Below are 72089 nucleotides of genomic sequence, written 5' to 3' on the forward strand. Positions count from 1 at the left end.
TTAGAAGATGTGTCATGAGGACAGTATTGGGTAAGCAAGGTCGGTCAGCGGAAGATCTAGCCCATGACAGGAGCAACCCCTTCTCCCCCAAGTAAGGTAAGAACAGGTGGTGAGTATGGGAAACAGACCTGAAGCTTTGCCTCCATACTCAACCCGGTGTGAGAAAAGACAGGTGAGGCCATCCTCCAGGTGAGACAGGAAAGGAGGGCAGGGTCGGGCTGGAGCAGAGTCACAGGTGAGAACAGGACCGAGAGGAGAGAGGCGGTGGAGAACGCCCTCCAGGCATCACTTGGGGCCCAGGTGACACCCGACGCTCGGCGTGTGAACTCCCTCCAGTGGCACCTGCTAGTGGGCGCGGGAGGGGACAGATGGAACGTGCCAGGCGCAGGCTGTGTAGTTCAGTGTGGCCGGAGGGCAACAGGGCTGGAGAGTAGACTGTCCTGGTGATTAAGTGAGGCGGTGACAATGGGATCTAGATGGACTACACAGAAAAGCAAAGCCAAGAAGGTGACGATGAAGCAGCAGTGAGCAGAAGACTGAGTGGACAGAAGGTCTTGAAGAGACTGAGGAAGAGCAGAGTGGGAATGAAGGAGAGAGGGCATGAGGACAGGACTGCACGGCCGGACAGGAGGTGAGATACCCGTTTCTCCATCCTCTTAGTTCTCCACGCTTGGGGTGAATCCCAGGATCTAGGAGCAAAGGCCACAGGTGCCAGTGGGAAGCCAATCTGAGCTGGGGGTGCCAGAAGAGGACCCGGCCTCATTCCCCCTCGCGCAGGAACTGCAAATCCGGCTGCCTGTTCAATCAGGAGGCCAAGACCATGCCAGTTATTTTAACAGAAAGGGTTGAATATCAAGGGCTGTTAACAGGATACTGAAGAGGTGACAGAGATGATAACCAAGGGAAGCAGCCAGCAGCACCCTTAGGGCTGGGGAACAGAGAAGGGACTTTGAAAACCTAGAAGCTGAAGGAGGCACCCCGCGGAGCTGGGAGTCAAACCTCTGAGGCGTGGACACGGCGCAGCTGGTACCGGTGCCTCGGGACTTGACAGGACCTCACGGAGCCGGGATTCACATGTCTGAAAGGGGCACCAGGCTGACGGCGCTGCAATTTTCGAGGCAAAGCTGGTTCTATGAAAGTGTGGCAATCCTGCAGGCCAGGACCACCTCCTCCAAGAATGAACTGTCACTGCTGGGTTGCGACCCGCAGCTGGGCCACCACCGTCAAGGACAGGAAGCAAACATCGAGGAACAGGCCCCTTCTTCCCTCCTCGGGGTTCCCATCTCCCGTGTGCCCCACCATCGGTAGAACCCAACAAAAAGCCAGTCAGCAAAGGAGAAATGTGGTTTGCAGGGTCTCATCCCGAAGCACGGTGTGGCAGGTGCCACGGGAGAGGCAAACACAATTTTTTATGATTTTGCAAAAAACACGTGTACCCTTTTGGCCCACGTTAGCGTAATGTGAGTTACTGTTCTAGAAGGGACCATGGTAATAACAGGTGGAAGCATATCAAGATACTTTCCCCTGGGACTTCCCTGGTGGCGCAGTGGTTAAGAATCCACCTGCCGATGCAGGGGACACGGGTCCCAGCCCTGGTCCGGGAAGATCCCACATGCCGCAGAGCAACTAAGCCCATGCACCACAACTACTGAGCCTGCGCTCTAGAGCCCACGAGCCACAACTACTGAGCCCGCGTGCACAACTACTGAAGCCCATGTGCCTAGGACCCGTGCTCTGCAACGAAAAGACACCGCAATGAGAAGCCCACACACCACAACGAGGAGTAGCCCCCGCTCGCCACTAGAGAAAGCCCGCGCGCAGCAACAAAGACCCAACGCAGCCAAAAATAAATTTTAAAAATAAGATACTTTCTCCCAAACGAACGCACAATCGTGCATCTTCTCAAACACCTTTCGCATCCGTACAGGTATCCAGGAGTTTATTCCTCTCAAAGTCATTTCTAAGGCTAATGGAGATTTGGCAGTAACACAAGAGAACAAGAGCTAGATGCCTCTGTCCAACGGACAGAATCTCCACCACAGGCGAGACCTCTGTCTGCTCTGAAACCTGGCTGTCTCTGAACTGCCTTTAACGTCCACTTGGTTCATGGCTTTTCTGCAGTTGAAATGACCTGGTGCCGATATGCAGAGCTCATTCCCGCGAACACTGTTACACTAACGTGTATCATAGTAGGACGTGGACGTGGCAGAGTCAGGTCTTGCTCCCGTTGGGGTAGACGGGACCTCAGGGCACCGGGGCACACTTGCTACACGCCTCAATGGTTCTGAAAGCTGAGAAATCTGAGTAACGTGTATATTGCTTAGGGACTGAATTCCGCAGAATATATGGAAACACAACTGCAGGAGCTTACCCAATACTGTCCTCACAGAACGTGAAGCCCAGAGGAAGGCAGCTGTGATGGTTAATTTTATGGGTCAACTTGACTGCGACCCAGGTGCCCAGATGTCTGGTTAAACGTTACTCTGGGTGTATCTCTGAGGGTGTTTGTGGATGAGATGAATTGGTGGACTGAGTAAAAGATTGCTCTCCAGTGTGGATGGGCCTCATCCAATCTGTCGAGGGCCTGAATAGAACAAGAGGTGGGGTAAGGGAGAATCTGCTCTCTCTGCCTGACCGTGCAGCTGGAACGCTGGTCCTCTCCCTCCCTCAAAGTGGGACTTCCCATAGGCTCTCCTGGATCTCCAGCCTTTGGATTCAGACTGGAATTTACAGCACTGGCTCTCCTGTTTGCAGACAGCAGATCATAGGACTTCTCAGCCTCCATAATCAAAGGAATCAATTCCACATATACAATCTCCCTGTAGGTCTGTTTCTCTGGAGAACCCTAATACAGTGGTTCAAGGTTTGAACGATGACGCCCACGATGCCGTTAAAGAACTGACTCCACCATCTTTAGCATGGGTCTCCCACCGTCAAGACTGCAGGATGGCTGCAAAGCACTGAAGCATCATGACCACTTTTCAGGAAAGGAGAGAGAAAGGGCAACATTTTTGTTAACTAAGTCTATTTCTCTTTTTTTTCTTTTTTAGAAAAGCAACAGGTTTCCTGGAAGTCCCACCGAAAAGACTTCTATCCATATTTACTGGTAGAACCTGTCACAAAACCAACTCTAACTTTAAAGGGTCCCAGGAGAGCAAGTAGCTTTTACTGTGCTAACTGCAGCTCTGCACACAGTAGGGCTCTGTTGGTAAAGGAGAGGAGAATGAAAACAGGGTAAGCAGCTGGCAGTGCCCACACCATACATATACGGCCCACAAACTTGCAGACCTAAAGAAGAAAACTACAAACCAAGTCTTAATGAAACAGTAATCTAATAAAACTATAAAGTTTGACAAAAATACAAAAACTCACACGATTTCCTCTTCTCTCAAATCCCACACTCAGGCATGCCACTATGAAAAGATTATGTTATTTAAGATTCACATGATTTGATTTTTATAAAATCTATCTGGCAAAGATAGCTGACAAAGGTTATGCCTGAGCTAGTTACAAGATTATTTCCCCTATGCATAGAAAACCCTGCATAAAAGCAAGCCACAGGGTGGGAGAAGTATTTGTAATATAGATATCTAACACAGGACTCATAGCCAGACTATATAAAGAACTGCAAGTCAGTAAGGAAGAGGCTGGGACGTCAACAGGAAAAAGTGGACAAAAATAAAATCTTGAACAGAAACTTCCCAAAAGATAAAATCCAATGGCCAATTCAGTACGTATGAAAACTGCTCGACTTTACTTGTCCTCAGCGAAATGCAGAGTAAAACCACAAAGTGACACACCATGTTAACCCACCAGAAGAGCTGAAGTGGAAATGACAGAGCACACACCAGGGGAGGCTCGGATGTGGGGCGCCTGGACCCCTCAAATCCTGCATGTGGGATGGTAACCTGGCACACAAGCCCTTTGGAAACCTCTTCAGCGATACCTTCTGAGTACATGCATATCCCGGGCCCCAGAAATTTCTCAGCTTCGTATATACCCCACAGAAATTTATACTCACCAAAAAATGCATGTACAACGTTCATAGAGAAACTGGAAACAACTCATATGTCTATCAAGAGTAGAACTGGAGAGAGCAGTGAGAATGAAAGAACCACACAGACACACAAGGATGAATATCAGAAACTGTAAGTTGAGACAACGAAATAAAATGTAAAAGGAGTCACGTATAACTGACCTCATCTATAAATGGGCAAATTAAAAAACAAGCAAACTCCTTTTTATGGCTGAGTAATATTCCATTGTATCTACATACCACATCCTCTTTTTCCATTTGTCTGTCGGACATTTAGGTTGCTTCCATGACCTGGCTATTGTAAATAGTGCTGCAGTGAACACTGAGGTGCATGTGTCTTTTTGAATTATGGTTTTCTCAGGGTATATGCCCAGGAGTGGGATTGCTGGGTCATATGGTAATTCTATTTTTAGTTTCTTAAGGAACCTCCATACTGTTCTCCATAGTGGCTGTATCAATTTACATTCCCACCAACAGTGCAAGAGGGTTCCCTTTTCTCCACACCCTCTCCAGCGTTGTTTGTAGATTTTCTGATGATGCCCATTCTAGCTGGTGTGAGGTGATACCTCATTGTAGTTTTGATTTGCATTTCTCTAATAATTAGTGATGTTGAGCAGCTTTTCATGTGCTTCTTGGCCATCTGTATGTCCTCTTTGGAGAAATGTCTATTTAGGTCTTCTGCCCACTTTTTGCTTGGGTTGTTTTTTTGATATTGAGCTGCATGAGCTGCTTGTATATATTTTGGAGATTAATCCTTTGTCAGTTGCTTCGTTTGCAAATATTTTCTCCCACTCTGAGGGTTGTCTTTGCGTCTTGTTTACGGTTTCCTTTGCTGTGCAAAAGCTTTTAAGTTTCATTAGGCCCCATTTGCTTACTTTTGTTTTTATTTCCATTACTCTAGGAGGTGGATCAAAGAAGATCTTGCTGTGATTTATGTCAAAGAGTGTTCTTCCTATGTTTTCCTCTAGGAGTTTTATAGTGTCCAGTCTTACATTTAGGTCTCTAATACATTTTGAGTTTATTTTTGTGCACGGTGTTAGGGAATGTTCTAATTTCATTCTTTTACATGTAGCTGTCCAGTTTTCCCAGCACCACTTACTGAAGAGACTGTCTTTTCTCCATTGTAGATTCTTGCCTCTTGTCATAGATTAGTTGACCACAGGTGCATAGGTTTATCTCTGGGCTTTCTATCCTGTTCCATTGATCTTTGTAGAGACGTGGATGGACCTAGAAACTGTCATACAGAGTGAAGTCAGTCAGAAAGAGAAAAACAAATATTGTATATTAATGCATATATGTGGAACCTATAAAAATGGTACAGATGAACCAGTTTGCGGGGCAGAAATTGAGACACAGATGTAGAGAACAAACGTATGGACACCAAGGGGGGAAAGTGGCGGGGCCGGGCGGGGTGGTGGTGGTGGGATGAATTGGGAGATTGGGATTGACATGTATACACTAATATGTATAAAATAGATAACGAATAAGAACCTGCTGTATAAAAAACAAGTAAAATAAAATTCAAAAAGAAAACAAAACAAGCAAACTAACTCATTCAGGGAATGACTACTAATGGGTACCAGGTTTCTCTTTGGGGTGATGAAAATGTCCTGATGAAAATCAGGACCATGGCTCTGACTAGAATGAGGTGTGAAGAGATTTCTGGGGCATTATTAACATTACCTTTCCTGACTTGGATGCTACTTTGGGAGATGTTCACTTTGAAAAAAGTTATGATATGGTACTCTCCTGATTTATGCACTTTTCTGTATATGTTACATTTCAATAAAAAAAATTTACAATAAAGGAAATGTAATCTAGCCCTGAGTCTTGGGAAATAATCTTCAAAGGGCTAAACAAACCCTCAACGGGTAACTGATTAATAATACCTGACTCCTGGTATCTCTGCCCCAATCCTAACTCATGCTTTTAAACAACCTCTTATTTATTTTACAATATCTTATTTATTCTTGCTGTACATGATGTACAGCCAGCCCAAGGTTGTACCTATCTTTACTGCCAAATTTCTTACAGAAGGATTATATGAGGCTTGTCCTGGTGCTTCTTCTATGGACAAGTCTCCCCATTTGAAACCTAAGAATTATTACTTCAAAAGTATTTAACATTTGAAGTACTCGAGGTTTTATCATCTGCTAAATTTCACATTAACCTTGAAAGCTAAGTGTTCTCTCTCTTTGTATTAAAACAATAAAAATGTAGAGTCCTGTTGCCCTGACTTTATCCACCAGGTCATTTCATTCCATAACTCTGATAACTCCTTTTAATCTGTGGTTTTCAAACTGCTGGTCACAACATAATAACGAGCTGTGAGCCACTTTAGAGGGTCACAACCAGCATGTTTTTTTTTTAAAATAAGAAACACAACAGAAAACATAAGAACGTACCGCACATGGTATGGTCAGTGCTTCTGTTACATATGCATATACGCAAGGAATACTGGGTCTCCACACACTTGTTATTATTGTCTGTGAGTTGTGGTCAAAACGTTTCAAAGCTACAACTTTAATCCTCCCACTTCACAGGATGGCAGAATCTCGAAACCAGGCTCCGACGACAACACTCATGGTTTATGTCTCCTAAGCCTCGGGGGAAGGGCAGTTGGAGAGCAAAGGCAATTTGGTTTTGGCAAGTTGTAAAATCTGGGCATGCAGAGGGCAAGGAGAGCCGTCTACGCCAGTGACTGGACTGTGGTGGCAGGAAGCTCGGTGACTGCATCTGTGATCACCAACGACGCTCAGAAAGCAGCTCAAACCTTCTTAGCTGCCCTCCGTGGTCAAAGTAATGTGTTCACCTTGAATGCTGTGAGAAGGCTGACAATTATTTCAAAGCTGGTGCTTGAGGACAAAGAGGAGATACTAAACAAAAGGAAGTGGCCTAGTTAAACAGAGTAACCATTACCATCAACACAAGGATTAGTCTGGACAAGCTGTGTAAGAGTCTGTGGAAAAATAAGTAAATAACCAATGCTTTCATAATAAACTGTTTTGGTAAATGTAAAAAACGTTTTTTTAAATGAGCGTGGTTCCAGAATCTTGAATGGGCTCGGCTCACACCACAGCTGCCGCCACCCACACTGCATTCCCCTAGTTGGTCCACATCACCAGAACTTATTTTTAAATTTCAAAAGATTTTAAGGTTACTGTTAACCATTCCAGGAATACTGCGTAGTTATAACTCAGCCAATCCAACTGCAGAGTCTGTGATGAAAACCAGTTGCCGTGATGGTGTTCCCACAGCGACCCTCCGGGGACTGGAGCTGGCTCCTGACTCTCGACAGCTGGCAACTCTTACATACACCTGCCATGAGAAAGTGCTTTCACTTCAAGCCTCCCAATGTGACTCCATACCATGAATTTCTATGGGATAGACATTCTTCCAGGGGCTCCAGGGGCTCCACGCACGAGGGCGGGGAGGAGGGAGGCATGACCCACCAAGTTAAGCTCTTTGAGATATTTGCACAGAGGAAACGGCCGCAGCTCAACCTGAGCTCTCCTTTCACTGAATCTGCCCCACTTAGCTCTACTACCCTTCTAGGTCCAGAAGCACTAAAGGGGGCTATTGCAGGGCTGCAAAGGAGCCAGTGATAGGAATCCCCCAAGTTCAAAGCTACCAAACACTTTCTTTCATATAAAAAGACAATTGTATTGCTATAGTATTTACTGGTGTCAAATCCCGGGAGAATCTAAAGGGCTAGACTGGGTCAGATCATCACCAGAAGGAAAAACTTAACATTAAGAAGTCGCACCGCTATCAACCCTATTTTCTATTCCTCCAAGTTCTTCCTGAGAGTTCAGAGTCACAGCGCACCCTAAATGCTGCTGCTAGTGGCAGCTGCCTTCCTTACTCTGGTCTCTAGGGCCTCCTCCTCCTTCCTACAGGATCAGGACCATCCCTTCTCTCTCCCCGCTGTGTGTCAATTGTCTTTGGCCTCAGCCTTCTTTTCCTACTTTCCCCCAAAGGCTAGAATCACAGCCATGACCTCCAGACTGCCGCAGCCCTGTGCTGCAGTGCTGAAAAATACTGCTCAGTCTTTGTAGTTGGCAAGAACACTCCTAAGAAAAGCAGTATTTACTTCTGAGAGAAAACCAGTGTTTCACTAAATATGAATCCAGAAAGACACGACTCCTTTGGAAAGGAGTCTGAGCAGGTGGGAGATAGAAAGGGAAAAATATACTTAGTTCAGGATTGTGACAGATTTTAAAAGACAGGCCTTTATTGTTTTAGAAATAGCTAAAAAATAGAAATATGCAGCATCTGGTGAACTAAAATTTTCATGATTTGGAGACTGCAAGAGGTCATTTTTTAACACACCCCCATGACATCTGCAATCCTCTGAAGACCTTTCACTTCAGTGAAATGGAAGATTTTTCCACAAGATCTACGTCTTTCAACCTAAGCCCAAAATGACCGACATTCACAGCACTGCAGAATACAGTACAACTCTTTTTTCCAACCACCTATCCACACTGATCAGTTTTAGAAGATACTGGTGTCACATGATGCAGTCTCTTCTTTGTGGTGGAATATTAACTAACAGCAAATGGGAAGACAACACAAAATTAGCTGACTATCATGCTGACTGGGAATTAAAAAAGAAGTGACCTGGGGGAGTGTTCGTTCAACAATATTTATAAACAAGTCCTATACAACAAGACTACATAAGAGAAGTCTAGACTGCTGTCATATCTTTTGAAAGTCTGTCTCTTATTTGCTCTAGTAAGCTCTCTTCGGTTGTAATTTAATAAGAAACCGTTTCTAAAGTAGGCAAGGAACGCTGATTCAATTTAGGACAGCAGGCCTCAGCCACCATCGCACACATGACCAGTGGACACGATCAGCCAGGCACAGCCACAGTCCCCACAAGTGGCCAGAACTGGCTTTCGAGGCTTCCCAAGAGGGGCCAGAAGAAGTGACTGTGAGCCCACATGCACCCGTGTAGCTGACTCCAGCCCCACCACATTCTCGATCCTTCTAAACTCAGAACTGGCTCAAAGTGTGAGCAGCTATAGAGCCTGGACACAGTAAATGCTTAACAGATGCTCCTACTAGCACTGCCGACACTGCTAGCACGCTGCTGCCACCACCACTGTTCTCGTCACGTGAGCCCACAATGACCCTGACAGCAGGTTGGGGAAAGCTACTTTGTCTTCACTCTAACAACAAGGACACAACTGTTATTCACTGAGCTCTTACTTGCCAGGCAGCGTGCTAAGCGTTTTCTTTTACTTAAATACAACAGTGATGCCATGAGGTATGTACAAGCATCACCACCATTTGCAGATAAGGAAGCTGAGGCTTAGAGGGCTGAAGTGACTTGCTCACGGTCGTACATACATACTCACACCCTTACGTGCACAGGTGGGGAGCTGCAATATGAGGTGAGTTAGTTCTGACTTTGGAGCCCCACTCCTACCTCTAGCCGCCAGTGCCAATCCACCTGCTCAGGCAACTTTCTATTTCCCCACCTGCCTCTATCCACTGAGTCCTCTCAACCTCTAAAGTGCAGTGATTCGTCACAATTATCTGGGGGTGACACTGTGCAAGATTCAAAAGAAGTCCTCGTTTGTGCAAAATCAGACCCAGGACCTACTGTCTCGGGCAGCAGCCAAGAGTCCTGGCAACTTCCTCTTCTGCGGGGCAGGATGGAGCTGGGACAGCTGTCCACCACCGGTCTCGGGAGGATGACGCTCACGGTCAGTCCTATTCTAGGAAGAACCAGCGGCAGCAAAACATTCCCGTTCTTGGCTTGACAATCCATTTCCCCACCTTGAACCTTGATGCACTGGGGTTACTGAATTTGAACTTCTGTTGGTTCAAATCTTTGTATTCCAAACTTTGTGTTCCAAACTTCTATTTCCTACTAATTGTATCTGTCCCGAGAGATGACCAATACTAAAATTTATACAATTTAAAAGATAAAAGCAAGCTTTGAAATGCAAGAAAAATAACACGTAACAGTAGTAATATTTACATTCAAATCTATTGCAAGATGGCAAAAGTTCAGCAACATTTAAGGACTATCAAGTTTCATTAAATGGTTCCATGTTTTTGTTGAAAAATATAAAAATATTTTTCTGTAAACACCTCATAAGAGGCAATGTGAAAATTACCATATTTTACAGAAATAATTAAGTCCATCATCAAATGTTCCTTTTTAATCCTCTAACTGCAACTTTCAGGTCTAGAGTGGAAAAGTTATTTTAAACCCTGTCCTGTGATTGTTGTCTACACATTTAAATTATGGGGAAAAGTCTTTAGAACTTAATTTTTCGACTATTTAAAATAAAAGCAAGACACAAAAATCACTTGGCAGTCAGATGGGACATGAGAGCCAACACAGTTCTTAAAACCAAGAGTTGCATTAGGCAGAACTCAGAGACCAGAAATTCTTTTTTCTTCCTCCCTCGTGCTGTTGGCAATTCCGCAAGTCCACGCCAGGCTTCCTTAAGTTTCTTGTGATATTCACGGGCCGCACACAGATCTCATAGTGCATTGTACTCCACACATTTCGATGGATCTGTAGGAAAGTGCTTCTGGCAAATGGTCATTAACCTCTTCAATCCCTAAGAAAATAAAAATAAATAACGGTTGGTTATGATACGGTTAAACTATTCTTGATCGCCCTCCTCTGTACTCACTCCAGTTTACCAGTGTCCCCACTAAAATGCAGCAGTCCCCTGCAACACCACTCAGATGTACACTCAGAGAAAGATTTAATCGTGTGCACTCAGGGAAAGGTACAAGATGGTCATAGCTTGTTCACAAAAACAATAACATCAAAAGTACCAGAAACAACCCAAATGTCCATCATAGGAGAATATGTGAATAAGCTTTAGTATTTTCACAAATGGAACATACTACATCAGTAAAAAAGAATTACCTAGAGCTACAATTTAGCCTTTCTCCACCAGGTTCCAACAGAGAATTAAGCCCTGCTGGCTAGCCTAAAGCATCCATTATATGTAATGAGACAGATCCTCTCCGATGTACCCTAAAAGGGTGCCAAATGTGTCCCATCCTTGGGAGAAATGAGAAAACGGGCACTCAAATCATCTTGTGTTCTACAGTCCAGATGAGAAACTCTGGTTGAGAACAATGGATATACATGAATCTTAGAACGTTAAATGTAAAAAGCAAGTGGCAAGGGGCTTCCCTGGTGGTGCAGTGGTTAAGAATCCACCTGTCAATGCAGGGGACAAGGGTTCAAGCCCTGGTCCAGGAAGATCCCACATGCCGCGGAGCAACTAAGCCCATGCACCACAACTACTGAGCCTGCGCTCTAGAGCCCGCGAACCACAACTACTGAAGCCCGTGCACCTAGAGCCTGTGCTCTTCAACAAGAGAAGCCACTGCAGTGAGAAGCCCGCGCACGGCCAACGAAGAGCTGCCCCCGCTCACAGCAACTAGAGAAAGCCCACGGGCAGCAACGAAGACCCAACGCAGCCAAAAAAAAAAAAGCAAGTGGCAAAATGCTATATACAGTATTATACCATTTAAAACTTTTTCATTCTATGTAATTTTTACAGGTTACTTTCCATTTACAGTTTTTACAAAATATTGGCTGTCTTCCCCGTGTTGTACAGTACATCCCTGAGCCTGTCTTACACCCAACAGTTTGTACCTCCCCCTCCCCTATATTGCCTTTCTCCCCCCGCCCCACAACTGGTAACCACTGGTTTGTTCCCTGTGTCTGTGAGTCTGCTTCTTTTTGTTATGTTCACTAGTCTGCTGCATCTTTTAGACTCCACATGTCAGTGATGTCACTGTCTCTCTCTGACTTGTTTCACTTGGGCATAACGCCCACGAAGTCCGTCCCTGCGGCTGCAAAGGGCAAAGTTTCACTCTTCGTGGCTGAGCAGTACTCCACTGTGTATACGGACCACCTCTTCTATCCATTCGTCTGTTGATGGACACTTAGGCTGTTTCCATGTCTTGGCTACTGTAAATAGTTCTGCTATGAACATTAGGGTACATGTATCTTTTTAAATTAGTGTTTTTGGGTTTTTCTGGATATATACTCAGGAGTAGAATTGCGGGGTCATATGGTAGTTCTATTTTTAGTTTTTTAAGACACCTCCTTAATGCTCTCCACAGAGGCTGCACCAATTCACATTCCCACCAACAGTGTACAACAGTTCCCTTTTCTCCTCATCCCTGCCAGCATCTGTTATTTGTACACTTTTTAATGATGGCCATTCTGACAGGTGTAAGGTGGTATCTCATTGTGGTTTTGATTTGCATTTCCCTGATGATTAGCAACGTTGAACATATTTTCATGTGCCTGTTGGCCATCTGCACTTCCTCTTTGGAAAAATGCCAATTCAGTTCTTCTGCCCCCTTTTTTTTTTTTTTCTTTTTTTTGCAGTACACGGGCCTCTCACTGTTGTGGCCTCTCCCATTGTGGAGCACAGGCTCCAGACGCACAGGCTCAGCGGCCATGGCTCACGGGCCCAGCCGCTCCACAGCATGTGGGATCTTCCCGGACTGGGGCACGAACCCGTGTCCCCTGCATCGGCAGGTGGACTCTCAACCACTGCGCCACCAGGGAAGTCCTGCCCATTTTTTAAGTGGGCTATTTGTCGAGCTGTAATGAGCTGTCTATGTACGTTGGGTATGAATCCTTTATTAGTCATATCATTTGCAAATATTCTCTCTCATTCAGTAGGTTGTCTTTTAGTTTTGACAATGGTTGCCTTTACTCTACAAAAGCTTATAAGTTTAATTAGATCCCATTTGTTTATTTTTGTTTTGTTTCCATTACTCTAAGACGGATTCAAAAAATATTGCTTCAACCTATGTCAGAGTGTTTTGACTGTTTTCCGCTAGGAGTTTTACAGTATTTGGTCTTACACTTAGGTCTTTAATCCATTTTCAATTTAATTTTTGTATATGGTGTTAGAGAATGTTCTAATTTCATTCTTTCACATGTAGCTGTTCAGTTTTCCCAGCACCACGTGTTGAAGAGACTGTCTTTTCTGCACTGTATATTCTTGCTTCCTTTGTCGTCAATTAATTGACCACAAGCCATGGGTTTATTTCTGGGTTTTCTATCCTGTTCCATTGATCTATGTGTCTGTTTTTGTGCCAGTATCATAATGTTTTGATGAAAGTCAGGGAGCATAATTCCTCCAGCTCTGTTCTTTCTCAAGATCGTTTTGGCCATTTGGGGTCTTTTGTGTTTCCACACAGATTTTAAAATTAGTTGTTCTAGTTCTGTGAAGAACGCCATTGGTGTTTTGATAGGGACTGCACTGAATCTGTAGACTGCCGTGGGTAGTATGGTCATCTTAACAATATTGATTCTTCTACTATTATACCATTTTAATACAACTCAAAAACAACTTAAAAATAATATATTGCTAAGAAATACACACATAACATGGTAGAATTATTTTTGAAAAAGGAAATGACAAATTGTGGATAATGGTTACTTCTGGGGTACAGGAGGAAAACACAGATTCTATGATCTTCAGAAAGTTCTAGTTCTTAAGCTGGGATTAAGGCCTTTACACATTTATCTTATTCTTTGCTTCATAACTTACATATCACATGTATTCTTTTTTATGTACCAAATATTACACAATAAAAAAATTGTACTATAATCATAAAAAATAGCACAAGCATGACCTGGCCAGTGCTGCAGAATGCAGTCTTAGTACTACTACACCGCCTTTGTTCTGTATCTTTGGCATCTGTTACCATGGCCTTCGGTTCTTTTTAGACAAATGCAATACACACCACAAATTCCCATGATGTCACAAATTTCAGGTTCTTTCTATCTCTTCTACAATTTGGCCAGTTCTCATCCAGTCTATAACTTCATAGTGATATTTTTAACTGATGATAAGAACTGTCACAATTAAGAAAGATTCAATCAGTCCCTTTCAACTCATCCTTCAGTCTGTGATCTTTTAAAATCTTTAGTGGGCATTTTATTTTCAGTTATTCTTCTTAGCTTTCTCATCCACCAGCAAGCAAACATGCCTCTAAGTCATTACCCAAATTCACAAACAGGCCAGGGACAAGGGCAGAAACCTGCGATGTGCCACTATAGATCTCTCCAGAACAATTCTGCAAGTTTTACAACTAGCATTGAATCCTATTTACTCTTTTATCTACCAGCCTACAAATGTCCTTGTTTACAAGGAGAGACTTTGTCAGATGTCTTACTGAAATCTAGACATCTATAGCAATATTGGTAAGTTATTAAAAGTGACAACCAGTAACAGCGGCACTTAATTTTAATGATCTCCAAAGCAATTTTTGGCACAAATTATTTTAAGGTTTCTCACCTTGCATTCACAAAAACTGAAACGACCCAGTTCCTAACACAGTAAGAACAATGAAATGCCACCAGAGGCCAAAGGTTGACTATGTTCAGGTCTATATTAGATATGAAAAAATATATAGCACACTACCTGGTACTTAACTAGTATTCCCCCCAAATTCATTTTCTTTCCTAAAAATGATACAATGAAATATCATCTGCTCTTAAAAGAAGAAAGAGTTTCATGACCCAGTGGGAAAAGCAGAGTATGTTGCTGGAATTATACAATCTAGTAACAGAAAAGTGCATCTAGAAGCCTGAGAAGGAAGGATAAACCCCCTCAAAATACATACCAATGTTAACAGGTAGCGAAAACATCACCAAAGATCTAGAACTCTTACTCTGTAATTACCTACATATTCAAACAACACTTAAGCTAAGTAAAATCACCAAAAACAAAACAAAACAATGAGGTAAAAAGCCTGCCAAATCTCTTTGGTCCCATAGTAAGCAGATAACACAAATATAAATTACTTCTATGAAGTGAGCTATAATCTAAGAGATTCAACATCAGAGAAACATGATTTTCAAACATTTCACGTCAAGTCCTTTGTGGGTTCAAAGACTGTCCACATTATGCTATTTAAGGAGTGGGAGTGTGGAGGGAGGTTATCCTTCAGCTGGTCTCCACGAAGGAAGACTTTCGCCGGCAAGTGCGACGGAAGCCCGGGAGCCTGCTGTGCTCATCGTTCTGCTGGCGCTGTTGCTGCTCGCTGCGCCTAATCAGGTGTTGCTTTAGGACAAAGACCCTTCCCTCTCACAGTCCAGCTTCTCCTGCTGTGAATTCTAATCCTGTGGCAGCAGAACTGGAGCTGTAGCCATGGAAATGTATGTGATATCATTAAAAGGATCCTAAGTCTCCTGAAGGAAGAGGTGAGAAGAGAGGCAAAGCTAGGAAAGGGAACAGTTCAATGAAAGACTAAACATCTTTAATCTGCAGCAAAACACAGCAAGAATTATTATGAGCCAATGAAAGGCAAACAGAGGCTAAGACGCTGGGGGCCATTTTCCTTACACTGTAGGAATTAGAATTTTAGGTGTTTGTGCCCTATTGAAGATACCTGTGATGCTTATTTACACGCACTGAACAGCTTCTACGCTTAAAAAATGAATATTAAGAGTGTGCCCTGTCTGAAATCTTAGCGTCAAACAGTTGTGAAACTCAACAGTCTCCATCATAAACAGTTACCACGGAACGTTACAGTAAATTTTTGCCATAAGGACTGACGGCACCCAGCACAGAGCTTTAAAGGGGCATAACGTGATGATAACATATGAGTATTTTCCAAATGGAAACAAATCTTTTCAGTTAGGTCCCTCAGGATTTTAGTTTCAAATTGCTTGGGGACGCTTAAACCAGTAAGACAAGGAGCTGCTTAGCTTAGCTTATTGCAAATAGCTTTTTAAAAACAAGTAGTATTTTTAAATATAATTTTCACTTTTATAAAAGCAATACATTTATTTAATAAATCCTTATTCAGTGCCTACTATGTGCCAAGCACTGCTCTAGGCTCTGGGAATAGAGCAGGGGAAAAAAAAGAGAAAAAATCCTCACCCTCATTGAGAATACACTCTAATAAAGGAAGACAGACGAGAAACAAAATATGTAAAATGGACAGGAAACAAAATGAATATGTAAATATCTAATGTGTTGGATGGTGGCAAGTGCTATGGAGAAGGTGAGGCAGGCAAGAGGCGTGTGTGGATGTGGGAAGTGACCGGAAGGGCTCTGGCTCTCCCTGAACTAGGGAGCCACTGTAGGGCTCTGAGCAAGAGCGCATCACAGCCTGATTTGTATTTTAACTGGATCCCTCTGGGTGCCGTACAGACTAAAGAGAAGAGGGGCAAGGAAAAAAGCGCAGAGAGGAGGCACTGCAGTCATCCAGAGAAGACAGGCAGGCGCCAGACCCAGACGGTGGCAGTGCAGGTGGTAAGAAGGGATCACCCCAGATGTAATCTGAACATGGGACAATCATGGTTTGCTGACAGGACATGGGCTGAGACAGAGAGAGAAAAGCCAAGGGTAATCCCATGTTTTGTGTGCATGTTATTGTATATATTTTTAAAATCACATAGTTCTTCTATCAAATAATAGCAGTCCCCTGCCTCACCCTTTGCAATCCCTAATTCCATCACCCCAAAGGCAACCACTCCAAATCTCTTAGGCGTTTCTTCTGGTATTTACTGCCATATTTCTAGATACTACACGCTGACAGTGCTTGATTTTTTTTCCAGTTTTTATTTTTCTACCTCCTCTGAAAGGTGAAGGTTCCATCTCTTATACTACGCGCACTGGCCCCACCTATGCACACACGCGCCTGCCTCTCCCTCTCCTCCCCCAAGTCACAGTCCTCAGTGAGCACGATGTTCAGGATATACCTCATAATGTCTACACGAACATTGCCCAAAACAGAGCCAATATCCTTTTTCTTAGGTATTCTTCCCCATCATTTTGCTTTTCTGTGTAGATATCAATTCATTCTCCAACAGTGAGACTACTCTCAATATGACCAAACACATCAGGTAGTACATCTGTTCCATTTTTTTCCTGGAGCCCTCTGTCTTATCTGTTCCAATCTAGATCAACTGAATTCCAGACCTCCTTGTACTGCTACAATGCTAGAGCATCCCTTCACCTTCAACCTGGGAATTCCTTTTGCCCTGCTCCTGTGCTGGATCTTGTTTTCTGGATCTTTGTTTGCTTCCCTCATTTTGGTGGAGCACATCCTCAAGTATTAGCAATATAACATAGTGGAGTTAAGACTATCCAAGTTCAAATCCCAATTCCACCACTTACTAGCTGTGTGACCTTGGGAAATTACTTTCCCATGCCTAAGTTTCCCCACTTGTAAAACAAAGAAATCATAGTATCATCCTCTTACGACATATGTGGGAGAGAGAAGAGAGAATATATATGTGCTAAATTGCTGCAGTGAGCACACAGTAAACACCATATAAGTGTTAGCTACAATAATAATGATTCTAGAGAATGGGTATGCGACACAAGATGGGTCACACTTTTGAGACTTTTCCTGTCTGAAAATATCTTTAACCTATACTCACACTTGACTGTTCATGTGGGAACAGAATTCTGAGTTGGAGACTTTTTCCCTTACTAATACAAAGGCATTGCTCCACTGTCTTCCAGCTTCCAGAACCGTTAATGAGAAGTATGAGGGCATTTTAATTCCTGAGTCTTCGTAAGTGACCTGTTTCTCTTCTCCACAAGCACTGAAAATCTCTTTATCCTTGGCCTCCAATATTTGATTATACTGAGCCTTGATGTGAGATCCTTCCTATTCATTTGCTATGAATTCAGTGAGCTCTTTTTTCATTCTAGAAATGCATGTCCTTCAGCTCTTGGAATTCTTCCTGCATTAATTCTTTATTTCCTACCCTCCAATTTCTCTGTTCTCTTTTTCCTGGAATTTGAATCGTTGCAGACCTTATAGATTGACTCTTTTGTTCTCCTATCTTTCATAGTTCTGAGATTTCCTCAAATTTATCTTATAACCCTTTTATCTAATTTTTAAATTTCTGCTATAATGTTTAACTTCTGAAAGCTTGTTTTAATTCTTTTTTTGTAGCTATTGTTATTTCATAGTTACAACCTTATCTAAGGATATTAATTTTTTAATCAAAGGGGTTTTTTCTGTTCCCTACGCTATAATTCAGTTTCTCTCAACTCTTTTTCCATGTGTTTTTTGGTCTCTGTCTTTCATGTTGGAAACTTTCCCTGAATGTGTGATGATCCTAGGTGAACATGCATATTTATGAGTAAGGCAATAAGGAGCTAAAGGAAACTCACCGAATGGGCAGGGCTCATCAATGGAACTTCATTTTAGGACAATATGGCAGCAAGTTAGTTTTTTCATTAGCAGAATACTAATTGTTAGTAACTGTACATCTTTTTTCTTGGGTCAGTTCACAGAGAACCCTCCTGTTTCCTGAGGTGGGATAAGAGCCTGGCTGCCAGCATCAGAGGGACCAGTAGAGAAAAGGAACCAGAGGTCTCATCTGTTAACACACAGGCCCTCACTTGAGTTGCCTGTTTTGAGTAGGGCATCTCACCCTGCCTGAGGCTACAAATCCCTCAGAAAGTTAACCTGTTTTCTGCTATAAGGGAGAAAGGCAGGAGGGCCCACTTGCACAGGGTAGAAGGAACCTCTGGACTACTTATCCTAATTCTCAACCACTCCCTTCATTTTCAGTCCCATCCCATGGTCCAGTCTTTTTTTCTTTTTTTAAGATTTTTTTGATGTGGACCATTTTTTAAAGTTTTTATTGAATTTGTTACAATATTGCTTCTGTTTTATGTTTTGGTTTTTTTGGCCACGAGGCATGTGGAATCTTAACTCCCCAACCAGGGATCAAATCTGTACCCCCTGCATTGGAAGGTGGAGTCTTACTGGACTGCCAGGGAAGTCCCTGGTCCAGTCTTTTAGAAGTACCTAAAAGTCCCATGTCTTGAGCCTTTCCAGATTCTACAGAGTCCTCATTAATGGCTCCTTAATGACTTTCTCCCCATACAATATTTAACTAAAACTGATTTTTTTTTAAATCAATACTGTTTCTAGGAAAACATTCTGCATTTAAAAGTCTAACTGATGAACTGTACACTTAAAAATGGTTAAGATGGTAGAGCTGAATAAAGATTTTCTTTAAATGGTTAAGATGGTAAAATTTATGTCATATATATTTCACCACTATTTTTAAATAACCTAATTGCAAGCATTACAGCATATTCTAGATAAGGCATAAAAATATCAATTACATATACAGTTTGGTGTATCACAGTATGTGATATAGGATACAAATCCTGGATAGAGTTGTTTATATCCAGATAAATCAATAAACCATTAAAACAATCAACCTGCATCAACTCAAAAAAACAGCAATTGTTTTTATCATTGCAGAAAGCAAATGCTTTTTAAAACCAAACCAGGGCTTCCCTGGTGGCACAGTGGTTGAGAATCTGCCTGCCAATGCGGGGGACACGGGTCCGAGCCCTGGTCTGGGAGGATCCCACATGCTGTGCAGCAACTGGGCCCATGAGCCACAACTACTGAGCCTGCGCGTCTGGAGCCTGTGCTCCGCAACAAGAGAGGCCACAACAGTGAGAGGCCTGCGCAAAAAAAAAAAAACAATAAAAAAAAAAAAAAAAAAATTACAATCATACCCTTTTAGCTAGATTTGCCTTTTATTTTATAAACTATCATTAGTTAATAGGACTTGAGGAAGACTTTTTTTGTTTTTAAGTAATCTCCTTACTGAAGTATAAGGAAGACATTTTATCAATTATTTCTGTTCCTGTCACTAGTGTACCCTGTAAGAACAGTCTTGAAAACAAAAGCACAGATGCGTTTAGTGGTGCAGCCTAGGAACATGAAGAACAGGGATAAGTTGAGGACATCTTCCATATGCAGCTATTTAAATTCTGTCAACAAACCAAGGTTCTAATAAAGGAATGAATTACCATGAGATATTTAAGTTACTAATTAATCCTAACTTCAGACTAAAGGAATACATATTTGACTCGAAATGTGATTTTCAAAATATGTGTACTTAATGATGAAAAGTTAATTTCTACAATATCCACTAACATTCATAGCCATGCATAAAAAGGCCAAGCCTTCAAGAATTGTCCACAGGAATTCTTTTCTTACAAGTATATGATTAAAATTGAGTTGATCTGAATTACTCATTCTAGACTTTTTAATACCTGATCTGGATCTAGCTACTTGGGATGATGGCAGATGAAGGCCATCTCATGCTGCTTCTAATGAAGAGTCCCAATGCAAGTATTAAATGTATTAAAATATTCAGGATCTGTAGGACTTAGTGGAAAATTAAAGAAAAAATAGTTTGGGACTAAATCTTCTTCTGGAGTGTATGGTAAGAAATAGAGAGCTGCTCTCAATTTTTACTTGTCTGAATGCTTGATATAAAAAAGAACATTATTTCCAGTTCAAAGGTTCATCACTTCACAGAAAGGAACAAATTCAAGTGATTATTCCATTTTGAAAACAGCACTCACGTACTTAATGAAGTTAGGTAAAAACGTTGCCAAATGACCAATATGAGCAAAGATTTTATTTATTTGGCAAGGCCTTCACAGGGTGAAGGCAGGGTGATCTGACTTTTTTTTTTTAAGCATGTGGTTGAGAAATGTAAGAGTTAACACCCCAAGTTAAATGTCTATTTAGCTGCCAGCTAAAAAGAAATGTGGCACAGTTTAGACCAGCATTCCCCACCGTGTGCTTCCACCCAACAATGGTGTTCTGTAATATTAAAAGGTAATGTATGTGAAAGAGAAATGATAGCACTATTTTTCTCTAAAAATTTCTTTTAATATGCCAGGAAATTATTAAATGGGTAAACAGTTTGTTACCAAAACAACTTGCCTTTAAGAAATGGTTTATCAGAGCCAAGAATGCCAGGAGGTAGCATAAGGCCACTTGACCCACAAATGTGTGACATACAACCCGATACATAGGGAGTGTTTACCAGCTAACCATGACATGTGCACATGGATCAAGCTGTGATCACTCACTGCAGTAATGTTTCTGTTATACCATTTTCAGCAATTCACGAACATATTATCAATTTACAAATGTTCCATGAACAACTAAATTTGACAAATTCTAGTACAGGTGAAATATGCCAAAATCTGAAATGCAGATATAAATATCTGACATAAAATGCTGGAATGATATTTTTACCAGGGAATTTACAAACTTAAGGTTATTGAACACAACTGGCCAGAGAAGATTATGGGACATTTTGCCTTTTGGAACAGTGAAAGCTTGAGGAAAATTATTTGGAATGAATATTACTCCTTAATCTTCTAATCCCCAAAGAAACCTGTGTTGTAACACAGCACACAGACAGACTAATCTACAGGAATCAGGGAGGGTATCCACAGGAAACAAAGGGCATACTCAAACTGGGTAATTTGACGGTAGCAGTCTCAAGGACTTTACAAAGGCGTGGGCAAGACTGGGACCCGCGAGCTGGCAACACTGCAAAGCTGTGGCTAGCCTGTTTTCTAAGCGGGCAAGGGAGAAGACTGGTTACCAGAAACCCAGAGAGGGTAACTAACTGTATGGAGATGGCTGTGGCCTTGGGTGGAAGGGTGCAGTGACTCTACAGGGAGGAAGCCAGGGAAATAAATACCCCAAACTCATTCTTCTCCCACCTACAGAATGCCTTCCAGTCCCTCTCATCGCCTGCCCTGTTCAGAAGTCAGAGGGCAAGGGAGCCTGTCCATGTTGTTCATGAAAGCCAGGTTTCCAGGGCACAGAACACGGTGAGAAAGGATGGAGTGGATCTGGAGGGCAAATCACCACGTGACGCCAATTTCAGCTTTTCTTCCTGCTCTTTACAACAAGTAAACAAGTAAAGAACACCCAAGATACAACCTTTTCAAGAGATGTCTTGAAATGACTGAATTATAAAGACTCTAAATAATCAAGAACTTGCTTTAATCTGTGTAGAAGAAGCTTTACCCAATCTGGGCCAAAGGCTACATCTGCATTTGGCAGACCGACCAAAGTCCTTGAAGTTCCTACCAACAATTTCCATCTCGCCCTAGATTTGAGGCTACCAATAAGCTATACAACTTCTCTTTGATCTACATGGTGAGCAAAACCTCCCTGTGGTGTGTTTAATTTTTGTGAGAAAGAGAACACTTCAAACAACTTTCACAGTTTAAATTCTATAGAGGTTTGCATAAAACCCAAAGATGAAATCATGTTAACAGTAAAGAGCCCGCTGAATTGTTTTTACCATATTTCAGAAAAGTTACTTCTCACCAATATTGCTACATAAAAGAAAATAATTACATATTGCAAGATTTCATTTAAATGATGTCCAAGAACTGGCAAAATTAACCAATAATGACACATGTCAAAACCATGGTTATTTCTGATGGGAGGAGGAATTAGGTTGGGAAAAGGGATGAAACTTCAGGGGTGCTGCCTGAAATCTCCTATGATCCAGACCTCATTTTACGTCTTGATAAATATCACATATATATGAAGAATCATTGGGCTGTACAATTAAGATTAGTACACTTTACAGGCTCCACTGTTTACTAAGGTTTATTATATCTCAATTTAAAAAGAAAAATTTTATTCAACATAGTTTTGGAAGTTTTAGCCACAGCAATCAGAGAAGAAAAATAAATAAAAGGAATCCAAACTGGAAAAGAAGAAGTAAAACTGTCACTGTTTGCAGATGACATGATACTATACATAGAGAATCCTAAAGATGCCACCAGAAAACTACTAGAGCTAATCAATGAATTTAGTAAAGTAGCAGGATACAAAATTAATGCACAGAAATCTCTGGCATTCCTATACACTAATGATGAAAAATCTGAAAGAGAAGTTAGGGAAACACTCCCATTTACCATTGCAATAAAAAGAATAAAATACCTAGGAATAAACCTACCTAAGGAGACAAAAGACCTGTATGCAGAAAACTATAAGACACTGATGAAAGAAATTAAAGATGATGCAAATAGATGGAGAGATATACCATGTTCCTGGATTGGAAGAATCAACACTGTGAAAATGACTATACTACCCAAAGCAATCTACAGATTCAGTGCAATCCCTATCAAACTACCAATGGCATTTTTCACAGAACTAGAACAAAAAATTTCAAAATCTGTATGGAAACACAAAAGACCCCGAATAGCCAAAGCAATCTTGAGAAAGAAAAATGGAGCTGGAGGAATCAGGCTTCTGGACTTCAGACTATATTACAAAGCTGCAGTAATCAAGAAAGTATGGTACTGGCACAGAAACAGAAATACAGATCAATGGAACAGGACAGAAAGCCCCAAGATAAACCCATGCACATATGGTCACCTTATCTTTGATAAAGGAGACAAGAATATACAATGGAGAAAAGACAGCCTCTTCAATAAGTGGTGCTGGGAAAACTGGACAGCTACATGTAAAAGAATGAAATTAGAACATTCCCTAACATCATGCACAAAAATAAACTCAAAATGTATTAGAGACCTAAATGTAAGGCCAGACACTATAAAACTTAGAGGAAAACGTAGGCAGAATGCTCTATGACATAAACCACAGCAAGATCTTTTTTGACCCACCTCCTAGAGTAATGGAAATAAAAACAAAAGTAAACAAATGGGACCTAATGAAACTTAAAAGCTTTTGCACAGCAAAGGAAACTATAAACAAGACAACCCTCAGGATGGGAGAAAATATTTGCAAACGAAGCAACTGACAAAGGATTAATCTCCAAAATATACAAGCAGCTCATGCAGCTCAATATCAAAAAAGCAAACAACTCAATCCAAAAATGGGCAGAAGACCTAAATAGACATTTCTCCAAAGATATACAGATTGCCAACAAACACATGAAAAGATGCTAAACATCACTAATCATTAGAGAAATGCAAATCAAAACTACAATGAGGTATCACCTCACACCGGTCAGAATGGCCATCATCAAAAAATCTACAAACAATAAATGCTGGAGAAGGTGTGGAGAAAAGGGAACCCTCTTGCACTGTTGGTGGGAATGTAAACTGATACAGCCACTATGGAGAACAGTATGGAGATTCCTTAAAAAACTAAAATAGAACTACCAAATGACCCAGCTATCCCACTACTGGGCATATATCCTGAGAAAACCATAATTCAAAAAGAGTCATGTACCAAAATGTTCATTGCAGTCCTATTTACAATAGCCAGGAGATGGAAGCAACCTAAGTGTCCATCGACAGATGAATGGATAAAGAAGATGTGGCCCATATATACAATGGAATATTACTCAGCCATAAAAAGAAACGAAATTGTTATTAGTAGTGAGGTGGATGGACCTACAGTCTGTCATACAGAGTGAAGTAAGTCAGAAAGAGAAAAATAAACACCGTATGCTAACACAGATATTTGGAATCTAAAAAAAAAAATGGTTCTGAAGAATGTAGGGGCAGGACAGGAATAAAGACACAGAAAGACACAGACGTAGAGAATGGACTTGAGGACACGGGGAGGGCTGGGAAGAACTGAGAGAGTGGCATGGACATATATACACTACCAAATGTAAAATAGACAGCTAGTGGGAAGCAGCCGCATAGCACAGGGAGATCAGCTCGGTGCTTTGTGTCCCCCCTACAGGGGTGGGATAGGGAGGGTGGGAAGGAGACGCAAGTGGAAGGAGATATGGGGATATATGTATACACATAGCTGATTCACTTTGCGGTACAGCAGAAACTAATACACCATTGTAAAGCAATTATACTCCAATAAAGATGTTAAAGAAAATTAAAAGAAGAAAAAGAAAAATTACCCTATTAAATGACTTTCACTATTACCTCCTCAGCAAATATCTTAATGTAGAAAAGGTTTGGGTTTATACATTTACCAGGGGTCAGCAAACTACGGCCCACAGGCCACTCGCCCCTTTTATAAATGGAGTTTTACTGGAACACGGCCACTGGCTGCTTTCACTGCAGGGTTGAAGAGTTGTAGCAGAGACCTATGAAGCCCAAACCCTAAAATATTTACTACCTGATGCTTTAAGTGTGTCACTTCCTGACTTAAACTTCAAATAATATATTTAAACTGTCCCTTTGTAGGAATAATTCAACTCAACCTCACCCAAATACCAAAATAAGAGGAGAAAGATTTAAAAGACAGCTTAGGAAATCACTCAGTTAATTGTAATCAAGAATTTCGTAAAACGCTAGAGTCGTAAAACGCTAACATGGGGGTGGCTTCATTCTGCCTTGAGCTGCACTATGGGTTTAAGACAGATCAAAAACTGGTACTTTATTTGGCCTCACACAATGCTAATTTTTTTGTTTTTGTTATTGCCAATATTTTTAAAATAGCATATGCTTTTTAAAAAAATTAAGGATTCTAGTTATCTCACTAAAAAATAAAGGAAGTGGAACAACACTAGAACCATATTCCTACAAGGTAACAATGAGCTGAAGTGACTCCCGTAACACTGGAGGCTAAGACTCAGCTGACACTTCACACTGTGCTTGCGCTATCCACTTTTTAAAGTTTTTATTTTATATTGGAGTACAGTTGAACTAACACAACATTGGTAATCAACTGTCCACCGTTCTTATCACAGAGTTGAGAGGAATATGAAAATACTGCTTCCATCTGTGGCTACATGAAAAGTAGGAAAAGAAAAGAGAGACCGAGGGTCAGAGGCTTCTTAACACTCAGCTCACCTGTTACCCAACTATCCTGGGTGTGTGAGTTTGCAACCTCAGGTTTAAGCAATGGCCTCTAGGGAAAACGGCAGAGAAGTACTAGAGAAATCAACAGACCAGAAAGGGCAACAGTTAACTGGATGCTTGCACACATCAAGTGGTAGGGATCTCCCCCATATCTTCTAAAGCAGCCCTACTCCTATTTTGGGGCAATTCTGCCTGTTAAAAAGCTTCTTTGGGGCTTCACTGGTGGCACAGTGGTCGAGAGTCCGCCTGCCGATGCAGGGGACATGGGTTCGTGCCCCGGTCTGGGGGGATCCCACGTGCCGAGGAGTGGCTGGCCCCGTGAGCCATGGCCGCTGAGCCTGTGCGGCCCGCATACCACAAAAAAAAAAAAAAAAGAAAAAGAAAATGGAAATGTTTTGAATTTCCACAAGTATATTTGAACTCTATACGTTCTACAGTTCACATTAGGGGGTCAGGTTGAAATCATATTTTAAAATGCTAATATATATGAATAAGGTACAAAACATGACACAAAATAACCTTTAGCACTTGGAATTGAAATGAAATAAAAAGATAATCCATGAACATGATAGTGACTGTTGTCTGGCACAAATTCTGAAAGCACTTTTGGCATTTTAAGTGAATCTTACACTTTAAGTAAACTTTCAGAGTTTCATCTTCAAGCTTTAGAGTTAACATCCAGCAAAAGTCATTATACAGACACAACCTGGGATTTTTGACACCTTGGCAAAAGCTAGATTACAGTTGAGGATTTTTTCCCACTAAAAAGAAAAGTTTAACCCAACAGCAGTGTAACCAGGTTTATGTGAGGCATGTATAACTTTAAGAAAATAAACTATAAATATTTTAAATCTATTTGTGTACCGAAGTGTTGTTACAAATTACTTAAAAATATTTACTAGCCAAATTTTTACCATTCACACCTTTTTAGCCTAGATGTTAATCTACCTTGAAAGTTAACAAAATGTGAATTATTGCAAAATACTCTAAATTCGTCATTCTTTAGTAAACTCCCAAAGCGAACAGCAATAGTTTTATTTCACTACTCAGGTAATTAAAGCACAACACTTCACCCTGTCTTACATCATATATGAAACCTAAAAGGTTTCTATTTTATAGTACAGTGGAAGGTGTCTTAAATACAAGCACTACTTACAGAAAGAGTGGCCTTGCACCCCATCATGCGAGACCCGACCACTCTAATTCTCCTCTTCTCAAAACCTAGTTTGAGAGCCGGGGAATGTTAACCTCCAGAGCACTTTTCCCACCAAACTGCTTACCTGAATATACTTCCGCTGTGTCTCATCATTTAAAACATGCGCAACATGCTTGGAAAAAATCTTTTCCCTACCAGTTCTGGCATGGATGCCAACCATAGTGACACCAATGGGCCAAGGGGCATTTCCAATGGCCATCTGAAGATAAGCATCATTAGCCTAAAAAGAGAGTTGAAGAAGGGATCAGGAAAGCAGAAATATTCTGCTGGTCCAAATTTTCATTTAGTATTTCACAGCCCTTCATGATGAAATTTTCATCCATCTCTTGGGCGTGTTGAAAATATTATCATTCCCATTATTCAAACAAAAGAAATTAAAATATGGGGTGACTGACTGCTTACCCAGGACCACAAATGTCTGTGGAAAAACAGAAACCAACGCTAACCCAGTGAGTAAAAAGACAAAACATTCCTTTGCAGCCTTGGTGCACTGGAAGTTAATACATTTCAGATCTGGAATTACCAGGCAGGTAATTTGATGCACTGACAAAAACTCTAGCCTGAGTTTCCGTTAGACCCAGTCTTCTCCCTAGGTGGTCACAGAGAAGACAGAGGCTAACTAGTTTTTCATAATCCAACCTGAAACTACAACTACTCCCTGCACAGCAGTGCAGACCTCTGAAAGCAGTGTGGGCTCTGTGTGCTGGGAGCATCACATCGGGTCCATAGCAGATGTGTAAACAGAGATTAAATACTGGCCCTCGAGCCAAATAGCTAAAGAATGAGATCATTGCACTTTGGCCCCCCAAACCTCCCACCTGCCAAGAACCTTAAAAGCGACAAAATGAGAAGAGAGAAAGCAATGAAGAAAAATGGCTCTTTTTCTAAACCAAGCCTGGCTACCTGGGCTGGGGTGGTGGACAAAATAGAAAGCAAGTAAACTCTAAAAGACCCCAACGGTTTCAGAGAGGCTTACACAGCCAGGCCTCAAAGAGATCTTCATTTAAAAATCAAACAACTATGAGACTAATATACTGAATTTTAAAATGGCATATACACATTTTTTAAAATCCCTGATACTTGTGTGTGTAAAGTTTAATACTGGATATTAACTGATAAAATTTCCAATATTCAGTTTCCCCAAATTTCCAAAGAAGAGTGTCCTAATATTTAGTTCTTTCTGTACTTTATATAAAATAAACTTTCACCAGCTTCTCATATACGAGAATGAGAAAAGTATCAAGAGGGAAGGCATCGCCTCTAGTAGGCAAGTGCCGTGAATTCCTTCTGCACTGATGGTGACCTTATCCATCCATCCCAATGCAATCATCCCTGGTAAGCTCCAGGCAACTCACAGAAACTATCCAAAAATAAAACTCATAGCTATAAAGTAGAAACACTTTCTTTGACTAACCAACAGGCTCTCATCTAGAGGGACTAAAAACACTACTTTAGCCCATTAGCATGAGGCTCTCATCAAGGAGATCTCCAGTCACCCAGGATCACCCACAGTCCCTTCTGAGGACAGACACTCAGAGCACAGGAATAAGCAACGCATCCCCACTTTTCTGGCAGAGCCCCATCGAGGCTCTGGAACTGTCACTGGAGATGCTGCACGGAACCCTCCACTCCTCTCTTGGGAGGCACAGCCGCTGGAAGCCTCCCTCCTCAAACTCGGCTGATGGCCCAGGAGCAGGGGTGCACTTCCAATCCCATTAGTGGTGCAAGAGGCCCTTCTCTTCTTGTTCGCCACACAGACTGATGGCCTTCCACCTCCTTTCTAAACACTACCCAAGGAGCACATGGACCCCAGAGCTCTCTCCTCTGCCACCTGGTCCCAGAGTGCACTCAGGAATAAAGACACTGCAGCAGGGGAAGTCTCCCCTCCTGGGCTTTGCTATTGTTGCAGTACTGAAATGGGAGAGAGAAATTCTGGCAGCCTTACTTAGAACATTTTCTCAGAGAAAACAGCATAAAGGGTGGTTAAATTCCACTGTATCATTAGTACAATGGTCCAGCTATATTATGGATTAAGTAGGTTTTTATAGCTGGCCTGGGAAACTAATCTACGTAACATTGCTTCTACGGGAAAATTTGTTCCAAGCCATAATCAACAATCTAAAAACTTTGAAATTCAATCCCATTCATGAAATGAACGCTGCCTATATCCAGTTTGTGAAGAATCTTTACACCTTCCTTAAAAATGACTAAAAAATACAGTGTGGTCTTAAACTTTATTATTCATGCCTAACAATAAAGCTAACAATATATTAGAAAATTTAAGTTTTTTTTTTTTACTACTAATTCATTTCACATTTATTCTTAAATCTTCTATTAAAATACTCCCACATGAGATGAACATATTATGTACACAACCTACGTATGCTCATAAACTTAATTCTGATGCACAGCATGGTAATGTACCTTCACATATTCCCTCTGCAACATGAATTTAATGATATCTGTTATGGACTCTTTAATATCGGCAGGAAGATTCTGGAAAAGAAAAAAAAGCATAACTAAATTTTGGAAGCTACAGTGTGTAGTTACAGACTGCATTTATTCTAACTTTATATATTCTATTTTTTAAAAATCAGTTAACAAAAGCATTTTTCGTGAAACCTCACCCTTTTCCGTAGCTTTCTGAAAAGGGGTCTGAGATAGGACTCGGTCTGTTTCTGAGTAGCACTGTTGAGTTTACCCTGTACGCTGCGCTTCACATAATCCTCTCTGGCATTCAGCTCCTTAGCCCAAACACCAAGAAGAAACTGTGGAAAAAAGGGTAAATTTAGACTACAATGCCACCCAGTGGCTCTGTAAGCTTAAAAGTTCTCTGATGCACAAAATGGTATACACTCATCCTTAGAGTAAATGTCTTGACTGATTAAAACATCAACCAATATGTAACTAATGATCTATCTCTGTTTACTGCGTCATGTATGTTTTAATGTAGTACCTTTGGCAAGTCGCAGACTTCCCTATTCTACACCTCTCCCAGCTCAGATGCGATCCATTTCCCCTGAAAGAGCTATCAAATTTCACAGGCAACTGCTTGACAGAAATAAACTTTTACTTGTATTTCCATTACATAAAATTCAACCTACCTAGACTCATCAGCCATAATGCCATATGTGCTGTGATATTTAATCAATCTTCCAGGGATGATGTTGTAGTATTTGGACTTTCTACTTTTGCAGTAGAGACCACAATTCAATTAAAAATTCCCTCTAAAGTGCCTGACCAAAGGAGAAGGAAGGAAAAAAACAAACAAAAATAAAAGAAACTATGACCAGCCCCCACCCTGCCCCAGAAAACTACCCAGGTGCCCCCTGAGTTAAACTGCACAAAGAGCATCCTTCCCAGAGGCAGGTAAACACTGAGGGCTGAGGAAGCCATACTCCCCTAGCGATGTTACCTATGCATGTCCTACATAGGGAGAGGCTGTCACTCAAAGAGGAAATTCTAGTTCATGCTAGATCCCACCATGCCCTAGCTAATTCCATGCCAAATCCTCAACGGATTGAGAATCTTGATGACTAATTATATTGAATTTAAACTGTAAACACAAGTAAAAGCATTTCTTGCATTTATATCTCTCATTCTGAACACAAATAATGTGTGAATAAATGTTAAAAGGAATCTGGGATTTGCACATATGCTACCTAAACCACTGAAAGAGGAATTCCGGGAAGGATGAATGAGCTAAATCGCAAGTCTCTGAAAGGCTGCTCGAGTGTTTGCTTCTTTCCCTGTCAACGTCTTCCCACCTCCTTCCCTTCCTTAATGTCATCATCTCTCAGAAAAGCTTCTCCTTATTGCACTCCTTCCCAGAGTGTTTAAAAACAAATTTTTAATCCTTAGAACTTCTTGTTCATTCCACTGCTATGATTCTTTTCGGTGCATTTACATTAATAAGTCAGCTTTACAAGTGCTATGAAGAAAGTAAATATACATTTTCTTTGTTTAACCTCTATATCCAAGCACATAGCAATATCATAAACACCGTATGTGCAGAAATGTTTAGTGAGGATTTCCCTTTCCAGTCTGTAACTCTTAAACAATTCAAAAATGAAAAAACAAAAAAACCCCAAAAAACAGAAAGTAAGACCAGTTCTTAACTAAAGAAAACGTGTCCTCCTTTCCTAGCCAAAAAGTACATACCTTCAGGAATTTGGTAATGATGTCCATGTCCTTATGATCATCACCTTTTCCTAAAGACTCTCCCAGTGCCTGAAGAAAAAGAATGCTTCTGTTCATTAGTCAAGAGCAACAGCAGAATACATACATTATCAACACCAGACTAAACATGGCTCTTTGTTACATATACGTATGGTCCAATTTTGATTTAAAACCCCGATGGAATTTCTAGATAGATTAAAAAAAAAAGACAATTGGCCATTTAAATTTAGAGAGCATGTTATCTTTTATGACTCAAAGAGGGAGTAAAGGGAGTGACTGCTAATGAACATGAGGTTTCTTTTTAGGGGAACAAAATGCTCTAAAATTAGACTGTGATGATGGTTGTAGCGACCTGTGAATATACTAAAAACCATTGAATTGTACACATTAAATGGATAAATTGTATAGTATGTGACTATCTCCAAAGTTGTTTGAAACGAAGGAAAAAAGAAAAAAATGTTCAGAACTGGTTGCTCACACCAATTACTGCAGTAAAATTTAGGGGGTCGAGGTATAATTAAAAGGACATCTTCCTTAACCACAGTCTCACTCACAGCATGCAATGTGGGTTAAGAGCCAGGAACGAAAGGTGATAGAAAAAATAACTATGTTTTATTAACCATTAAGAACTTTAAACTAAGTCATATTATTTTTGCTCATGCTAGATATTTAGATAATACAACTTTTAAATAAGATTACATATATTACTCCACATTCAACACTTTAGGCAAAAATAAGAAAGCAAGATACTGCCAGGTGTTGGCAGGGATGCAGGGATACAAGACACTCACACACTGCTGGTGGAGGGTGGAGACTGGCAAACCCATTACAGAGAGCAATTTGGCAGTACTCAGACAAGTTAAACATACATCAGAAGCAATCCTGCTTCTGTTCCAGCGGGGTCATGTGCAAGACTGTTTGTCACAAAGCTGTCTGTGGTAACAGGGAGCTGGGAGCAATCTCACCATCTGTCATTATGGCGAACGAAAAGTAAAAGGCAGTGAATGCCACAGTGTATGAAATGCTATGTTAACAGTTAAAATCAAAGGTTTAGACGTACCCAAGGTAACAAGGATGGAACTTAACATAGTTCTAAGTGGGAAGAAAGTGAACAGAATGAAGAATTTCACAGTAAGATATCATTCACGTGTGTGTGACCAAAACACATGCAGACAAAACACTACTGGTTCTACAAGACCATCAACAAATCAAAGGACACACATCAAACATATCAGAGTGAATACTTCTGAAGGCAGGAAGTAGGCGAATGTGTATAGAAAACGAGAAAAAAGAGAGTGAATAAACACAAGGCACGAAACAGAAGGGTCTTTGTAGTGACCAAAGACGCCAGCACGCTATACACTGAAGAGTCTGAGGAGCTCAACCATCTGCCGCAGGGAATGAAAGGCGTGACGGGGAATCAGGGAAGGTGGTGGAGGGATCACCTCTAATTCTTCAATCGTGGTGTTTTCTTCGTGGACTTTCAGGTCATTCTGGGTGTCTTCCTCCCCAGGTTCCTGGCCACCCACAATTTCATTCAGGTACTGCTGATCGATCTTATCCAAAGCTGCTTTCAGATCATTCCTCAATCCCTGAGGAAAGGTAAAAAGTTACATCTGGTATGAAATTTCACTGATGTTTCACTTCCGATTTTTTCTCTAATAATGAGTATAATCCACTTTTTTCTCCACAAAGAAACTCAAATAATATTTCAATTTATTATACAGCTATCACCACTGTCCATGCAAAGTCAATTCTTATGAAGATATTTAAATTTAAAAGAATGTACACACAATAGGTAATCTCATGGTCAGAAAAATAAAACATACGAGTGACAAATCCAAATAAGAATAGGCGTTAATGCTGTAATTTTCTAATGAGGCCCTAGTGAAAGTGACCAGGTCTCCACTGGTCCCCAACCCATTTTCCTGGTTCACTGAAAATGTCTAACAACTGCAACTATTGATACTCTGAACTCCCAAAACATTTGGAACTGTCAATAGTATAAAACCAGGGTCTCAACCATATCCTAGGATTTCACTATGTTTCTAACAAACCAGCAAATTCCATATTCTATTCACTTCCAGTTTGTGACCACTTGGTAAAACTGGAAGCCTTAAAGCTAGACCCTTGGCATATACCACATTCAAAAATTAACTCAAAATGGATCAAAGACCCAAATGTAAGAGCTAAAACGATAAAACTCTTAGAGTTAACTAACAAAACAGAAAACAACCTGATTTAAAATGGGCAAAGGACTTTAACAGATGACATACGAATGGCCAGTACGTAAATGAAAAGATGCTCAACATCACTAGTCATTAAGGAAATGCAAATCTAACCACAAAGAGATGCCACTTCACAGCCATTAGGATGAATATTATCAACAGAAAACAGAAAATAACAACTTGGCTAGGATATGGAGAAACAGACCCTAGTGCACTGCTGGAAATGTGAAATGGTACAGCTGCTGTGGAAAATGGTACGGCAATATCTGAAAAAGTTACATACCCACACCAAGATACATTATAATTAAAATGTCCAAAGTTAAAGACAACTCCTACAATACAACACAGGCAGAGCAGTCTTTGACATAAATCGTAGCAATACTCTCTTTAATCAGTCTTTAAGGCAAAAGAAATAAAAGCAAAACCAAACAAATGGGACGTGATTACACTTGAAAGCTTTTGCACAGCAAGGAAACCATCAATGAAACAAAAAGACAACCTACTGAATGGGAGAAAATATTTATAAATGATGTGACCCACAAGGGGTTAATATCCAAAATATACAAACAGCTCATACAACTCAATATCAAAAAACAACCCAATCCAAAAATGGTCAGAGGACCTGAACACACATTTCTCCAAAGAAGACATGCAGATGGCTAACAGGCACATGAAAAGATGCTCCACATCACTAATTATTAGAGAAATGCAAATCAAAACCACAATGAGGTATCACCTCACACCTGTCAGAATGGCCATCATCGCAAAGGCTACAAAACAAAAGTTGCAGAGGATGTGGAGAAAAGGGAACCCTCATACACTGTTGGTAGGAATGAAAATTGAGATAGCCACTACGGAAAACAGTATTCAGGTTCCTTAAACTAAAAATAGAACTACCATATGATCCAGCAATCCCACTCCTGGGTATATACCCAGAAAAAATGAAAATACTAAATTCGAAAAGATACATGCACCCCAATGGTCACAGCAGCACTATTTGATAGCCAAGACATGGAAGCAACCCAAGTGCCCCACAGGTGACTGGATTAAGATGTGACACACATACATACACACACACACACACACACACACACACACACACACACGAATATTACTCAGCCATAAAAAAGAATGAAATTCTGCCATTTGCAACAACATGGATGGACCTGGAGAGTATTATGTTTAGTGAAATAAGTCAGACAGAGAAAGACAAATACTGTATGATATCACCCATATGTGGAAACTAAAAAATAATACAAATGAAAGTATATGCAAAACAGAAACAGACAGATATCGAAAACAAACTTGTGGTTACCAAGGGGGGAAGGAAAGGAGAGAGGGACAAATTAGGGGTATGGGAGTAACAGATACAAACTATTATATTTAAAATAGATAAGCAACAAGGATATACTGTATAGCACAGGGAATTATACCCAATATCTTGTAATAATCTATAATGGAATATAATCTGCAAAAACCTGAATCACTATGCTCTATACCTGAAATTAACACAATACTGTAAAACAACTATACTTCAATTTAAAAAAAAAAAAAAACAGTTAAAGAAGGAGAGCATCTTAAAAGCAGCAAGAGAAAAACAGCTTGTTTTGTACAAGGGAACCCCGCTCCCCCGTAAGACTATCAGGAGATTTTTTTCAGCAGAAACTTTGCAGACCAAGAGGGAGCAGCACAATATATTCAAAGTGCTAAAAGAACAAACTTCCAAGAACACTCTACCCGGCAAAGTTATCATTCAGAATTGAAGGAGCAACAGTTTCCAGAGAAGCAAAAGCTAAAGGAGTTCATCATCACTAAACCAGCCTTAAAAGAAATGTTAAAGGGACTTCTTTAAGCTGGCAAGAAACGACACTAATTAATAACAAGAAAACATATGAAAGTATGTATCTCACTGGTAAAGGTAAATATATAGTAAAAGTAGTGAATTAATCACTCATAAAGCAAGTATGAAGATTAAAAGACAAAAGTAGTAAAAACAACTCTAACTACAACAATTAGTTAAGGGCTACACAAGACAAAAAGATGTAAAATGTGGTATCAGAAAAATAAAATGTGGTATCAGAAAAATAAAACGTGGAGGGAGGGGAGTAAAAATGTAGAGCTTCAGAAAGTGTTCAAATTTATGAACTTTTAGACTGCTCCAGTTATTTATAAAATAAATAAATCATAGGGATATAATGTACAGCATGGTGACTAAAGGTAATAATACTGTACTGCATATTTCAAAGTTACTCAGAGAGTAGATCTCTTAAAAAAAAAAGTCCTCATCACAAGAAAAAAAAATTTTGTTGTAACTCTGTATGGTGATGAATATTAACTAGATTATTGTGATCATATAAAATCATTATGCTGTACACCTGAAATTAATGTTATATGTCAATTATACCTCAGTTTTTAAAAAGTACATAAGAAACTCTAGTATTTGGGACAGGCTTGAATAAGATTAGAATACAGCAGGTTGTAATAAATTAATATTAAAATCTAGAAGATTTTTCAAGTAATGAAATGAGCAGTAGAAAAATTAAATCAGGTAACAAAAACTGAATAGTTCACATTAGCATTTTAGACTCTTTTGATAAGGAAAATGACTCAGGAGATAGAAGAGAAACAAATATCGGTGAAATGAAGCATTACAAAACCACTTACTCTTTCCAAGAATTTAAGTTAGGAAAGTTCAGATAAGACTGAAAATAAAGAAAAACAAATTGCTGTGCACATTAATAATATAAATGAAGAAAAATTTTTAAATTCATTATGCTTTAAAAACAAGTTAGGGCTTCCCTGGTGGCGCAGTGGTTGAGAGTCCGCCTGCCGATGCAGGGGACATGGGTTCGTGCCCCGGTCCGGGAGGATCCCACATGTGGCGGAGCGGCTGGGCCCGTGAGCCCTGGCCGCTGGGGCTGTGGATCCGGAGCCTGTGCTCCGCGGCAGGAGAGGCCACAGCGGTGAGAGGCCCGCGTACCACAAAAAAAAAAAAGAGTTAGACACAGAATCACCGTATGATCTATAGCAATTCCACTTCTGGGAATATATGCAAAAGAAGTAAAAGCAGGGACTCGAACAGATATTTATATACTTATGTCCATAGCAGGATTATTCATAATAGCCAAAAGGTAGAAGCAATCTACATGTCCATCGAGGGTGAATGGATAAACAAAATGGGGTCCATATATACAATGGAGTATTACTCAGCCTTAAAAAGGCAGGAAATGCTGACACCTGCTACAAAGCAGCTGCACCTTTAAGGCAGCATTCTAAGTTAGAAGGCCAGTCCAAGGAGCCTTCAGATGACCTCAGCCACAGCCCTCACCTGACTGTATCACATGCAAGACCCCAAGCAAAAAACTGCCCAGCTTACTTAGCCCAATTGAACCACAGAACTGTGAGGGAGAATGAAAAATTACCTTAGGTTACTAGGTTTCAGGGTGGTTTGTTACCATCATAGACAACTGAGAAAGATTTTATAATAATGAATTGTTTTAAGCTATAAGTTTTGGGGTGGTTTGTTACACAGCCACAGATAACCACACCTGTCTCTCACTGAAAGAGCAAGTTAATAAGGCCACAGAAGATCTGAACACCACCACTGTAATTGACATTTATCCAAAGCATAAAACATACTCTTTTCAAGAGTCCATGGAATATTCACCAAGACAGACCATAAGCTGAGCCATAAAACAAGATTAGAGTCCTAAAAGTAAAGCTAAAACTATTAAAGTTTTAGAAGAAAATACCATCTCTTTAAGACCTTAGGGTAAGCAAAGATTTCTTAAGCAAAACACCAAAAGCAATAACCATAAAGCGAACTTCATCAAAATTTGGAAGTCCTGCCCATGAAAAGTCACCATTAAGAGAACAGGTAAGGCCTAGACTAGGAAAAAATAGACACAAAACATGAATCTGTATATCTGACAAAGAATCCAGAATACACACAAAGAACTCCTATAACTCAAAAATAAAAAGACAAACAACCCAAATGAAACATGAACAAAAGACACACTGCATAGAGAAAGATATGGCCAATAAGTCTATGAAAAGATGCTCATAATCTTTAGTTACCAGGGAACTGTGAATAGAACCACAATGAGATACTACCACAATACAAGAGACTGGTTAAAATTTAAAAGACTAACAATAACAAACACTGATGAGACACTGGAAATATTTGGCATTTCCTAAAAAGTTGAACATACATTTACTCTTACTATACAGCAATTCCACTTCTAAGTATTTACCAGAGAGATAAAAACATATTTACCCAAGAGGAATAACACAGATCCAAAAAAGATCTGTGTAAGAATGTTCACAGCAGTTTTATTCATAACAGCCCAAAGCTAGAAACATATTGATATATTCATACAGCTGAATATCATCAGCAATGTAAAGGAACAAACTACCAACATCCACAATAACATGGATGAATCTACAAAACACCACACTGAGCAAAAGAAGCCAGACACACAGCCTCTAAATTCACTGGTGGGGATAGAATTTAACAAGGTGGTTGCCCAGGAGTGGAGGAAGAAGAACCCAGGGACTGGCCAAGGAGGAGTGCTGGGGAACTTTCATGTGTGTGTGATGAAAATACTCTGTATCTTCATAAGGGTAGTGGCCACACACTTGCATGTATTTATCAAAATGCACTAAAACTGCATGCCCAAGATGTGTGCTTTTTAAAAGAAAATTAAAGAAAACCTGGGACTTCCCTGGTGGTCCAGGGGTTAAGAATCCGCCTTCCAATGCAGGCGACACAGGTGTGATCCCTGGCAGGGGAACTAAGATTCCCACATGCCACGGGGCGACTAAGCCCGCACGCCGCAACTACTGAGCCCACGCACCACAACTAGATCTCGAGTGCCACAAGTAAGACCTGATGCAGCAAAAAATAAATAAATAAATAAATACTGAAAGATAAGTAAAAAAAAAAAAAACTCACGCACACACAAAATTTTTAAAAAAAGAAAACTTACATTCAGCAGCAGTAATCTGGCAACTTTATTTTTCCTTTTTTCTCTATAGTAATGCAATTAGTTGAACTCTGTCGAAGTCCATACTATTCTCATTTATATGGTACAATGACATTCTTCTAGCTTTGTTCTGACTTCTTACCTTGTTAACTTCTGGTGTGAGGATCTCTATTTTTCTTAAACGTTGAAAAGCATCATAATCAGTTTCTCCAAAGAGTCTGATTGGTTCTCCTCTTTCTCTTAATCTCCTGATAACCTATTTAAAAAAATATATCAAACAACAATAGTAATTCCCTATGTCATCAGTAATAGTAATTCCTATTTTAGGAGACCAAACACTTATTTTGGTAAGTGAAAAGTAGATGCAGAAAGTAAGTTATATTTCTTTTTCTTTAGTTTCCACTAACAGATATACTGAATTATTGTGACACCTTAAATAACCCTAATGGTTTAGGTCATTTGGTGAGTGTTTCAGAAAGGACCAATCTGTGTAGCAGAATACATAAGAAAAACATTACGATGGGAGGGAGTGATAACATTTATAAAGAGAAAAAAATAAAATAAAACCAAGCCTGGAGTCAGCGATAAGTCAATGACCATAGATAGCCGTGAGTCAGCCCTGCAGTACTATATTAAAACCAAAAACTAGTCCCTCAGAAGAGAAAGTGAGTTACAAATGGAGGGAGGGGGACGTGCAGGGCTTTTGAGGACCTGATAATACTCCTCCTTGACTTCGGCCATCGTTATATGAGTGTTTGTTTTCTAATTATCCACTATATCGTACATGTTTTACACACTCTTTGTATGCATGTGGTATTTCATAAAAAGGACAAACAAGAATTATAATTAAGAAAATAAGTTATAATTTTAAAAATACCGAGAACTTTATCTGGGAACATAAATAGTATCACACTTAGCAACCACTGGCAGGGCTCCCACCGGATTAAATGAAACTCGGTATTAAAAAACCTTAAGAGGTCGTCTAGTGCCATCTCCAATCCATGCAGAAATGACCTCAAAAACACCTTCGTCTGGCCCCTGTCTGACAAATGACAAAAATCACACCTCTTCATGAAACAGCCCATCCCAGTTTTGGACAGATATGTTATGCTTCTCAAAATAAATGAAAAGCTACCTCTCTCAATTATCTCAGTTCTTCTTTATGAAACGACAGAGAATATTCAATGCTTTTTCAAAATTAGAACTGTGGTCAATGGATCTTTTTAAAAATCTCAAATATTCTTCGTTTCAGGCCAAGTATTCAAAAGTCCTTCATCTAATTTTCACACACAGCTTCTGGAGTCAGCCCTCCTTTCCTCTGAGAGTTTCCTTTTGCTCAAAGTTAATTTCATTGTGTACCTTGTGTATAGTCTGAATTCTTTTTTCACAGGAATATCTTTAAAATTTTGTTGTTGGTGTTATTGCTGAAGGAAAATAATAGTTGACATTGACCAGGGTATGGGCAAATACTATAGCTGAGAGTATGAACTGCTATAACAAGTCTGCAGGGCTCTCTGGTAATATGTGTCCAAAGCCTTAGGCATGTATATAGTCTTTAGTCATTAGAACAGACTCCAGAAATCATGTTTCTAGAAAATTTTCCAAAGCAAAGTAATCATATATTATTACACATGCAGACATCTGTATGAGGGTGTTCATCTTAGTATGATCTAAAATAGGGAAATGCTGAGGCAACCTAAATGACCATTAGCACAGAATTGATTTTAAAAATAATAGTTTTTAAAATATTATGGGAAATTATGCAGTCATAAAGGATCATACAGATCTCTGTATTTTGACTTAGAAAGATGTATTAAGAGGAAGTTACAAAACGCTAACTTACTTTCTTTTAATACATAATTTATATTATTTTAAATAATTTAGACAACTTATCAAGTATAATTATTTAGAATATATGCATTTAATTATACTTAGAATGTGTTTAGTTTTTAAAGTTCAGAATGATACATTCTTTAAAAACAACTTAAGGCATAAGATATTAGACAACAGTACCAAGAAAAGCAGAGATTAATTTAGAACCTCATGAAGAAAATTGAACTAGAATACTGTGCAGCTGGCCAGTTAAGTCATTTTATACGGGAAATAATGACAAAAGTTATTGGAAAGAACTAGAGATAAATGCAAATGCTGTGGAGGTTTTTCTTTTTTTCCCACAAAACATTCATATAAAAACTTACCTCTTGCCTAGAAAGAGTCATGGGTAATTTTTCTTCTGCCAGTTCAAGTTCTAATACTGGATTCGATGAAGTTAATGGTTTCTGGTCCTCCTCTTTTGGCTGTATCTACATTAATAGCCAAAAGAAACGAAATTCTCCTTTTAAAATATAATATGGTTTAACATTTATCATTCTATACATTAATTATTCACCGAAATTAAACATGTTTTAAATATTGAAGGTTTTCTAAATGTTCCTCTGAGCAAAGAGCTCATAATCGATGTACATGCTTGTGAGAGCTCAGGGACACCCAAGCAGAGACCATGCACCCAAGGGACAGCATTCTTGCTACAGAAGTATAATGGTTTCCACAATCCAAAACTTTAAAAGGCTGAAATTTAGATTCATTTTCTCCCTAGACTCCAGGATTTTTACTTTCTTCTTAGAAACAATCAGCTTGCTTCTCCTCTTTGGGAAAATCATCTTACAGGGCTATTTGATCCTTGCTCTGGGTTTAAAATGAAGACCAAAGAAAGGAACTGCTAACAAAAACCTGTGAAGCCTCAAGCTCCAGCTCTTTCCTCTCCTGATTTTCCTCTCCTGATTTTTGAAAGGTGTTTTTCCAAGTGCACAGGAATCACTGCTGGACATGCAGAAAACTTTCCGATGCTGCACAGAACTTGCCCACAAACTGAGCTGCGAACCTTGTGGGAAAATAATGAAAACCAGCACCTCTCTACTCATAGTACAAAAAGAACAGAGTGGACATTCTTGCTCATATGAACCTGCAGAGAAAAAAATTTCTTCACATATTTTCTTGAGTCTGCTGCCCAAGTCACAGTTTATGAAAATTGAGTTCAGCAATTTATAAGCCCCACTGTGTGGTCTGTAAAAAAGATACTGAAACATGGTTTTCCATCTGAACCATAAGACAAATCTAAGATGCCAAAAGAAGTAAGATCAAAAAACAAAAAAGATCAACATTAAGGAAAAACTCACATTCAGTTAAGAAAGGCTATATGGTTAAAATGATATAATTTATGATTCTACCCATTAAAGATTATGTTAATCAGTGTTAACAGTGGTAACAGAAAATTTAGGTAAAAAAACTAAACTTTCATATTTTCACAGACCAAATCATCATCAAGCCTTTAAAAAAAAACGATAACTGGTTTTTATAAAGGAAAAAAAGCAACACATGCTGTATTTTCATTACTACCAAGAAGGAAATATTAAAAGGCATTGCATCGAAAACCCTGTGCTTTCTTTTTAAGCATAAAAACAGATATTGCTCCCAAAATCTCAGGATAAAAAGCATTTTCAATTATAGAATGGCAGTGAATAACTTTAAGGAAAAGATCTAAGACATTCTGCCAGCTGGACTCAAGGTTACAAGCAGCACCTTTACAGTAATGATTTTGCTTCAGTGCTTTCCTCTATATAAGCAAGAAAGTACTGCCACTATCACGGAAGCAATCTAAACAAAGCAAAATTGTCACTGTTTAAATTATTTTCCTACCTTATCAAAAAGTTGAAAACAATCAAATTCAGGGATCTGGGAAAGCAACAAGTCAGCAGACTAAAACCCATGGTTAAGTGATTCTTATTCTAGTTCAAGTGTGAGTTTAGATAATGCTGGGCAAACAAAAGATGAGAATACTTCTTTCTGAGTATCTATCTATTCGATGGTTATTTACATAAAACATATCTTAATTTCCTAAACTAGAAGCAAATGAAATCAATGTACCTATGGAAAATATCAAAATATGAACTTTCATATTTTAGAAACCTATCAGAAATACTACATTTTCAACACTTGCCCTCTCCCAAAAGTACCAAAAGAAAGCAAACGCATATACATACCATTTGCATTCCTCATGCTTCTTTCTAGAAATGCTATGCCAGATAAAATTAATTTCCAGAACTTTCTCCATTACGTGCACAAGAGTATTATTTTATATTGATGTTTCACAAGCAAAAAGTCGATTTCAAATTTATGATTTGTCAAAATTATTTCAATAGAACCTCTGAACTTTGTTTAAAAAATTATTCAACTAGATTTAGCCTTGTTATAAAATAATTTAAACACAACTTCACCTCGTTACCTTTAACCCCTCCCAATAAAAACCCCAATACATTATTAACTGGTAATCTCAGAGATAATTTTAGCCATGCTTCTAAAGTATACAAAGTCTTCCAGATAACTCATTTATTTCTAACAAATATTTCAAGATCACATTTTCTATCCAATAGACTAAGCAGTGTTTGAAATGTGATACCTTATTACACAGAATGACACTGTATCTCAGGCAGAGGTACTTAGGGCCAAAAGGGATTATTAACATTGCAAACATGAAAACAATGGCTTAAAATATTCAGGAGAAAGCAGGGAAAATACCACTGCTAATGCCGCTGCTGTTGAATGAATAAAATCTTTTGAATCCTTTAAAACTGGACTTTTATTGGGAGAGGTGAGGAGAGGAGTGGTGGTGATGGTGATGAAAATGAGGCAGTAACAGATCCAGGACTTAATTAAAAAGAAAAATAATCAAGCTTTGATCTCAAGCCACTTCATGCTGTCCACAAAAAGCCAAACCATTCCAAGCCAAAAGTCATGCATGTATTTTCCTGAATTCAAGATTAAAAAAAAGAAAAAGGAAAGAAAAACAAAAACTCATACCTCTCCAGATGGCTTCTCACTTATAGGCTAATGTATAACATTAATAAATTGAACAGAGATCAATCGTTTTGACACTTTAACAACAGCTGTATAAATTTAAACTCAGAAACATCAATTTAACATAAAAGCAGGCATTCATACCTTGTAGCCACATCTTTCAAAATATGCTTCCTCTTCTTTTTTTGCAAGTTCACTACGCTTGAAATATTTTTTATTTTCCTATTGAAGAAAGAAGTAAGTTAATGTCTTTGGGTAAAATTTCATGTCCCTTGGTCAACAACCTTGAAAGTTTTTCAAGAATTGTAAAGTTTTTTCATTCACGGAGATTATACTGATTTCCTGAACACACCACCTGTGCTCAGCCCCTGTTCTAAACATGAGGTATTTCTCTTGCAGCATCAGTTTGACGGACATATCCAACAGCACAAAGAAGAAACCACTCACATTTTCCAAATGTTCATTGTTTTTATTTAGTTTCCCCGTGTTTGAATTCAATTTCTACAAATGGATTCATTATGAACCACGTAAAATGAGATACTTTAATTATTTTCTCCTAACAGAACCAACCAAACCAAAATTATGGTAGCTTCAGCTGACATGTTAAATCTCATTACGAAGAGAGCTCCAAGGGTGTGTCCAAATTCTTTTCTGTCATCTGGAATCTTATTGTAATGATCAACTGTATTAGTGTTAAACAAATTTTTATAATAATCGAGACACAGAATGGTTTTGGAGAGTCTCTTTAGTAAAAAGATGGTTCAAAGGTATTTGCTTTAATATGACATACTGTTAAGAGACAAACTCTAAATCTAGTGTGGCAGGTGAAAAAAAACGGTTAGTTCTTTCCATGCTATGCATAAAATTATCCTGTTAAAAATGCAGCCCCCTGATCATTTTTAATATATAAAACTATCAAATCACTATGTTGAACACCTCAACTAATGAAATATTTTACATCAATTATAATGTAAAAAATACAGTCCCTAATTTGTAGGCTTGTTACTATCTGCTTCTTAGATATTATGTCATTGATAACTTAGCTCAAATAAAGATACTGCCCTACTTTACCAGTAGTAACCAAAACAGTACCTTAATAATACCTCCACGCATGTAGTTAACACCTCACAGTTCCAAAGCTCACTCACTCAGGCAGCGATCATCAATGGATGCTAAAACCATGACAAGAAACTGTGATGGTGAACAATGGAAAGACAAGGCTGCCACACTTGAACCCACTGCTCAAGTTTGGCATCAATACCACGTACGTCCTATGTGAAACACACAGGAAGTACACAGCAGACCACTTAGAAGTGTTCTCCCTAAAAATCTAAATTGGAATCTAATCAAACAATTAACTTCCAGCTTACTAGAAATGTAAGGAATAGAGGAAAAAGCTCAAAACACCACTGGGAAGCAATCAAACACGAGCACATTTTACAAAACTAGCCCCAGTTTCTCCAACAAGTTGATGCATAAAAAAAAGTGGGGGACCTGGAAAATGTTTGCAATGAAAAGAAACCAAGAGTCATAATAAACAAATGTAATGAGTGGACTTTGTGTGGATTTGATTTGAATAAACCAACTGTAAAAACATATATATATATATTTATTTTAATTCAACTGGGGATATTCGAATGCGAGAGGAGTATTTGATGGTATTAAGGACCCAATTTTAATTTTGCTGGTTGTGATCTTAATTCTATAAAAACATGGTCTTATTTCCTAGAGTTATATGTGTTGAGGAAAGACAGGAATTCATTATACAACTCTATTGGTGTGTATGTTTAAAACTAACAGCTCATAACAGTTTTTTTAAGTTCATTCATTAACTCAATAAATATTTACTGACTTATCTGCTGTACCCCAAGCACAGCTTTACAGGTATAAAGATGAAGATGTTACCCGGCGTACGGAACTGATGGTATCACCTGAACATCAAAACTACTCTAAGAAATGTGGGTGCAAATAATACTAATCCCACTGTGGAGGTGAGAAACCTGAGAATTAGAAAGTTCAGGTGACTTTCCCAGAACTCAGTGAGCCTCATGAGTTAACAGAAGCAGGATTAAGAACGCTGGTCCTTAAATCCTTCGTACTGATCTAGTATTCAAGTTACAGTTCTTCACTCCCAAAACTCATTTCAGCATCATAAATTGTTCCTTTTAACTATGTAGCATGTACTGGTCATATTTCAAATAAGTGCGTTGACAAACATGTACTGGCGGCCTCTCAGAACAAGCTCATACATAGGAAGAAAGTAAAAGGACTCTCCAGGCCAGAGACCATGGTCCAATCTTTAACTACGGTATCTTTTACTACCATCTCTCAATTCCATTGAACACACCTAACAAAACCTTACACCTTGAACATCAATTCTCAAAATGTGGACTTCTGGGGGGTCCCTAAGACCTTTTCAGAGGTTCCACTAGGTAAAGTTTATTTTCATAATAATACTAAGATATATGTGCCCACCCCTTTTTCACTGTGCTCAGACCTGCACTGATGGTACAAAAGCAATGGTGACGAAAACTACTGGAACCTTAGCATAAATGAAGGCTAAGTTTATGTACCAGTGGTCATTGTATTCTTCACCACCATGCACTTGCAGGAAAATTAAAAAGCCAGTTTCTCTTAAGAATATCTTGATAAAGTACAGTTTTACTAAATCTCATCCCTGGAGTACATGGCCTTTTAATATTTGGTATGACGAAATGAAATGAAATATATGAAGCACTTCCACTACATAATGGTGCAGGATAGTCCTCTCAAAGAAAAGCAAACTGGTTGATTATTCAGACCTGCATATCTGGCAAACATTTTCTCAAAACTGAACAAAGCAAACCTGTCACCTAAAGGAAAACAATGATAGTATTTGTTGCCTATGATAAAATTCCACCTGTCAAGCGAAAATCAGAAGGGTAGAAAAGTGGTATCCCTCACTGTGAACTTGATGGCTTCCCAATACTGAAAGGCCTGATGAAATCAGAGGTGACATTAACAAATGTAATTTTTTAAATACTGTCTAATGAAACACATCAACATTTAGAAGATCTGCATAACTCAGCAAAGTTGAAAAAACTCATGATGTTAACAAAGGCAAGAGTTCACAAAATCATGCACAGGCAAACGATCTATGACCAGGATAAATCAGAATAGATCTAGAGCAGAACAGGTCAATGGATTTTAGTACACGAAAAGTCTATTGATATGCATCAGAATCTAAGCTCTTAGCTAATCTTTAAGAAACTTACCACTTACCCAGTTTTGGTGTAGTATCAAACAAAAACGTCCACAATTACTGAAAAGGCTATTAAAATACTCCCTTTTCCAACTACCTCTGTTTCAGGATAAATTTTCTTCACATACTTGAACAAAAACAAACAACAAATTGCAACAGGTTGAAAAAATAAACAGGAGAATCCAACTGTCTTCTTATATACCAGAGATTAAAGAGATTTGCAAAATGTAAAACATGCCATTCTTCTCACTAAATTTCTTTTGTTTTGGAAAACATAGTTTTCGTAAAAATGTATTATTTACGCTAACATGATGGATTTTTTACTGTACTTCTACAGAGAATATAAATATACATTTTCAATATCCCAGTTTTAATTTCTAATAGAGTAATTATCAATAAATACATTCTACATAAACAAAGCTCTCTGGAGCTATCAGTAATTAAGAATGTAAAGGGGTCCTGAGACCGACAAGTGTTCTGTCCTACAAGAGTCCACTTGCTGGCATGCTCCATGTCTGCACCTAGCTCTTAAAGGCTGGGAAACCACTTGCGTCCCAATGCTGCCCACTGATCCTGGTGTATTTACCCAGCTTTCTCTCCTATTGTCTACATTGATCATTATTCATTCTCCATTCTCTCAAACCTCTAAGCCCTTTATTTCTCCCCTTATTTCCAGCAAATGACTAAGCCACTCTACAGAGAAAAGGGAAGCCAGCAAACAAGAACTCCGAATTCCTCCCAGCACCAATCCCTTCTGCATCTCAGAATGGAAGAGGAAACCCTCGCCTTGTCTAAGGCCAACCCCTTCCAGCTGTCTTCCAGATCTCAATTTCTCCTGCCTTTCTCATAGTCAGTTATCTATTTTCTGCATCTTCAACTTTTCCTTCTCTATTGGCACAAATGATCATCACTTATATATGTTCAAGACTCTGCAACCTTAAAGGAAAAATTCATTACTCTGTGCTGGGTATCATGCTAAGTACCAATTACAGCAGGACAATAAAACATTTCTCTATTCGGTCTCCATTTCCTCACCTCCAGTTCTCTTCGCAGCTGCCCAACAACTGGGAGTCCATTCTTAATGCTCCATTGAAAAATTCCCTGAGGTCATAACTAATTTCCAAGGTGCAAAACTAAAGGATCTTCAAGTCAACTGCTAATTCCCTCCTTCTTCAATTGCTTTCTTCTCTTGGCTGTCAGACAACTTTGTTGTTTCTTCCTTACCTACTGGTTTGTTCAGATTTTCTATTTCTTGTTTTTTTTGTCACTTATTTCACTTTGATTTTCCAATTTATTAGAACATATTAATGCATTATTTGCCCTAATTATTGTTTTATTATTTACTGTTTTCCAGTAACTTTCATATTGGTTACTATAGTTCTTTATTGTTTCAATTTCAGGGTTTCCTTGGTTTCTGTTAAAGGAGGGTTTTTTTTTAATTAAGTGGTTTCTATATTTTTATAAATGAAAAAAGCAAGTACAGAAGAGTGAATCTAGTATGCTACCGTTTGTATTCAAAAAGGAGAAAAGATATTTGCTCCTTCACATTTGCTTTTATGTGCATGAAATAACTCTAGGACACCCCAAAATTGATAACATTAGCTGCTTTGAAGGAGGCGAACTGTACAGCTGCGGGACGTGGGTAAAAAGGAAACTTTTTATTGTACACCCTTTAGTATGTTTTGAATTTTGAATCATTTGAATGCATTACCTATTAATAATACATTTAATTTTTGAAAATTAATTTGCTTTTCATTTTAAAGAGTCCTAGTGAGAAAAATATAAACATTTTGCTTCATACTATGTGACCCCTCACTTCAGGGCAACAAAAGGTTATCAAAAACAAAAGGCTGGGGCTTCCCTGGTGGCGCAGTGGTTGAGAGTCCACCTGCCTATGCAGGGGACACGGGTTCGTGAGCCGGTCCGGGAAAATCCCACATGCCGCGGAGCAGCTGGGCCTGTGAGCCATGGCTGCTGAGCCTGCGTGTCCGGAGCCTGTGCTCCGTAACGGGAGAGGCCACAACAGTGAGAGGCCCGCGTACCGCAAAAAAAAAAAAAAAAAAAAAAAAAAAAGGTTCCCTACCATGTTTCAGGTGTCACTCTGCACACTTCTGTTTAGAAACAGGAGCAGTTTATATAAGAAAAGCAAGTTAAGCAGTGACTTCTAATTATAAAACATTATTTTATAAAGCACACCGAAAACATACTTTGAAATACAAAGTATGGTGGATACATTTATGACAGAATTGAAATTGTAGGATGTAAGCATTAATAATACACCCCCCTTTATAGGTAAGTCAGGCAGGGTAGAGAACTTGCCCAAAGTTAAAGAGCTCTCTAGTAATGGAGCCCCAGTGAGACTTTAGGACTTGTTTACTCATTTCACAAATTTAGTTTCCTTTCTGGCTATACTCAAAGATTTTGAACTTGAAACAAAGTTTGCTGAATTAACGACAGAATATACAACAGAACCCTACAGACACAATTCTGAAAGTGGCTGGTAAGGATTTTAAGACAGCATGTGAACTGACAGTACATTTATTTGGGTTCTCTCCTAAAGCACCTGACCTTTCCATTGGGCCTCTCACTCCTGCAGATTTTAGAAATGAGTTGAAAAGGGTATACATAAAGAGCACTTCTCCTTTTAAAGACAGAACCTAATTCCTGTGTGGTGCTTCATACATGTTATTCTTGGACTTTGTCCAAGCTGTACTGTCTGGATTATAAACCTGAGATTTGCGGGTCTAAAGAGTACAAGTCTTTCTACCACATCACCGGAAACATCAGCCCACGCTAATAAGGGAGAGTCGAAATTTAAAAACCACAGGCAACGTGACTGTCACCATTTCATTAATTAGAATCATCATGCCTTCAATCAGATTAAGGTTTTTAGTGTTTATATAAATGAAACACAAACATCATCAAGAGTTCTACAAAAAGACACTGGAGAGCTAACAAATACACAGCCTGGACATCCAAAGCAGAGCAATATGTGTGAGATCACGAACCACATGGCAGGGCCCGTTTCTGGCTGAAGAATGGAAATAAGCCTTAAAGAGTCTGAGGTAATAAACCTAATGGTTGGGCACTCAAACACAATTTAAAGAGACACAATGATTTTCAGTGAAAGAACTGTCAACTGTCAAGGGATCCTGTTAGCTAGGCAGTATGTATTCTCAATGATGCCATCCAAAATAGAAAACTATACCAAAATCTACCCTGCACAGGTGAATTCTATGTACTTCATAATTATATATATTTATATCATTACATATAAAATTATGTTAAAATGTATGAAAGAAATAACACCAATCTTACAAAGTCTTTAAGAAAATAAAGTTAAGCGGACACTTAGTATGATCCAACCACTCCACTCCTACGCGTTTACTCAAGAGAATGAAAGTATATGTCCATACAGAAACCTGTACACCAATGTTCACAGCAGTTTTATCATAATAGCCAAAAAAATGGAAATAATCTGAATGCCCATCAACAGGCTAATGAATAAACAAATTGAGGTATATCCATACAATGGTGGAATACTGCTCAGTAACAAAAATAATGAAGTCTTGATACAGACAAATGCATAAATGAATCTCTAAATTATTAGGCTGGGGGCTTCCCTGGTGGCGCAGTGGTTGAGAGTCCACCTGCTGATGCAGGGGATGCGGGTTCGTGCCCCGGTCCGGGAAGATCCCACATGCCGCGGAGCAGCTGGGCCTGTGAGCCATGGCCACTGAGCCTGCGCGTCCGGAGCCTGTGCTCCGCAACGGGAGAGGCCACAACAGTGAGAGGCCCGCGTACCGCAAAAAAAAAAAAAAAAAAAAAAATTATTAGGTTGATTGAAAGAAAGCAGATAAGAGAGGAACATACTGAAAAATTCTGTTTACATAAAACTCTACAAAAGGCAAACTAATGTAAAGTAACAGAAGGCAGACTGGTGGTAGCCTGTGGACAGGATGGGTAGGGCACAGGTGGGGCAAGAAAGCAGGATCACAAAGGGGCACAAGGAAACTCTGGGGTGAGAGGAACATGTTCACTCTCTTCATTGTGGTGACAGCATCCAGGTGTAAACACGGCAAAACTCACCGAACTGTACACTTTAAATATGTGCGGTTTACTGTGTGTCAATTATACCTCAATAAAGCCGCTTAAAAAATAAATAGCACAATATGGAAGCAACCAAAGTGTCCATCAACAAATGAATGGATAAAGAAGATGTGGTATATATACACAATGAAATACTACTCAGCCATAAAAAAGAATAAAATTTTGCCATTTGCAGCAACATGGATGGACTTGGAGGGCATTTGCTAAGTGAAACAGACAAAGACAACTACGATATGATATCACTCGTATGTGGAATCTAAAAAGTACAACAAACTAGTGAATATTTTTAAAAAACAGACTCACACATATAATAGAGAACAAACTAGTGGTTACCAGTGGAGAGAGGAGAAGGGGGAGGGCAATATAGTGGGAGGGGAGTAAGAGGTACAAATTATTAGGTATAAAATAAGCTACAAGGATGTATTGTACAACACAGGGAATAGAGCCATTACTTTATAATAACTATAAATGTAATACAGCCTTTAAACATTGTGAATCACTGTATTGTACACCTGTAACTATACTTCAATAAAAATAAAATTAAATTAAATACAGTGGTAGCATTTACACTGCCTGACATTACAACTCACCAGAATGAGACAGCAATCAAGACAGTGTGGCACGGGCATAAGGATCAACAAACAGATTAGGACGAGGGAGCAGAGCACCCAGAACGGAGCCACAGTTAAACTATTACTGATTTTTGATGATGCCAAAAGCAACCAAAGGGAAAAGAAAAATATTTTCAATAAATGGTGCTGGAACAAATTGATAATCACATGGAAAACAATAAACCACACCCCTACCTCCCATCATACAAAGAAACTGATTCAAAAAAATTAACTGTTTTTTATAAAACATGAAACCATAAAGCTTTTAGCTCTTATAATAAGAGTATCTTGGGCTTCTCTGGTGGTGCAGTGGTTAAGAATCCGCCTGCCAATGCAGGAGATATGGGTTCGATCCCTGGTCCGGGAAGATCCCACGTACCGCGGAGCAACTAAGCCCATGCGTCACAACTACTGAGCCTGTGCTCTAGAGCCTGCGAGCCACAACTACTGAGCCTGCACTCTAGAGCCCGCGAGCCACAACTACTGAAGCCCGCATGCCACAACTACTGAAGCCCGCGTACCTAGAGCCCATGCTCCACAACGAGAAGCAACCACAATGAGAAGCCCAAGCACCGCAACAAAGAGTAGCCCCCGCTCGCCACAACTAGAGAAAAGCCTGCGGGCGGCAACAAAGACCCAACGCAGCCAAGAATTAATTAATTAATTTTAAAAAAAAGAATATCTTACTCTCCTGAGTAAATGTCTAGGAGTGGAATAGCTCGTTCACGTAGCAGGCCTATGTTTTCTTTTTAAGACATTACCAAACTGTTTTCCAACAGGTTATACTATTTTATATGCATAGATAGGATATAGTCAACAATCACCATGAAAAACTGGTAAGCTGGCTTATTACATACACCAGAATGGCTGAAATTTAAGACTGACAACACAAACTGTTGACACAATGTAAAGATCTGAACCCTTTTACTTTGCTAGTGAAGGTGTGACACAGTCCAACCACTTTGGAAAAAGGTCTGGTGGATTTCTATAAAACTAAACCCATAATGTATACCATGACATAGCAATTCCACTCCCTAGCATTTTCCTAAGAGCAATGAAAACATGAGACTTGCACAAGAGGGTCCACAGCAGATTTATTCATAATTGCTAAATCCTGGCAACAGCCCAGCTGCCCATTATCCGAAGAACAGATTAACAAACTGGGTCTATTTGTATAACGGAATACTTCTCAGCAATAAAAGGAGTAAACAACTGATACATGCAACAACATGAATAAAATTCAAAACATTATTCTCATTAAACAAAGTGGGTCATATAAAAGTACATAGTATGATCCCACTTACGTGAAGTTATAGGGCTGGCAAAACCAAGGGACAGTGGAAAGAAATCAGTACAGCAGTTTATTCTTGGGGGAAGGGGCTGACTGGAAGGTGGAATGAGGGTAGTATCTGTATCTTGATACAGACTGGGATACACAGGCATATGCATGTCACAATTCACTGAATGGTAGGTACACTTATGATTTGTGTATTTCTTCATACATAAAATTTTGCTGACATACCAAAAAAAGTATAAACAAACACTAAACACTAGTCAATGATATACATGCCAAATTATATTTTGGCAATTATGTTACATTACATTTTAGGGGTAAAGTGTATCAATGTCTGTAAATTAATCTGAAATGCATAAAGATCAGTACATTGTCTTCATGACTCTGTCTGCAGCTGGAAAACACTTGTCTATGGATTTGCTGTTCCAGAAGAGCCGCCTCACCTTTGGCCATTTCAAGTGGTTTCCCAGCCTTTTATGGTTCATCTGTGATAGGTGAAACAGTAATGACTTAGCCTGTGAGTGCCTCTCGTCAAATTGTGGAGAAGCAGCCTTCCACTATCCTAAAATGTTCTGCCTGTTTTACTATTCTGAGGTAAAAGTACTTTCTGCATTGCTAGATGGATTGATGAATGGATATACAATGATGGAGAGGTGGACAGTTACATGATAAAACAAATATATTAAAATATTAATTGCAGGTTTAATTGCAATATCTAGATGGTAGGCGTATGGGTGTTCACTGTATAATTCTTTTGAGTTTTGGGTACATTTAAAATTTTTCAGTGAAATGCTGAGGAAAATAAATCTTCTTTGCAGATGTCAAAACATGGTATCAAGATGACAAACTCCCTACCACACCGTTTTCTGACTATACGGAAAAAACCACAAAAGGTTCCTCAATGACCAATAAAGAAAGAGGCATTGGAGAGGATTACAAAAGACCATGCAAGCAAAGCGAGGAACAAGTGTGAAGAAAGGCAAGTTCAAAGGCCTGAATAAATGAAACAGGTTTAGAACTGGAACAGCTGATTGGTGGTAGGGATAAATGGGCACAGAGATTTTCACCAGCCCAGAAATGACTGGTTCTTGACCTTTTTGTCCAAGATCGCTTTATTTTTTTTAATAAATTTATTTATTTATTTTTGGCTGCGTTGGGTCTTCATTGCTGCGTGCCGGCTTTCTCTAGTTGCAGTGAGAGGGGGCTACTCCTCGTTGCAGTGCGCAGGCTTCTCATTGCAGTGGCTTCTCTTGTTGCGGAGCACGGGCTCTAGGCACGCGGGCTTCAGTAGTTGTGGCGCGCGGGCTCAGTAGTTGTGGCTCGCGGGCTCTAGAGAGCAGGCTCAGTAGCTGCGGCACACAGGCTTAGTTACTCCGCGGCATGTGGGATCTTCCCGGACCAGGGCTCAAACCCGTGTTCCCTTCACTGGCAGGTGGATTCTTAACCACTGCGCCACCAGGGAAGTCCCAAATATCCCTTTAATAATATCATCAACAGGAGGAGGGGAAGAGGGATCACATGTATACGTACATGCTAAATTTTTTATAATATTTCAAGGAACTGATGGATACTCTGAAGTCCATCCAAAGGCTCCACTTAAGAACCCGTTACAGGTGGCAACTGAAATCTAGAGGTGAATATGAAATTAATGTAAGAGAATTTTCAGTGTGAAGAGAAAGTAGCCTAGGCCTGAACTTTAAGGAAAACCAACATTTAAGGGATAAAGACTAAACAATAAAAAAACAAAAAAAGAAGCCTGTAAAGGAGATCAGGAATAAGCAGCCTGAGAAAAAGGAAAAACAGGACGCTGTGAGGTAAGAGACATCAAGGGAAGACTGAATAAAGTGGACCAGGGCTTCCCTGGTGGCGCAGTGATTGAGAGTCCGCCTGCCGATGCAGGGGACACAGGTTCGTGCCCCGGTCCAGGAAGATCCCACATGCTGCGGCGCGGCTGGGCCCATGAGCCATGGCCACTGAGCCTGCGCGTCCGGAGCCTGTGCTCCGCAATGGGAGAGGCCGCAGCAGTGAGAGACCCGCGTACCGCAAAAAGAAGAAGAAAGTGGACTAGCCGAGTGCAAATGCTGCTGAGGTTAAGAAAGCATGGAGGTCACTGCGGCCCCTGATTAGGATGGATTCAGTTCAACTGTCAGGTAGAAATCAGGTTAAGAAGTGAGTAGGAAATAATAAGAAGCTTGGCTGTAAAGAAAAAGGACGGCTGTGTTTAAAAAAAAAAAAAAAAAGATGGGAGAGATGTGTCTGTTTCAGTGCTGCTGGAGATAAGCCAGTAGAGGCTGAACACAGAAAGAAAGGAGACAAGTGCTATTCAGATTCTGATGATGCTACAAAAGATGAGAGCTGGGCTCCAACATGTAAGTGGAAGGTTTGACCCAAAATACAGCCAATATCTCATCCACTTTAACAGGGGAAAGGTGAGGAATTTCTTGCCTGATGGCTTCTCTTTTCTCTGTAAAACTGAAAGTAGGTTCCTTAAAGAAAAGGATCAAGCATTACTTTAAAAAAAAATCCTGTGGCACACAGTGTAGTGTCTTGAATATAGGAAATATTCAAAAACTTTTGGAGAAAAAAAACAAAGCTAAAATTCTACACAAAGTCCATGCTCAAAACTGCAACTAATAAAACTGCTAATTAAGCCCCACTGAGTCCTGCAGTAGCCTGGCTTTCCACATAAATGAGGCTTTGCAGTTCAATGAAGACTCACCAACACCGGGGCGCCAAAGCGCTGGCATTCTAGCAATACAGATACCGCACTTACCTCCAAGCAGTTACATCACGTAGAGCACTTAGCACAGGTGACGGGAGGTTAACAAAGGGGCTCTCACAAGCTGAGTGTTTACTATCCAACTCTCAGACTAACAATAAAAAGCTGGGACACCATGCTATCTATAGGATGGATAAACAACAAGGTCCTACTGTATAGCACAGGGAACTATATTCAACACCCTGTGATAAACCATAACGAAAAAGAATATATATGTATAACTGAATCACTTTGCTGTAGAAATCACAGCAGAAATTAAACACTACATTGCAAATCAACTACAGTTCAATAAAGCTTAAAAAAAAAAAAACGCTGGGACATCACTCAAAATGACCAAAGAGGAGGTGGCGCTTCTGGAAAAACAATACAACAGAAACAGGCGCTCCCCAGCTACAGAAAAGGGTAATAAAAAGGATTAACTGACCCCCCCCAACCAGAATTGTTTTTAAAAATGAAACAGGATGGATTAAAACAGTGAAACATATGATAGAATCACATGTAGTTAAGACAAGAAATGTTGCAGGAAACTTTTTTCATATGTATCTGATGAAAATACAGATTTATTTCTTACTGTGGCTAGCGCAGTGAAAAAAAGATGGCTTCGTCATCCGTGGAAAGAGCATCCTGACTGCCCTATGCACCAAGCAGAGCTGCTGTAAAGCTCAAATGAGAAAGCATACTAGGGTGCTTTTCACATATGTTAATTTAATTTTAAGTAATTTAATTCTTAGATCAACCCTATCAAAACTAGTTCTATGTTCCCAGGGTGGAGATAAACAGCCTGTCTGTAGTGGTGAAGAGAGCAAGCTTTAGAGTGGGAGAGATGGATTCAAATTCAGGCTCTATCTCTTGCTAGCTGTGCGATTCTGTAAATCAAACTTCTTTTAGCTTCAATTTCCTCATCTATAAATGGGAGTAGCAGTAATTTTATGGGACTGCTGTACAAATTATATGCGGTATGAGATATGAAGCATTCTGCATAATGCTTTGCAGATTACTATTAATATTACCAGAACTATGACTTTCAGTATTTTAATCCCCATTTCATGTATTTCCTTTGCTGGTATTAATTGGGAAATCAATATTACCTTCTGGCCAGGGTTATCTGAGTAACTAAATCAACTATCAAATTACAAAATGAAAGACATCCCAGAAAAACAGTTTATATGTGATGATAAATAAAGAACAATTATGTAGAATCAGTGTTTTTGTAATTGATCGTTTTTAAAGGCTGGTCTATTTCCATGACAAAGAACCTGATTATGCAAACAGCACTGTAAGCCCTAAGAGTTTTCGTGATTCAATTCTCCCTCTAAAGCACTTTAAATTTTAACACCTGGCTCTAACACCCACTATGTATTTCAACATCTAAATTAGCTTTTTCAAATACTCCGAAACCACTCATCAAAAGAAAAAGGCCCCTAAGTTACAGGTGAAAATATCAAGTTACAACTATGGACAAGCTCTCTCCCCAGCTCCCCGCGCATTTGCTCAATAACATTCTATTTAATTAGCTCCACTTGGTTAACTGTTTTTAAAGTTTCAATGATTATGAAAGCCGCCATCTGCCAAGCTAACAATCCCAACTTACTTGCACTACATCATAAACATCAATCGTACACTACATCCAAAGACCTAAGTCAGACTGTTCTCAAAATGTGGTCCACAAGACCCCTGGAGTCCTTGAGACTCTTTGAGAGGGTCCGTGAGGTCAGAACTATTTTCAGTACTAAGGTATTATTTGCCTGTTCACTCTGTTCCCATTTATACGAAGGGTGAAAACCAATGCTTCACAAGAATCAAGACAATGGCACTAAACTACCAGCTGTCACTGATTCTTCAACGCTCAGCACTAATGGGGAGGGGCCCTGGGCAGTTTCACTTAACTACGTCCTTGATGAAGTAATAAAATTATTAACTTTATTAAGTCTTGGTCCTGGACCACATCTTTGTAATATCCTGTGTGACAAAACAGGAAGTACACATAAAACACAAACCCTTCCTAAAACGACAGAAGTGAACGGCCAGAAAAACTGGGGCACGTCCGAAGAATACCGGCAGATGGGAACGGGGATAAGGGACAGGTGGGGCGGCGGGTAGGGGAAATCGCCAAAATCTCGGGTTTTCCTGCAATTCCCACACCTCCATCCCAAAGGCTCCCAAGTGATTGCCAAGGGCATAGCGGTCTAGAGGGAGCCGCTCCGGGCTAGCGGCGGGGCTCCGGCTAAATCCCATCCGGCAAGGACCCTTTCAGTACCGTTCCCCTCCCCCAGACTCCCCTCCCCCACGCAAACGCTCAGCTCCTCCGTCGCCAACGCCCCACGACCCCAAGGATCCTCACCACCAACAGGTTCCTGTCCTCCACCAGCTGCCGCTTCCGGAGGATCTCCGATTTCAGGACGTCCATCTCGCTGCCCGGGTTGAAGCTCGAGTTTTCTTCTCTCTCCGGCTCCCCGGACCAAGCCTTTTCATCCAGCCAGCCGCCGCGAACCCACTACACATAGCGAGCCCAAATACCGAAGGGCAACAACTGACAGAGCAGCTTCCGGCGGAAGCTGAGGTGAGCGACAGGAAAGAGCGCCCCAGGGCGCCTGTTGTTGACGAAGCCGCTGAGGGTTAGCGCCCCTGGCGGCGCCCTCCGGCAGCGCGCTTGTAGTTTCCCATCCATGGATACGTGAACAAACGTGGGCTGAAACACGAGTCTTCTAAATCGATGCTGCATTGTTTAATAAGTTATATACCTATGTCAAATATACTTCAATTTTAAAAGGAGAAAAAAGTTATTATACCCACTTGTACCTGCTAGGTCAGGTGCAAAAGCTTCTTAGCAAAACACCTCAATTATGTTCATTAACGCCAGATCTTTACTTATTATACAAGAAGTTCACGTCGGAGTTCCTGAAGTTACCTGCTTGCCAAAATCAATGTGCTGGAGTGAGAAAACACTGGACAATAATACTAGCTCAAAAGTATAGTGTTCATTGCTAGCCTGTGAAACTTCCAGTAAACTTAGGCAATTACATCCATTTAAGTCATTTCAGAAGTAGAGTTGTCTCTCCTCCCTGAGTTCTAGATTGCTTACATATCCTGGTGATAATTGAACATTTACCCCAGGAAACCGAGATAATCTCTTTGTTCACGTGTTCAGCAATCAAGATTTTCAGTGAGATGATTGGAGATGTAATCAGAGATTTTCATTTTTTAAGTCCAACCCAAGAAGCAATATTAAATTGGTGAAAAAATTATATCAGAGATTTTAATTTTTAAAAGACCTAAAAACTGGGGCTTCCCTGGTGGCGCCGTGGTTAAGAATCCGCCTGCCAGTGCAGGGGACACCAGTTCAAGCCCTGGTCCGGGAAAATCACACATGCTGCAGAGCAACAAACCCTGTGTGCCAAAACTACTGAGTCTGTGCTCTAGAGCCCATGAGGCACAACTACTGAAGCCCACGGGCCTAGAGCCTGTGCTCCTCAACAAGAGAAGCCACTGCAATGAGAAGCCTGCGCACCGCAATGAAGAGTAGCCCCCGCTCACAGCAGCTAGAGAAAACCCACGCACAGCAGCTAAGACCCAACGCAGCCAAAAATAAACAAATAAATAAATATATTTATTTTTTAAAAAGACCTAAAAACTGTTTACAATGCATTTATTTTTGGTTCTATGCCATTGAAGCTGTTTTTAAATTTCTAATTCAGTCATTACTGAACAGTATTTGACACATTACTTTTCCCCACCCAAAAAGGAAAGAAATATTATTCAGTTCAGTCGGTTCATAATGGATGACATGGTTTAGCAAAATAAAAGAGGTTTGTTTCGATTTACAAAGTATTTTTATTGTATACGTGTGCGTTGGGTTATATTTCATCTGAGAGATATCTGACTTTTGCCAGAAATAAATTAACATAGGAAGTTAATTCACTCTTTGAGCTAAGATGCTTTGCTAATTTTTAGGGCTTTTGAAAGCTTTTACAAAAAAAAAAACAACAAAAAAATACTCCTTCAACTAATAAACATGGTAACATTCTTACATGGATTTCTGTTTCCTGAGTCACCTATAATTCAATAAGCAAATAATAATTTATTAGCTTTTTCCTGATTTAGGATTTAGAAACTATGACACAAAAACCTGAAAAGTTGACGCAGGTGATTGTAACAGTAATGGAAGTTTACAGAGAAGAAGGAACAGCTGGCCGGATGGGAGATAATTCGTGTAAACCAGGGAAGATAGTCACTACTGTAGAAAGGCTCCTTTTAAATTTCAGACGTTCATTGATTTTGATGTTTATGTAAACATGAGCTTTAAATCCTGATAAGGGCCTGAAATGGAAGAATAGGAGAGATGTGTGCTTGAACAAGCAAACTGATAAGGAAGCTTTTCAATATAACAGGGGAAAAAAGATGACCAGGTGAGCTTAGAAACACTCAATCCTGATTCTAAGGACTCGTATTCGTTTTTCAAATATGCAACCCCTTCCATCACAACAGTTATGTAAAAAGGGATATGTTGGAAACAATCCACATGTCATAAATGGGGGAATAGTTAGATAAGTCATAGTTCAGACGTACAATTGAATAATATGTTCAAAAAAAATTCAGTGATATGAGAATGCTCATGACATAATGTTTAATAAAAAAAAGTAGGATAACAAAACTAGAAAAATAGCATATAGTCTCTATCTGGTAAGAAAAGCATATAAACCTAGAAAAATGATTGGAAGGAAACATATCCAAATATCAGATTGTTACCTGTCAATGGAACCCCTGGTGATTTTTCTTCTTTATACTATAATTGTACAAATTCCATAATTTGGAAACAAATCCAGAGAACAGTCATTTTCTCTTTTATTTCATTATTATTGAAATTCTTTATAAAATTTCAGCACTACTACTTTAGAAATTATGTATGATAAATTTTAAATAACGCCAGTAAAAGAAAACAAAGGATCAGACAAAAAAAAGAGAATTGTTTTCAACCTTCATACTTATTCAATCATTATTTAAATGTCTTCTATGAGCTCTGTATATTAAGTTCTGTGGCTTAAACCAAATACAATACATAATCCCCACCCTTGAGGATGTTACCAGCTAAAAGTTAAATTATAAAAGATAAATACAATTTAGTAGCATGTATGGGGCTATTTAAAGTATTCACAGGAATTAAAAGAAGAAATAGTGAAAATCAATATATATATGATTGATGAGATTATTTTTCTGTTGAAGTAACACATCCTAAGAGAGTATCTGCCATTTCTGGAGAATGGAGGAAATACCAAATTTACTCAGGACCATCTGGGTTTGTTTTGTTGCTGTCCTAAAGGATAGAATGTAACTTCTTTTTTGAAAGCTATACAATCTCATATAGGGAGTACCCTGGTGGTCCAGTGGTTAGGACTCAGCACTTTCACTGCTAGGGCCAGGGTTCAACCCCTGGTCATGGAACTAAGATCCTGCAAGCCAAGCAGTGTGGCCAAATACAAACGAAAAAAAAAAATTTTTTTTTAAATCACATACAGTAGCCCTCCGTCTTCAACATGCCCCTGAATAACCCAGAGGAGTTTTTGAAACGTGGTCTGGGGGTCTCCATCCCCCAGAAAAGGTCTGTGGAGGAGCCCAAGAATTTGCTTTTTGAACAAGTTCCCAAGTGAGGCGTTTGCTGTGGATCCAGGGACCACACTTTGAGAACCACCGATCTAATATATTATTTTGGAATCTCAGGGGGCAGATGAGTCAGAACGTCGGTTTGCACCAAGTCCTGATAAACAGGATGGGGGAGGAAGCTGTGTCATTGTCTGCAGCACTGTTACGGGGCCTCTCAGGGTGCCTGCCCACTCACAGTGGTGTTTCTACAAATTTCCTAAATAGAAAATGCAGGCTCCATTTGGATCCAGCCATATTCACAGGCCTGCTTTTGTGTGGTCACACCGTGGGCTGGTAGCTGACCTCATCCAGGCCAGAGTCTGTGCCCTAGAAAATTGACACTGGAGTTGAGTCAGTCTTTGCAAGTGCAGAAGGTGTGACCTGGAGAGTGGTGGAAACCGTTCCAGTGGCATGCTTGAGCCAGACCAGTCCATTCTGACCTACAAGAGCCCACTGCTCTATTTTTAAGAATTTTGGAGTCAGCTGTTAAGCATAGCCATGGTTAAAAGTTAAATGTTTTTTAACAATTAAATACATTATGTTATAAACAATGGTAATAAATACACAGAACCTATTACTTACTAATTATATTACTGCATTTTACTATTATTTATGCTCTTGGAGTTAGTTATGACTGTTGCACTGTTGTGGTAGAAATACAACGTTGAACAAACTGCATGTCTTTCCCTGACGCCACAGTTGAGGACCTCATGTTGGTAGCTTGAAATTAGCCATAATGGGAATATTTACACCACAGAAATTGGCAAATGCTACCAATCTGGACTTGATTTATTGTTTTGTTGATTGTCTAAGCTTTAAAAAGTTATGGGGAAAACGTTAAAAATGTTAATAAATGTTTCTCAACCTTGGGCCAGATAATTCTTTTCTGAAGAAGTGTTGCTAACCCTACCCAGTAGATGCTGGTAACACCCCTTCTATAGTTGTGACAACCAAAAATGTCTCTGGACACTGCCAAATGTCCCCTGACAGGCAAAATCTCTCCCCATTTGAGAACCACTGATAAAAATGAAATTTAAAGCATCGTGTCTATAGCCATTACATAGTAAAGAAGACAAAGATCTGAGGAGATATTCTTCCAGGATTTGAAAACTATTATGTGATTCAACAAAGTCTCTTACATCACTGACAAACGTGAGGTTCTGACGTGCATCTTTGTTGTTTCACTTTTGTTTTATTCATTAATTTAAGTAAGGATTCATGTCAAAGCTGGACGCATTCATCAATTATTACTATAGGTTGGCTGGGAACACAAGAGTTCTAAAAAAATCAATGAAAGCATTCTGCGAGAATCAATTGGCTATATGGAATTTACAATAAAGAGTATAGTATCATTCATTACTGCCTATAAATTGTCCTCCATATCCTTTATAGCAGTAAAAATTATACAAATATCTGTGCATACTTCTTTTCCTTCAGAGGCCAGTTTTTAAACATTTACCAGTGGCCATTACCCACTTCCCATGTGGGATTTGCTAAACTATTCAGCAGAGAAAGTTTGAATATCAAGGACAAAAAGTAAAACAGGTTTGCAAGAAGAATCATGACTGACAGACAATGGAGAGGCTTCGGCCTCTGGATTTCCAATTCTCTACTTTGGTCTTCCAGGAGTCTAGCTTCCACCTCCATACCAAAAACACTACTGAATTTACCTTTTTAAGGTATACTTTTTTCACATTTTACTGTTTCTGAATCCAGGATGCATTTCACAACAAACGTGTTTGTAGTGAGTGCTGTGGGACTCTGCCCAGACACTCTGTTCAGGGCCAAGGCACCCATCCCCCATCTGCCAGGAGCTGGGGACACACAGCTGCCTCCCTCACGGGTACAGACCCAGGCATTTAAGGAAGCATTTAAGGAAATGTGAGAAATCCTACCTGCAACTCAATGGAAATAAATTTGAAAACCCAAAACATACGAATGATTTCCTAACAGAAATTTAAGCTACCAAAATTGTTCAACAAAAGGTAGAAAACTGAAATAAGCAATAATAGCAGCAAGAAAGGAAAGGTGATTGTAGATTCTCCCATTTTAAAAGGCACCAGGGCTTCCCTGGTGGCGCAGTGCTTGAGAGTCCGCCTGCCGATGCAGGAGACGCGGGTTCGTGCCCCGTTTCGGGAAGATCCCACATGCCGCGGAGCGGCTGGGCCCGTGAGCCATGGCCGCTGAGCCTGCGCGTCCGGAGCCTGTGCTCCGCAAATGGGAGAGGCCACAACAGTGAGAGGCCCGCATAACGCAAGGAAAAAAAAATAAATAAAAAATAAATAAATAAAAGGCACCAGATTCAGATGTTTTCACTGCTGATATCCACGTCATCTTTAAAGAACAGATAACCCAAACTTTCTGGGCTCAGAACCTCTTTCTATTCATAAAAATTCTTAGAGATTTCAGAAAGGCTTTGTTTATGTGAATTATAACCATCAATATTTATCATACTAAAAATTAAAACAAAATATCTTAAATTATTAATTCATTTTAAATTACAATAGCAAACACATTACAACTTAATAGAAATAACATATTTTTGTGGAAACACGACGTTTTCAAAAAATTTAGGGAGAAGGGTGGTATTCATTTACATTATTGCAAATCTATTTAATGTCTAGCCTAAATAAAAGAAATCCAGATTCTCACATCTGCTTCTGCATTCAATCTGCTGTAATATGTTATTTTGTTTAAAGTATGTGAAAAAGGGAATTCCCTGGCAGTCCAGTGGTTAGGATTCCACACTTCTACTGCAGGGGTCACGGGTACAATCCCTAGTCAGGGAACTAAGATCCCACAAACCTCATGGCGTGGCCAAAAAAAAAAAAAAGTTTAAAGTATGTGAAAAAAATCTAGCTTCACACAGCTATGTAGCTGGGAAAGAGGAGTATCTTAATCAGATAATTGTGGGCTTTCTTCTTTGGTACTATATCCAAACACGACAAACGGTAGTTTTGTAGAAGTTAGTTGCAGTGTGGAATCTGAAATCATATCGATAAACTTTTCCTACTCTGTTACATTAAAATCCATCAGTCTATCTTGAACTTTATTATTTAAAAAAATTTTTTATTGGAGTATAGTTGATTTACAATGTTGTGTTAGTTTCAGGTATATCTTGAACTTTAAATGTATCTTTTACTTGTGCATGATTTTGTAACATCATGCATTGGTCATTTGGAAAATATTAGTTCACTGATTTATGAAGGTCTTCCAAACATGGACATACTATATTACATAATATTTTTTAAATCACATTTATTAATATCACCCCTTCCATCTTCTTAGAAAAGCCTTTTTTTATTCTTGGTGGGAATGTAAATTGGTGCAGCCACTATGGAACAGAATGGAGCTTCCTCAAAAAACTAAAACTAGAGTTGCCATATGATCCATCAATCCCACTCCTGGGCATATATCCAGACAAAACTATAAATCAAAAAGATACATGCACCCCAGTGTTCATAGCGGCTCTATTCACAATAGCCAAGACATAGAAAAAACCTAAATTTCTATCGACAGATGAATGGATAAAGAAGATGTGGTATAGATAGAGACATAGACATAGACATACATTGATATATATATATATATATTTATATACATACACACACACAATGGAATACTACTCAGCCATTAAAAAGAATGAAATAATGCCACTTGCAGCACCATGGATGGACCGAGATAATCTAGAGATTATCATACTAAGTGAGATAAGTCAGTAAAAGAAAGACAAATACAATATGATATCACTTATATGTGGAATCTAAAATACAACACAAATGAACATATCCATGAAACAGAAACAGACTCACAGACATAGAAAACAGACTTGTGATTGCCAAGGGCTGGGGGAGGGAAGGATTGGGAATTTGGGATTAGTAGATGCAAACTATTATATATAGGATGGATAAACAACAAGGTCCTACTGTATAGCACAGGGAACACTATTCAATACCCTGTGATAAACCATAATGGAAAAGAATATGAAAAAGAATACATATATGTATAACTGAGTCACTTTGCTGTACAGCAAAAATTAACACAACATTGTAAATCAACTACACTTTAATAAAAAAATTTTAAAAGCCGTTTAATTATAGGGGAGATGTTAAGCTCATGGTGTCAGATACAATTTGCTAATTGTAAAATGCTAGTTTTTACTGAAATCTGATATTTTATCACTAGCAACAAATATTGTCAATTGTTTCCTTTAAGTGGCAAGCTCACTTTGTTCTTTTGCAAGAAAACATCTCTCAATTCCCAAGTCTGAATAACCATATTCTGTCTATTGGTTATTCTTTTAAGTAAAAGTAATATCCCACAAAAAAAAAAAAAAATGAAGCTAGTTCAGCTTGCAGTTCAAACACCACACATGCTTTTCCTAAAGCTGACCATCAGACTTTGGGAAACCAATGAGGTGAGCCCTAGCCCTGGACTACTACCTGGAGGTAGTTTCCAGGATACAGCACAAAGGCAAGCAGAACCCAGTTGTCTCACTGACTTGAGGAAAAGAGTTCTGGGAGTCTAAGGAAGCTACATTTGTAGGGCAGAATCCCAGGGAGAAGAGAAGTATTGAGGGGGAGATCTCAAGAGATCTGCAGAGGGGGCCCTTCAAATCATTGGCTGAATCCTGATCTGCATATGTTTAGATGAAACTCCCAAGGCTGCTGAAGAACCACCATAAAGCAGAGGCCACACTATGTGCAGAACTCACACAGGGATAGGCATACACGAGGCACAGAATAGAGTCTTCAGGAGGGAATCACCTACGTAGTGATGATCTAAATGATCTTAGATTTCAGGCTGCTCTGACTCACCCTTAGATTTTAGGCTGCTCTGACTCACCCAGCCTCAAAAGGGTCAATCAAATTCCAACTAATTGAACTGTGTGTCAGGTCAAAGGCCAAAATTTCTGAAGGAGTACAACAAAATCCAGCACCTAACAATATAAAAGTCCAGTGTCCTGAAATGCAAACAAAATTTTCAGGCATGCAGTAGATATAATCCACAACCAAGAGGAAAATCCATCAATAGAAATAAACCTAGAAATGACAGAGATGATGAAATAGGAAAGCTTCTAAACCAGCTATTATAAATATGCCCCAGATGCTCAAAAATGTAGAGGAAAACAAACGTAATAGAGAGAGAAATGGAAGAAAAGTCATTATATAAAGAGGAACAAAGAGAAGATTGACTACAGACTTCCTATTAGAAATGATGCAAGCCAGGAGACTTTTTTTAAGTACTGAAAGAAAAAAACACCAATCTAGAATTCTACACTCAATAAATTGATATATCAAAAATGAAGGTTAACTAAAGATATTTTTTCACGCAAATAAAATTGAGGGGGTAAATCAGCAAACTGCACTATAAGAAATGTTAAAGAAAGTTCTTCAGATGGAAGAAAAATGATACAAAAGGAAAAAGAAGAGTGTAGAAATGCTAAACATGTATACAATATATTAAAGATTTTTTCTACTTTTTAGTCTCTTAAAAGAAAGTGATTATATTTTTAAGAAAGGTAATTTACTATTTAATTAATAATTGCATTAAATGTAAATTGTCTAAATAGCACAATTGAAAAGCAGAGATTATCACACTAGATTTTTTTTAAAAACTGTATATGTCTACAAGAATCCCACTTTAAATTAAAAAAAAATAAGTTAAAAGTAAAAGGATGGGAAATGATATATGCATGCAGTCATTAATAAAAAGAAATTGGGAGCAGATATATTAATATCAAAGAAAGTAAATTTCAGAATAAGGAATATTACTAGGGAAAAAGAGGCATATTTCAAAATGATAAAGTTGTCAATGTATCAAGAGACATAACAGTCCTAGATGTGTATGGACCTAATAACACAGTGTCAAAATACATGAAGCAAAAACTGTTAGAACTGAAAGGAGAAGTAAACAAGTCACAATTATAGGTAGAGATTTCCACACACCACTATCAGTAAATTGATGGAATAAGTAGACAGAAAATCAATAAGGATAGATCACTGTCATCTAACCTGACTTAATTAATATTTATATAACACTGCACCCAAACTTCAGAATGCACAGACACTGTTTTAAAGTGCATTTGGAACATGCACTAAGACAGATCACATTCTGGGACATTAAACAAGTCCCAATAAATTTAAAAGAATTAAAACCATACAATGTATATTCTCTGAGAACAAATAAACTAAGCAACAAATCCATAACAGAAAAATATCTAGAAAAATCCTCAAATATTGGAAACTAAACAACACACTTAAAAATAACCCATAGGATCAAAGAATAAATCACAAGGGAAATTAGAAAGTATTTTGAACTGAATGAAAATGAAAACGCAGGGTATAAAAATTTGTGGGATGGAAACAGAACTGTCCAGGCCCTGATAGAGTCATTGAAGAAATTACCAAATATTTAAAGTAGCATTAACACATCTTTTGGACAATTGCTTCCAGAAAATGGAAAAGGAGGGAATACTTCCCAACTTATTTTATGAGGCCAGCATTCCCCTGATACCAAAACCAGAAAAAGACAATACAGAAAAAGAAAACTACTAACCAATACCTCTTATGAACTTAGACACAAAATTCCTTAATATTTAGCAAAATATTTAGCAAATTGAATCCAACAATGTATAAAAATAATTATATACCATAATAAAGTGGAATGCAAGGATCCTTCAACATCTAAAAATCAATGAATGCAATCTACCATAATAATAGGGTAAAGAAGAAAAAGCATACGGCTACCTTAATTGACAGAGAAAAAACATTTGACAAAATCCAACATCCGCAGCAAGACAACAAACTAGGAAAGAGCATTTACAGAAAATCTACAGCTAATATCATATTGGATGGTTCCCCATTGGCTTGGATAAACAACCCAAATGTATATCAACTAATAAACGAATAAACAAATTGTGGTATAATCTTTTCAAAGGAATAATAACTATTCTGCAATAAAAAAGAATGAACAGCTGAGACATGCAACAACATGAAAAAGTCTCAAAACATTGTGCTAGGGCTTCCCTGGTGGTGCAGTGGTTGAGAGTCCGCCTGCCGATGCAGGGGACACGGGTTCGTGCCCCGGTCCAGGAAGATCCCACATGCCGCGGAGCAGCTGGGCCCGTGAGCCATGGCCGCTGAGCCTGCGCATCTGGAGCCTGTGCTCCGCAGCGGGGGAGGCCACAACAGTGAGAGGCCCGCGTACCACAAAAAACAAACAAACAAACAAACAAAACAACAAAAAGAACATTGTGCTAAGTGAAATATTCCAAACACAAAATACCATATACTGCGTGATTCTATTTTTATGAATTCTTTAAAAATTAAAACTATAGTGATCGAAGGCAGATTAGTGATTGCCAGAAGCAGAGGTTGGGCTGGCAATTGACTCCAAAGGGGCAGGAAGGAGCTTTTGTTGGAGGGCAGGGAACGGAACTATTTCTATATTACGAAGTGGTTCAATATATCATGAAGTGGTTACAAAAAAAAAGACACTTCTAGACACTCCCTAAACTTCCTATCACCTCATATATTCCATAGTCCTCCAACTGCATCCGTTCCTTATCACCCCTACCACTCTCTTCTTCGTGCTAATCACCACACCCAAAATATACACACTCCACTAGCTTCGGGGAGAGGGTACCATTTGTGACCACAGCTGCTACAGTTCATAGCACCCAAAAGGAGGGACAAAACATTGCAAGTTGGCAGTAGCAATGATCATGAGAAAGCTGTCTATGAACAGCCCCCAAGTGTTAGAAAAATCTAACACAAAACATAATTATATGCTCTATTTCATCCATCTTGAGATGCTCTTTTTTTTTTCACATTTTAACTTCTCTGAAACTGGGATGCATCTTTCAGTTGATGACATCATGCAATTGTAATTGGCTATGTTTTTCGTTTCCTTAGCGATACATGGTACACCTTAGAACTGACGGCATCCCCGAAGTCAATAAACTGCAGGATGGCTGGACAGAGGATACACAGGCTATTGCTGTGGCTTACAGAGGTAAGGCAGCAGAGATGGGAGCAAAGTCTGAATCTAGAGGACTGAACCCATGCCCTGGGCCAGAGTCTCCCTGTTATGTTTGAAATTAACAGCCCTGTCCCCACCTATTCCTGTCCCTTGTTAAAGAGGAGGAGGTACCCTGGCAAGTGGTGCCAACAGACTCTGTAGCAAGAAGTCACTAAGAGAAATTGCTGGAAGAGATAGTGCTAGGGAAAGGTAACAAGAACAGCTCCATCTCCAGCAGATGGCGCCACAGAGAAGACAAATAGATGGGTTTGGGCCTGGCTTGCTGGAGTTAGAGCATGGTTGGCCAACTGCACTATGAAATTAGGTGACTAAGGAACGGGCCACAGTGCTACTAGTGGACTAGAGGACAGGACCTCTCCACTATAATGACTTATCTTTGTGAACATCAGTTTCTTCAACTGTAAAATGAGGGGTACCAACCTAATAGAATGAGTACATTGATTAAAAAGACATATAAAGGGACTTCCCTGGTGGTACAGTGGTTAAGAATCCACCTGCCAGTGCAGGGGACACGGGTTCGAGCCCTGGTCCAGGAAGACCCCACATGACACAGAGCAACTAAGCCCGTGCGCCACAACTACTGAGCCTGTGCTCTAGAACCCGCGAGCCACAACTACTGAGCCCACGTGCCACAACTACTGAAGCCCGTGCGCCTAGAGCCCGTGCTCTGCAACAAGAGAAGCCACCACAATGAGAAGCCCAAGCACCGCAACAAAGGGTAGTCCCCGCTCACCGCAACTAGAGAAAGCCCACATGCAGCAACAAAGACCCAACGTAGCCAAAAATTAATTAATTAATTAATTTTGAAAAAAGACATATAAAAAACATACATGATGCCGCGGAGCGGCTGCGCCTGTGAGCCATGGCCGCTGAGCCAGCGCGTCCGGAGCCTGTTGCTCCGCAACGGGAGAGGCCACAACAGTGAGAGGCCCGCGTACCGCAAAAAAAAACAAAACAAAAAAAACACATATGTGAGGACTAAAAACAGTGCCTGCCATATGGTAAGTATTCAATAATTTTATGTATCATCATAGTCATTTCCATAAATATTTAAAAATACATCCAATTCATTCATTCACTCATTCTTTCAACAAACATACTTAGCAGTTATGATGCTAGGAGCTGAATAGTTTATTGTATTTTGTTACTGTTCTTTACGTCTTTTTAATCTGCTTAGAAATTGCCAGTAGCAAATGCCAGTTCCTCATAAGTCTTACTTACCCTCCTCAATATATTTGATTTCTGTTCCATCATCCTGCCAGTTAAGCAATTAGTTGAAAATACAGCCAGAGTTTTTACTCTTTATATTAAAACCAATACTATTGACTCATCACAGGATGTCCCAGCTGTTAGCATGCCAACAATGATATAGAAAAACACACAAGGCTGAAAAAAAGAGAAATAGAAAGTGGCTTTGTCACTTAAGGAGCTGTGATTGTATGACAGTCATTTGCAAAATAAAGACAATACTACACTGGCACAGATTTTTGAGAGAAACAAATGAAATTTTGAACTTCCCTGGTGGTGCAGTGGTTAAGAATCTGCCTGCCAATGCAGGGGACACGGGTTTGATCCCTGGTCCAGGAAGATCCCACATGCTGCAGAGCAACTAAGCCCGTGTGCCACAATTACTGAGCCTGTGCTCTAGAGCCGGCGTGCCGCAACTACTGAAGCCACGTGCTGCAACTACTGAAGCCCGCGTGCCTAGAGCCCGTGCTCCTCAACAAGAGAAGCCACCGCAATGAGAAGCCCGTGCATAGCAAGGAAGGGTAGCCTCTGCTCTCCACAGCTAGAGAAAGTCCACACGCAGCAACGAAGACCCAATGCAGCCAAAAAAAAAAAAAAATATATATATATATATATATATATATATATATATATATATATACATATAAAGTTTCTGGACTTACAATAAATTGTTATAAATCTGCTTTAAAAAAAAAGAAACAAATGAAATTTTATATGTGAAAATGCATAAATTTATTTTTATGAGTAGACCCTACTCATAATAGGTTTTGTTATCAAAAATAACATACTACTCCAAAACTAATATATGTCAATTACACCTCTATTTTTTTAAATTAAAAATTAATTTCTTTTGATTGATAAATATTTTTAGCAATAAATATATTTATATAGTAATTTCCTACTGAAGAATTCATGAATTTAGGTCTCAGAATTCCTAAGAGAGCTAAGAGACAGAAATTAATATGTTACTCTGAGTTTATATACCATTTTTTATTGTATTGAAGAAAGGAAATTATCCAAGATTTATTAATGGGCACTAGTGCTAGATCTATAAGTTGTACTTGCTACTTCCCAAATTTGCATTTCTCCCCTTGATTCTAAGCCCCTTAGCCTTTCAAAAGGAAAAACATATTTTTAGACCAGAGGTTTCTCAACCCTGGCTGCTCAGTAGAATCATCTGGGAGCTTTTGAAAAATACTAATGCTCAGGCCTTATTCCAGACCAATTACATCAGAATCTCTGATTGCGGAGTCTGGACATTTGTCATTCTAAAAGCTTCCCAGGTGATTCTAATGGGATCCAATGTTGAGAATCACTAGTAGTGAGTTAAGTAACAGTGACGCAATTTAAAAATCACACACGTGCAACAATACACTTTCTGGTGTCAACTTCTCACCTGACATGGTTTTGTTGAGCACGACCTGCACACAAGGCACAGCACTGAGTGTTGACTGTCATGGCATCCCCATCACCCTTTTTTTGTATCCCCATCACCCTTTACTTATACTTTTTGTGGTTAACAGTCCACCTTACTGTATAGACATTTGTGTACATATTTAAGCCAACTTTTAGACTATACCTTTCTTGAAGACAAGAACTATGACAGTGCCCTTTAATGGCAGAACTTCACTAATTGTTTTAGTTGCCCACCTTATAATTTCACTGTAGAATGGCCCTGTATCCCATGTCCCCAGCTTTCACTCCCACCTTGCACCTCCCCTCTGACTAATACACCTATTTTCTTTTCCTATTTTCAGCTTTCACATCCACACACTTAATTTTGTTTTCATAGAATTCCATTCACCATTCATACTCATTCTTCCAAATGTTTCCCCCCACCCCAAAATCACCAGAATGGCTTTACAATTCTTCCTCTCCCTCCATGGTTCTTCCCTTACAGTTTCACCCTTTTCCACTTCTTGCTGACTCTTTGCCTCATTCCCTCTCCCTACCACTTAACCGCCTTTCTTCTAAGTTCCCCACAGGGGTATTAGCCCTATTCAAAAGTCTTAGTTGCCTGAGGGACAGAGCTGGGCTGTTCCGG

The 72089-nt window shown here is 39.4% G+C and overlaps 1 protein-coding gene across 1 annotated transcript; it reads right to left on the reverse strand.

Annotated features, from left to right (window-relative positions):
• Window positions 1-9259: 9259 nt before the first annotated feature.
• Window positions 9260-57674, reverse strand: PRPF18 (pre-mRNA processing factor 18). The gene is made up of 10 exons (XM_007460895.1): window positions 57459-57674; window positions 43227-43304; window positions 40427-40531; window positions 38371-38484; window positions 32461-32607; window positions 30998-31066; window positions 29464-29604; window positions 29261-29332; window positions 26901-27056; window positions 9260-10620 (listed from the first exon to the last, which is right to left on the reverse strand). The coding sequence occupies exons 1-10, from the start codon at window positions 57522-57524 to the stop codon at window positions 10540-10542; spliced, it is 1029 nt and encodes a 342-aa protein (XP_007460957.1). The 5' UTR covers window positions 57525-57674; the 3' UTR covers window positions 9260-10539.
• Between the last annotated feature and the right edge of the window lie 14415 nt (window positions 57675-72089).

Source organism: Lipotes vexillifer, unplaced genomic scaffold (genome assembly GCF_000442215.2).
Source record: "Lipotes vexillifer unplaced genomic scaffold, Lipotes_vexillifer_v1.1 scaffold534, whole genome shotgun sequence".
NCBI classification, from domain to species: Eukaryota; Metazoa; Chordata; class Mammalia; order Artiodactyla; family Lipotidae; genus Lipotes; species Lipotes vexillifer.

Bases quoted from the DNA above. Each gene is read 5' to 3' on its own strand.
- PRPF18 (XM_007460895.1), bottom strand. From the start codon at position 57,524: ATGGACGTCCTGAAATCGGAGATCCTCCGGAAGCGGCAGCTGGTGGAG. The intron at 43,305-57,458 runs GTGAGGATCCTT...TTTCTTCAATAG, and splicing joins AGGACAGGAACCTGTTGGTG to GAAAATAAAAAATATTTCAA. The intron at 32,608-38,370 runs GTAAGAAGTCAG...ACCTTTCCTCAG, and splicing joins TCACACCAGAAGTTAACAAG to GGATTGAGGAATGATCTGAA.